At 45.2% G+C, this 53,269-nt stretch overlaps 3 protein-coding genes across 6 annotated transcripts in view; 2 read left to right on the top strand and 1 right to left on the bottom strand.

The window, feature by feature from the left end:
• Positions 1 to 3,599: 3,599 nt before the first annotated feature.
• On the bottom strand, positions 3,600 to 11,372 carry nub1 (negative regulator of ubiquitin-like proteins 1). Of its 3 annotated transcripts, none has more exons than XM_085363170.1 (15): positions 11,101 to 11,372; positions 10,571 to 10,716; positions 9,412 to 9,579; positions 9,211 to 9,275; positions 7,549 to 7,613; positions 7,316 to 7,483; positions 7,077 to 7,165; positions 6,881 to 6,987; positions 6,428 to 6,614; positions 5,842 to 5,949; positions 5,607 to 5,759; positions 5,379 to 5,525; positions 5,218 to 5,298; positions 4,545 to 4,740; positions 3,600 to 4,052 (listed from the first exon to the last, which is right to left on the bottom strand). In XM_085363170.1, the coding sequence occupies exons 2-15, from the start codon at positions 10,709 to 10,711 to the stop codon at positions 3,913 to 3,915; spliced, it is 1,815 nt and encodes a 604-aa protein (XP_085219296.1). In that variant the 5' UTR covers positions 10,712 to 10,716; positions 11,101 to 11,372; the 3' UTR covers positions 3,600 to 3,912. The 3 variants fall into 3 exon arrangements, with proteins under 3 accessions (XP_085219296.1, XP_085219297.1, XP_085219298.1); XM_085363171.1 differs by lacking the exon at positions 11,101 to 11,372 and adding an exon at positions 10,944 to 11,074; XM_085363172.1 differs by lacking the exon at positions 11,101 to 11,372 and adding an exon at positions 10,816 to 10,924.
• A 1,780-nt stretch (positions 11,373 to 13,152) lies between these two features.
• On the top strand, positions 13,153 to 43,134 carry LOC146626039 (protein NLRC3-like). Of its 2 annotated transcripts, none has more exons than XM_085363156.1 (9): positions 13,153 to 13,211; positions 14,577 to 14,742; positions 18,047 to 18,276; positions 18,381 to 20,295; positions 29,328 to 29,504; positions 31,562 to 31,741; positions 39,414 to 39,590; positions 42,105 to 42,278; positions 42,954 to 43,134. In XM_085363156.1, the coding sequence occupies exons 2-9, from the start codon at positions 14,603 to 14,605 to the stop codon at positions 42,961 to 42,963; spliced, it is 3,003 nt and encodes a 1,000-aa protein (XP_085219282.1). In that variant the 5' UTR covers positions 13,153 to 13,211; positions 14,577 to 14,602; the 3' UTR covers positions 42,964 to 43,134. The 2 variants fall into 2 exon arrangements, with proteins under 2 accessions (XP_085219282.1, XP_085219281.1); XM_085363155.1 differs by having other exon boundaries at positions 18,378 to 20,295.
• A 7,515-nt stretch (positions 43,135 to 50,649) lies between these two features.
• Positions 50,650 to 53,269, top strand: part of LOC146626038 (dynein axonemal heavy chain 5-like) — a 6,166-nt gene continuing 3,546 nt past the window's right edge. Inside the window, exons 1-3 of the mRNA XM_085362229.1 lie at positions 50,650 to 50,850; positions 50,918 to 50,992; positions 51,166 to 51,198. Of these exons, the coding sequence (XP_085218355.1) occupies positions 50,650 to 50,850; positions 50,918 to 50,992; positions 51,166 to 51,198 (309 nt within the window). The remainder of the gene's footprint in view (positions 50,851 to 50,917; positions 50,993 to 51,165; positions 51,199 to 53,269) is intronic.

The raw sequence follows: 53,269 nt of genomic DNA, 5'->3' as shown, positions 1-53,269 counted from the left end.
TCATGGACCCACTACTGACCCTCTTAGGGACACTCCCATAGGGCTTATAAATCTGGACTCTCTACCAGTTGCTCTTAGAACTGAAGACGTTCTCAGATGAGAGGCCAAAAGTCTTCAAGAAACTTAAAGTCCAGATGCTTTTCTCTCCAAGATCCTTAGACTAGGATTTTTCAACCATCAATCATTTAGATATAAGGAGTAACAGGACATGTGAAGGAATAATAAGTTGGTCTAATTATGAGCTGCGTGAATGCATCGATCTTTAAAGCACTTTTTGGCTCTAGGTTATATTCCTGGAGAATTTACATCAAGTTAGTACTCAGAGGCCCCTCCGTGAATCGCTACCTCATCGTGGTGGAAGGTTTGTGTGTCCCAGGGATCCTGTGTTGTTGGGGGGCTTTTGCACTCTGGTAGGGTCTCCTGTGGCAAATCAGTCCTTGGTGAGGGACCAGACAAGAGTGATTCAAAAATCACCAATTAGAAGTAGATCCAGATTGTCTGCACTTAGCATCAGTTCAGAGTACCCGGCCTTCTTGAAGTCCTTGGGTGTGGTGCTTGAGGGTGCTCCACCTCGGGACTCGTCTTACTGGGAGACTTCAACACTCGGGCAATGACAGTGTGACCTGGAGGGGCGTGATTTGGAGGAAAGGAGCGTCTGTTCGTTAGTCGAACCTCGGATACAGGAGGAACAATGCAATTTCCATCCTGGTCGTGGAACACTAGACCAGCTCTCTATCCTGTCAAGGATACCTGAGGGAGCATGGGAAATTGCCCAACCAGTCTGCATGTATTTTGTGGACTTGGAGAAGGCACTCGACCGTGTCCCTCATGGTGTTCTGTAGGAGGTGCTGCGGGAGTATGGGGAGTCTTTGCTACGGGCTATCTGAACCTTACACAACTGCTGCAAGAGCTTGGTCCACATAGCTGGCAATAAGTCAGACTCGCTCCCGGTGGGTTATGGACCCCACCAAGGCTGCACTTTGTCACTGATTCTGTTCATAATCTTTATGGAGGAGTTTGGCCATCCAGGAGGGGCTCATACAGCGCAGGAATATATTAATCAGTATTAGAGTTACAGTGGTTGCAAAAGTATTCGGCCCCCTTGAACTTTCCCACATTACGTCACATTACAGCCACAAACATGAATCAATGTTATTGGAATTCCAGGTGAAAGACCAACACAAAGTGGTGCACACGTGAGAAGTGGAACGAAAATCAGACATGATTCCAACATTTTTTACAAATAAATAACTACAAAGTGGGGTGTGCGTAATTATTCAGCCCCTTTGGTCTGAGTGCAGTCAGTTGCCCATAGACGTTGCCTGATGAGTGCTAATGACTAAATAGAGTGCACCTGTGTGTAATCGAACAAGGCCGAACAAGGAGAGCGCTGATCAGAAATGCAGCCGAGAGGCCCATGGTGACTCTGGACGAGCTGCAGAGATCTACAGCTCAGGTGGGGGAATCTGTCCATAGGACAACTATTAGTCGTGCACTGCACAAAGTTGGCCTTTATGGAAGAGTGGCAAGAAGAAAGCCATTGTTAACAGAAAACCAGAAGAAGTCCCGTTTGCAGTTTGCCACAAGCCATATGGGGGACACAGCAAACATGTGGAAGAAGCTGCTCTGGTCAGATGAGACCAAAATGCAAAACGCTATGTGTGGAAAACTAACACTGCACATCACTCTGAACACACCATCCCCACTGTCAGATATGGTGGTGGCAGCATCATGCTCTGGGGGGGCTTCTCTTCATCTGGGACAGGGAAGCTGGTCAGAGTTGATGGGAAGATGGATGGAGCCAAATACAGGGCAGTCTTGGAAGAAAACCTCTTGGAGTCTGCAAAAGACTTGAGACTGGGGCGGAGCTTCAACTTCCAGCAGGACAACGACCCTAAACATAAAGCCAGGGCAACAATGGGATGGTTTAAAACCAAACATATCCATGTGTTAGACTGGCCCAGTCAAAGTCCAGATCTAAATCCAGTCGAGAATCTGTGGCAAGATCTGAAAACTGCTGTTCACAAACACTGTCCATCTAATCTGACTGAGCTGGAGCTGTTTCAAAGAAGAATGGGCAAAGATTTCAGTCTGTAGATGTGCAAAGCTGGTAGAGACAGACCCTAAAAGACTGGCAGCTGGAACTGCAGCAAAAGCTGGTTCTACAAAGTGTTGACTCAGAGCTGAATAATTACACACACCCCACTTTGCAGTTATTTATTTGAAACAAATGTTTGGAATCATCAGTGTTGGGGAGTAACGGAATACATGTACCGCCGTTACGTATTTAAAATACAAAATATGAGTAACTGTATTCCGTTACAGTTACCGTTTAAAAAGGTGGTATTCAGAATACAGTTACTTTGTTGAAATAAATGGATTACACTGCGGTACTTTCCTGTTTCATATTGTCGCGGGTCAGGACTGTTTGGTTTTGTTTGACAGCTACGTTCTGTTGTTCCAGGCGGCAGCGTTACGGTTGCCATGGTTACAGGGCGACGCTCTCTCTCTCTCTCTGCAACTGTGTGTTTCCTGGGTGAGAGAGCGCCTTTTCGTTGTTGTTGTTGTGCTAAGCTAACAGGCAGAATGCTACAAGCATAGCTCTAAAGAATGTAGCATCATGGGCAGTGTAGTCCGTGCTGCAGGGAGAATGGACTGCCATACACGTTATGGGTCTGTGAGCGCGAGGAGGGAGAAAAAGGCGAGTGGAAAGGTACGAGTTGTCGTCGAGGAAAAACGGGAGCTGGAAGCATGTAAATATAATAATAACCACTGCAGCCAAGAAGAGAGCCTGACGAGCCCAGTTGTAAGTAAGCTATTAAGACTCGACTGTACACCGTGTTCGTGTTTTCCTCCGAAAACAATAAGTTCCGTTGGAGCAGTCTTTCAACGCCTCTCTCTGTCTCTGGCAAGAAAAATTGACCCACACAACAAAGTAAAGCTATTTTTCGGCTATGAGCCGACAGGGACCCCGCCGTATTAGTCAGAGGTCCCTTTACTACAGTTCGGAGTCGCGGACCTTCAGTAATAGTAATAAATCACACAGCAATAGTACATTCACGTTGTTGTAAAAAGCATGATAATATATTAAGTAATCCAAAGTATTCAGAATACGTTACTGTCATTGAGTAACGTAACGGAATACGTTACAGAATACATTTTGGGGCATGTGTTCTGTATTCTGTAATGGAATACATTTTAAAAGTAACCTTCCCAACACTGGGAATCATGTATGATTCTCGTTCCACTTCTCACGTGTGCACCACTTTGTGTTGGTCTTTCACCTGGAATTCCAATAACATTGATTCATGTTTGTGGCTGTAATGTGACAAAATGTGGAAAAGTTCAAGGGGGCTGAATACTTTTGTAAGCCACTGTAGCAGCCTTTCCTGCTCAGACTCAGCTTTGTCTCACAGTTCTTCTGGAAGGTTCTGAGGGTTCGAGCCTGAAGTGCAGAGTGAGACTCAGAGTGAAGACTGAGTCTGTTGATGCACCACCCTAACCCCCATGCTACACCTCCTCCACCACCAATCAGCTTCAGTCTCTGTTCTTCTCACTGACCTGGTGTTTTTGCTTTTGTGTTTTTGTGTTTTCAGACAGACAGACAGAAACACTTTGTGTCGTCTTTATTGGCTCCATCACAACCAAAGAATCAACAGGAAACCGCTCAGACACAAACTGAGACTCCGCTTTGATCCAACATCACCAACAATGATGTCATTGATGATGTCACTGATTAAACTGATACACCTGTGCGGTTTGAGCGGCAGGACTCTGAATTATTGCTGAACAGATGATCGTCACTGTCTCCACATTGGCACGCCGCTCTGAACTCCCCGACTGCAGGACGATCTGTGTGTGTGCGTGTTTGTTCTACACAGCGACAACACTCGACCCGGCCCGAGCGTGTCACTAGGTGTGGGCGGGCTCACGGTGCAGGTACGCCTTCATGGCAGAGATGAGCTCGCTCTCCTCCTCCAGCGTGAGGTCCAGGTAGTCCTCCTCGTGGGGGGCGATGTCCTCGAGCACCTCGCTCACCAGCTCGCTGTCCTCTGGAGGGTCACACAAGCAGACTTTAGATCATGTGACTTTTTTCTTTTCTTGAAATGTGTTTTTTTCTTTCTGAAATCACAACTACACCTCTGAGGTACATTCCTCAGCTCGTCGGGTCACTCAGGCTTTCTATTGGACGATGATGGGTTTCTAAACCACATGACCGTCCTCACTGAAGCCCCATTGGCTGGTTTGGTTAGCATGTTTTCACAGTGACTGATGAGATGAAGATGAACCTGCTCTAAACGAGTTTCACCCTGTGAGCTCTCAGTTTCAGAGAAAAGCAAAGAGACGTCTGTAGAAGTTTCCATGCTCGTCAGACAAAACGAGTCACAGAGACTGAGGAAGACGAAAGGTCTAATCTGGCAGCTCAGGTCCTTACAAAGGATGAGATCTGCTGACATCTGCCTCGTTCAAACATCGACTCGCTCACTTCCTGTTCTGTAACTTTGTTTTGTTTATGCTGGATAAACGAAGGGCGGTTCTGTTACCTGGGGAGCTGGAGGCGGAGCTGGGCTCCTCTGAGGATGGTGTGGAGGAGGAGGAGGATGTGGAGGGCGGGGTCAGCAGCTCCGGGGAGAGGACGCCCTGGTTGTCCAACAGCAGCTGTGTCGCTGATTGGACGTCTCCACCTGTCAGTCTGAGCGCCGCTTCAGCCGAATCCCGCTCGAATCCCAAATACAACAGCTGGAGGGACAGAAAGAGAACAGCTGGAGGAGAACAGCTGGAAGAGAACAGCTGGAGGAGAGCAGCTGGAGGAGAGCAGCTGGAGGAGGGCAGCTGGAGGAGAGCAGCTGGAGGGACAGAAAGAGAACAGCTGGAGGAGAACAGCTGGAGGAGAACAGCTGGAGGGACAGAAAGAGAACAGCTGGAGGAGAACAGCTGGAGGGAAGGAAAGCGAACAGCTGGAGGAGACATAGCTATAGGAGAACAGCTGGAGGAGAGCAGCTTGAGGAGAACAGCTGGAGGAGAACAGCTGGAGGGACAGAAAGAGAACAGCTGGAGGAGAACAGCTGGAGGAGAACAGCTGGAGGGACAGAAAGAGAACAGCTGGAGGAGACATAGCTATAGGAGAACAGAGAGAAGCCCCGCCCCCAGCTTTCCTCTGCTCGTCTTGTCACTGTTCAATAAAGTTTGAATGTTGAACGTGACCTCTGAGCGTACCTGCTCCACCATCTCTGGGCTAGCTCCGCCCTCTGTGTTGTTATTGGTCGCCTGGGCATCCTGGCTCGAGTCCAGCAGGATCTGGGGATGGCACAGAGGAGAACATGGAGTCAGTCACGGCTCCACCTGTGAGACCTGTACGAGGAGGCGGGGCCACTGACAGCGTAAGCTCTGTCTACGTTCCCGTCGGCGTGGTGCAGGGCGCGGGCGGCGTCTCTCTGGGAGAACCCCAGCTCCATCAGGGCGGAGATGGCCTCCATCCTCGTCCTCCTCTTCTGTCTCTCCCTCTGCTTCAGCTCCTCCCGCTCCTGATAAATACAGGTAAAACTTTATTAAACACTCAAACGGGACGACGACAGGCGGTGAACTGACTTCCTGTCAGGTGTTACCTGTCGGCGGGTGCTGATGTGGATGGCGGCCTCCTGCAGGTCGCCCCGGGAGGCTCTGAGGCCGAGCCGAGCTTCTCTCTCGCTGAAGCCCAGCGCCATCAGCTGAGCCATCTTCTCCGAGTCGGGACGCAGGCGCGCGTACAGAGACTCCACCTGACACACACAGCAGCTCAGTGAGCCACTCACACACAGCTGGATTATTGTGGACTGTCACTCATGCTAAGCCGAGTCTCACCCTGGAGAGCTGCAGCCGCGCCTCAGAGTCGCTTCCTTCGATGTAGGAGAGGAGGCTCTGCAGGAGGTACAGACGCAGGAACAGCACCTCCTCTCTGCCCGTGTTACCCTGGCAACACACACATTAAGTCAATGACAGGCTGAAGGTTACAGATTCACTGCAATAACTTAAGCATAGCTCATCAGCATGTGTTACCATGGTGATACATCCCAGTAAGAAGTAAACAGTGGACATCTGCAGTGAGACTGTTCAGCTTCACATTGTTTACAACATTAACATTAAAACTTTATTTACACAGGTCGTCCCACTGAGACTCAATGTGTCACATACATGCTCACTCTCAGCATCGTCTAAGAAGCTGACCAATCAGAGTGCAGTCTGTCTTCACCTCCACTCAGCCTGCTCAAACCTGATTGGTCAATGATTCTCAGACTACAGGAAATGGACTACAAATATGGACTACAAATACAAACCAGAAAGTTTATTCCCTCATGTTGGTCACAAACATGAACACGTTCCCTGATGATGGTTTCACCCTCAGCATCAACACACAGTGTGTGTGTGTGTGTGTGTGAGAGAGTCTGACCTTGATCATCAGCAGTCTCTCCTGCTGTTCTCCGTAGCAACGCAGGAAACAGTCCTCGGCTCTCTGCAGGCGGCTCCGCCCATCCTCCAGGCAGGACAGCGCCTCCAGAGCGCGGTAACACCACACGATGTCCAGCTGCAGCACGGCGTAGTTATCCACGGAGCTGAGCAGCGCCGAGCCGCACTTCCTGCACGCACGCACACACACACACAGGACTTTAACCCTCATTAATGACACACAGCACGCTGGATGTGCTGGAAAACCTCCTCACTCTGGAGGTTTATTTTGAAAAGCTGGTGCACGTTGCGCTCACACACAGGGACTTCCTGTCTCATGAACACAGTTTCAGACGTTTACAGTGGCGGTGGATGAAGAGTCTCTGATCTCAGGCTGAAGGCTGATAAACTCGTGGTGAGCTGTGACGCGGCTCAGAGCCAATCAGCTCGCTCGTACCTGAACTGCTGGTCGGCCTGCAGCAGGTGACACAGAGCGTTATCGTGCTGCTTCCTCTTCATCAGAGCGCGACCTTTCTCATGGAAGCCCATGGCCAGGATCAGAGCCTGCACACACACACACACACACACACAGAGGTTACACAGCAGCGCCCCCTGGTGCCAACCTCCACACTGCGTCCTATCTCAAACTCCACCTTCTTCTCCGTGGGGGGAATCTTCAGAGGGTTTCCTTTCTGGTCGGCGATCTCCAGGAACGGTGTGGTGTGTGGGTCCTCGCTGCCGTCTGATGGAGAGGAGCAGACATTTAAAAACAAACAGCTGTGCCCCTCCCACTGCCACGCCCACATGGTCACCTGTTAGCCTGGGACACCACCCTGCTGTGGTCACCTGTGGGCTGAACAAAGGTGTGTTGGAGGCGTGGTTGTTTCCTCACCTCTTTCTGACAGGATCTGGAAGCCTTTCTGGGTCCTCTGGACGCTCTCCTCCTGGCTCCTCCTCTCCTCCTCCTCCTCCGTCAGCTGCTGCTTCAGCTCGCCGTCGCTCACCCTCAGCACCATCACCTTGCTGTGGTTCTTCACGCCCTGCTCGTCCAGACGCCGCTCTGCACACACACACACGCTCAGCTCTGACAGATCACATGACTACTGCAGCTGTGAGGTCACTGACCTGCAGACAGAGTCCTCCCACTCAGGATCAGCTTGATGCTCCTGAGGCCGTGCTCCTCAGCGACCCTGCACACACACACACACACACACACACACACACACACACACACACACACACACTTTACTACAGTATTGAATGGAGAACTGGTTCTTCTGCTTCCCAGTTTTCCAGCTGCTTGGAATCATTTGTCCGCCTGCCTGTTGATCCCACTTCTTGTCCTCACACTACGATCAGCTGATTCCAGCTTGGATGTCAGAGGAGGAAAATAGTGACCATGTGTGTCCAAATGCATTTTTTATTGCACAAAAGAAGAAGATGAATGTAAATGTAAATAAGTGAAACGTGCATCCAGGACAGAAACACTCACAGTGCTGCTAACACAACCTCACTTCTTTACATCTGCACTGACAGCATGCTAACGCTAAGCTAGCCCAGAGTGAAAGCTGAGCGTGTGCAGACTCCACCCCTCGGCTCAGCAGCCAGAGCCTGAACTTCAACAGGTAACAAACTGATGAGCAGTCAGGCTGCAGCCTCGTTACTACCTGTTCCTGTTTCTACAGTCGAATCACCGTGGCAACCATTTTTTGTGTGTCTTCATCTTTGATTTGTGCGGTCAGCTTTGTGCTATGTTGGAGGTGTGTGTCCTCATTACAGGTGTGTTGGTGCCTCAGGTTTAAACAGTGATTATGAGACAGTGAGCTGCAGCTGTTTTACAGGGTAACATGAAAGTAATGCAACGAGTAGTGTAACTAGTTACCTTTTCCCAGGAGTAATTAAGTATTGCATTACTTTTACACCACGTTCCAAATTATTAATAAAATTGTATTTAAGTGTCACAAAGATTAAATGTGTTGTTTTTCAATCAAACTCATGGTTGGCATTGTGTCTCAGAGCTGTTTGGATCACCGACATCAGCCTCAGACACCTGTGATCATTCCTTTTCTACTGAAGAAGCATGCGCCACATTATTAAGCACACCACCACTTACAAGCAACATGGGAAAGAAAAAGGCTCTCTCTGCTGAAGAGTGTGAAACAGTTGAATGCCTTGGACACATAATGAAAACCTTTCATATTTCATCCATCCATCCATTCACTTCCGCTTATCCTTTTCAGGGTCGCAGGGGGCGCTGGAGCCTATCCCAGCTGTCATAGGGCGAGAGGCGGGGTACACCCTGGACAGGTCGCCAGTCTGTCGCAGGGCCAACACACAGGGACAGACAACCATTCACACTCACATTCATTCACACCTAGTGGCAATTTGGATTAATCAATTAACCTATCCCCACAAGCTGCATGTCTTTGGATGGTGGGAGGAAGCCGGAGTACCCGGAGAGAACCCACGCAAACACGGGGAGAACATGCAAACTCCACACAGAAAGACCCCGGCCTGATGGTGGCATTGAACTCAGGACCTTCTTGCTGTGCGGCAACAGTGCTAACCACCGTGCTTAGTAAACATAATTAATGTAATTAATATGTATCAGTGTGACGTCTTTATTGTTGCTTAGCGATGGAGGTGACTCTCACATCGCAGCCAGTGGCAATCGATGAACATCTGAATCAATTAGAGATATCAATAATAGAATCTGATTGGCTAAAATCTTATCAGTTTCCATAGCCACACACACACACACACTCAGCCTGCGATGTAATCGAGTACCTGTCCACCACCTGCTGCGCCGACACGTCCAGCCTCGTCTCCAGGTACGTCCTGACCTTTGGATCCTGGAAGCAAACACTGAGGTCATTCTCCTCCGTCACAGGAGAGCAAAGCATTGTGGGTCGGTGTGTGTCATGTGATGAGTGTGTGGCGTGAGGTACACCGTCAGGTAGCTTCCTCTGTCCTCGCCGCCTTCGTTACCTTCTTGGCGTCTCGCGGCAGCAGCAGCTCCAGCGTCGCCACGCTCGTCTCCCTGAACGTTTGGTTTCCTCTGCCTCGCTTCACCGCCTGAGCTCGGATCGACTCCAGAGCGCCCCCTACCTCCGACATGGGCAGGCGCAGCAGGGGGGCGTAGCGCTCTGCCAGCTCCTGATGGAAGAAGAACAGCACTGAGCGCGCTCAGAACAGAATCCAACGGCGCTGCACATGGGCTGAACTTTGCTGTGACGCTGAGACAAAAACCTCACTGATGCTTGAATCTCAGTGAAACAGAATCAGTCAGTCCTCATCCAGGGGCGATTTTAGCCCCTTTTTGGGGGCGCTTCCCCCAAACCCGCCTGGGTGCTTCAGCAGCCCCAAAGATTTCTGTTTTTGACAATATTGGCTGTTTGTGTGACACTACTAAAAATATAAAAAGCATGCAGTACTTAATTGACAACATTTAACAACAAAAGTATAGATAGCCCCTCCCCCTGCTCTGGGGGGACAAAAGGACCCCTGATGATCCTCTAATCGCCTGAGTCAAGGTGTGAAACTGGGTGTGGGTCCCAATCAGCCAGAGTTTCGGGTGAGTTCATTGTGAAACCTGGTCCCACCCTATCATGTGACTTCCTGAGGTCAGATGGCCCAGGATGTGAGTGGGCGTTAAGGCGTCTGGGAAGGGAACTCAAAACTGGGAGGAACAGGGGCTTAAATGCACCAAGGAGACAGTCAGAGACAACTCGGGACAACTGGAGACATTTAAGGATGCAGGGACTGACAGAGACGGGGAAGACGTCTCATCGTGACGAGTAAAGTGTATCTTGGCTGGATGGGCAGCTCTCTGCATGCTCAGCACCCCAAAGCTCTGATCCTAGAAGCGCCCTGCTCTCATGTGTTTCCTCTATAATCTGTTTCACTGGGTCAGTAAGTTGTTTAACTGAGGTTTCCTCTGACAGGAAAGAAAAACTGAACTCTTTAATGATGGTTTTATTTTTTTTGTTTTAGCAGATTTATTATTTTATTGGATTCATGTGAATGATTAATTTGTTAAACAGCGTCACAAAGTGACCTTCATAGACCTGGCTGAACGTTATATCCTCATACTTTGATCTCAGTAGGAAGGTGTGTGTGGCCACGCCTCCTCAGGCGGGTCACCCACCTGCATGTGCTGCTGGCCCTGCTGCTGGCCCTGCTGCTGGCCTGGCTGCTGGCCCTGCTCGGTGTACGGCGGGTTCCACAGCTGGATCTTCTCCTGCTTCAGGAGGTTCTTCAGCTTGGCCTCCAAGTTCTGCTCTGCCATCGTCTCTGAGAGGATACAAGATAAAAACTGTGACGTCAGCATCTCAGGTCCACGAAGACCTTTTTAAAACCCCTGGACCGGGTCAGAGGACAGCAGCTGCTCACATCTGGAAGCGTTTCAGTGAAGCTCCGCCCCCTGATGGTGGCCAGCGATCACTACAGGAAGTGCAGCTGTAATAATCTGTTTCCTGACTTTGAGTTAAAGCTGAGGTTAGTCATCATAAATCACTCACTCCTGTCACACACAGCTCCAGCTGCATGAAGGGAAATGTAGGATCCACACAGCAGCCTCCTTGTATAAAGTCCAGAGGTCAAACGACAGTTCAGAGGTCAAACTACAGTTCAGAGGTCAAATTAAAGTTCAGAGGTCTCGGTGACTTCAGCACAAACCTGTGGTGTGTCTTCAGCTGCTCCAAACTCTGCTCCCGGCGGATTTACGACACAACAGCCTCAAACACGACACTTAATCAGAGAAATGACGCCACCGGGCTGACGTCAGCAGCTAACAGCTGCAGGTGAGCACAGCTGCTCTGACAGGTAGCTCACTGTCACAGGACCCGACGGCGACCAGCAGCTCGATCCGAGAGCCGGTAAAACTGCGGTAAAGCTCCGCGGCGGCAGCTGTCTGCTGTTGTTTACGCGAACCAGGCTTTTCTGGGAGGGAGGCGAGCGCTCACTCTGCGCATGCTCCAGGATCAGCTGATCGCTCCAACGACGTCTGCCGAACACAGGCCGACGCTCCAGGACCACGTCACAGCAGACACGAGTCTTCACGAATATAGACGATCTTTGATCCTGCCGTACGGCTGCCCACGAGGGTCAAAACGAACAAACGCTACCTTAATGACACAAAGGGAAATGTATTAAAAATGTAAATACTAGTAAGTGCAGCAAAAGATATTTTGTTTGAAATGTATTGAAAATAAAATAAATAAGCAAATGATAAAAAAGAAAACCAGAAAATATAACAGTGAGTGATGCAACATGTTAGAAAAGGCAAAATAATAATTCAAAATAAAGTAAGACCGATTTTAAAGCTAAGACAACCCAGCAGGATCAAATTCAATCATAAATAATAAAAAACAATTTAAAAAAGTATAAGAACACTAACAGAGCCAAATCCAAAATCTGCGGTTATACATTTATTCTATCTCTGTGTTTGTTCTTTCCATTTGTTTTCTACATACTGTTTCTTAATAAAGTTTAATATTTGAAAAACCCCCCCAAAAAACCAAAAACCATCCAAACAGCGGTGGCTTTCTGAAACATCGGATATGTATTGGATTCAGCACCACATACGAAAGTGACCCCAATCGGATTTGAAAATATCGCATTTGTGCCGTTCACACTTTCACACCATGATCGGATATGAGTCGCATAGGGTCAAAAAAATCGGATTTGATGCGCTTTCGCCTGCAGTGTGAACGTAGCCTAAGTTGTAGTGATGGGATTTCCGGCTCTTTGTAGAGAGCCGGCTCTTTCAGCTCCGAACCGGCTCTTCAGGTTGTTTTGTTGCTTTAATTGATTTATTATTAACAATAATATAAAATTATGCACAAAAGGAATTACTAAAGTAAAAAAAAAAGTGGTTTTATTTATATATGTTTATATGTAAATATATGTGGTGGCCCCTAGAGACAAAACACGTACAAACTCCAAAACACATTTCTAGCGTTAACTGAACTTCAAAACAGAGCTACCTAGATCATTTAAATTACACAATTGAAAGCATGTGTGTGTTGTTTGTGTATTAGTGTGTGAATGTGTGTGTGAATGGGTGGATGACTGGATGTGTAAAGCGCCTTGGGGTCTTTAGGGACTAGTAAAGCGCTATACAAATACAGGCCATTTACCATATTTATACACAAGCACTCATATATATTCAAATAATTCAAAAAAATGTTCATTTAAGGGCCACAGAATATTTCTTTTTTTTTTGGGGGGGGGGGGGGGGGCAGTGAAATACATTCTTTAAAGGGTTGCTTATTTCAATTACAAATCTAAAAGGGGAGGAATGTAATGGAGTGAATTGATGCCACCCAGTGGTAAAATACAGAAGTGCCTGTTACAGAGCTAGTTCTTGGTTGACCAACACATAACAAAAAAGGGTAGCTTGTGCACTGCTAACAAAGCAACAAGTTAGTGTGTGATGTCCTGCTGTTCAATAAAGCACCTATCCACGTCCTCCTGATCTTTTCAAAGAGCCTAATCCAGAATATCACAATAAGAAAACAATTTCTTTTCAGTAAAGTGGTTTAAAAAGTGTTTGCAGAGAGTCGGGGAAGCCTCTCAGAACATCAGGGCGAGATTTATCCACTGAGTGAATGGGTTAAATGCATAATTTACCTACAGGGGATTAATAAAGTATACACAAAAAACAAGATAAAAACTTTAAGTCTTAAGTTAAAAACTACAAGTCCCAGCATCCTTTGTGTTTAGGGCGGAGAAGTGAAAGTGTTGATCCTCAGAGCAGCAGGAGGAGGAAGGTGGAGCTGCGGCAGGTGAGTGTTAACGTGAATGTTTCTTCTTATGACATAAAATAATTCCACGCTGTTCGTGTTTGTGGGTGAAACGTGAGGCCGGTGGGCTCCTCTCAGCACTTTCCGTCCACTCCGTTGATTTCCTGTAAGTAGAGAGGAAGTGAAGCGAAGTGCGCAGTTTAGCTGAGCCTCCGTTTAGTGTGAGAGAGCAGGAGGAGAGTGAGAGCTGTGCTGAGGCAGCTGAGTGTAAACACCGCTCTGACATTACTGTGTCTCTGTGGCGGGAACAACAGGCTCCGTCAGTGGAGGCAAAAATAATCAGACTTTGGTTTTTCAAAGGAAACTACTTTATGTCGGAAGAGGCCGCGCGCTCATTGGATAACGACCTGTCAATCTGAAGTTATTAGCCAATTAGCGCGCAGGTTCACAGTAAGACCCGCCCCTATCACGGCATTTTTAAAAACTAAAATGGCGACAGAAACTCCGTCAGAGGAGTTCAGCTGACTTTATGAAAGTGCGACGTTTGAGCCACTTCCTGTTCTCAGTCCCGGCGTCCTGATCACCGAGGTTTCTGTTGCTCTGATATCTGATATTGATTATATCGGTAAACAGGCTGTAGCAGAAACATCAGGTCTGATCTGAAAATCCCTTCAGAAACAAACTTTAAGAGTTTTATGTCCGTGTGAGGCCGCACGCTGATTGGATAACCACCTGTCAGTCTCAGGGTATTAGCCAATGAGCGCTTAGATTCACAGTAAGACCGTATCACGTCATTCTTTTAAACTAACACATCGACAGTAAAACTGTAACGTGTCCTGTGATCTATAAACACCCTGTGATGAATAATCTGAAGTCATTTTGAGCCTGACAGTAGTTTCCTGTCACAGAGCAGAAGCTGCAGGCAGTTTTTGGCACCTTTATATTTAATTTATTCCAAAATAAATCAATAAAGGTAGAAAAGAACTCAGTGACATTAAAATCTATTTTAAAGACAGATGTGACCAAGTGCAACAAATATAAGATGAGATGTTTACAGATATTTGAAGTATTGATCATGTGTAGAACACAGAGCAGGTCCAATAACAGAGTCATCCTGCTCACAAACAGCACTTTGGTTTCATGAGCTCACTTCCTGCAGTGATCCTCAGCTTCTCTCCAAAGGAGCCGTAACATGTGGGCTCCTCACCATGATGATGATCCAAACACACTGAGTTCCTTCATCATCATGTACTTATTAAATAATGTGATGGTTTTGGTGTTTTTAAAGACTTTGAGCCTCTAAAATAACTGGTTTGGACTTTAGGGCCAAAGCTCCAACATTAGAAAGCCGTCAGTGTGATGCTTCCAGTACAACAGCACCTCTGAGTGTGTGTGTTTACCTCTCAGACTAACTCCACCCTGACATCAAGAAGATGGAGGAAGAGGACGGAGCAGCATCTGCAGCATCCAGCTGTGTGTCTGTGAGGAGTGACTGGTCCAAAGAAAGACCTCCAAACTTCAGTCATGGACCTGCAGCAACAAAGTTCTTCAGTCATGGAGCTCAGCTGACCATGTAAGAGAGCTGCTAAAGCCATAGAAGTTATGATGTAGACTGGAATAATCTGACATGTTGTTCACAGCAGAAATGTGTCTGATCAGATCAATAATCCGTGTTTGTGCTGATTTGTGGCGGCTGCAGCCATGTTGGTACCAACAGAACAATCAGCTGTTTGTGATGATGTCACATTTCTGTAAAGGAGCTCACAGTCTGATAGAAATCTGTGAGTGATGGACGATCAGCTGTTTATATGGTGTTCATGTCAGAATCTATCAGTAACTGATGTTTGTGTTTGCAGGGGTCAGAGGTCACAGTCTCCAGCATCCAGCTGTGTGTCTGTGAGGAGTGACTGGTCCAAAGACAGACCTCCACACTTCAGTCATGAACCTACACCAACAATGTAAGGAAGCTATTATTCTGACTGTGTTTAGATCCTGTAATCCAGGAGAATCGAGTCTGCTGGCTTCATGATCCTGTCAGCATGTGTGGCAGAGAAGGACCCAAATTCAAGGCTCAGGAAACACGATGGAAAACTCAAACACAGCTTTATTACTGAAATCCTGAAAATTAATCAAACATGAGCCAGACTGAAAGTATCATGAGGAGGAACACAACAAAGAACCGATAGAGACTGATTAGCACACACGGGATGATGAGGGAACAGAGCTGAAACTAATGAGACAGGGGAAGCAAAACTGAACACAGTGCACACAGGATGAGAGAATGTCAAAATAAAACAGGAAATGACTGACACTGACTAAAGCTGTGTCCCAAAACATCGGCTGCATCCTCCAGAGGCCGCGTTTGAAGGCCGACTACGTCACAGCCAGGCGGCGAAGGCTGTCCCAATCCGTCGACTCCTTCAAATGCGTCCTTCATTTCCTCGAATTTGAAGGATGGGTCGGGTGTGTCCTTCGTGGCCCACCATATCCCAGAATTCATAGCGCGGCCCAGCCAATTCCAGTTTCCAACAGTGGCAGCAGCTACTTAATTTTTAATATTACTCTTATTAATCTTAGTGGGTCACAAAATCAAGTTTTCAGATATTTTCAGGCAGGAACAGGAATCCAACCCATCAGCTAAGCAAACAGGGAGCGAACGACACAGAATCACCACAGGGACGTAAATAAAACTCTCTAACCAGAAGACGACATGATGCAGACATGATGATCCAACAACAGGCATACAAAACCCAAACATGCCCAAACTCAGAACCATCAGCACCTGATTTGACCTCGAGGAAGAGGTCAGAGTAACGTGGTAATTAGACCCTACAGGTCTGTATGTTGGCAGTAAGGAACAGAGTCTTAAACAGCTCTATAGTGTTATTATCAGTTTGACCTCCAGATCAACCTGTGACCTCTTGGTCTCTTCTTCCCTCTCCGTGTTCACTCGTCTCTCTGTGTTTAACCAGCAGTTATTATTAACCTCTGTCTCTCTTCCACAGCATGTCTTTATCCTGCCGCCCTCCTCTCACATGGCCCCGCCCCTCCCTGAGCCTGGTTCTGTCGGAGGTTTCTTCCTGTTAAAAGGGAGTTTTTCTTTCCCGCTGTCGCCAAAGTGCTGCTCATAGGGGGTCATGTGATTGTTGGGTTTTTCTCTGTATGTGTTATTGTAGCATCTCCCTATGAAGCGCCTTGAGGCGACTGCTGTTGTGATTTAATGCTGTATAAATAAAACTGAATTGAACTGAAACTGAAGGAGAGGTCAGAGGTCAAATGTGACATGACATTTTAACATGTACATGTTGCTTTCTGTACTAACGTGCAGACAGAAGGACACAAAGTCATATCCTCCTTGTTTTCCTGTGAACGTCTCTGCAGCTGTTTGTAATCTAATCTCAGATTACTGACACAAACCATCACATTATCCAGTTTGTGTGTTTAGAGTTACTTCAAAGATTTTAACCAGAGAATTTATCAGTAATTGATGTGTTTGCAGGGGTCAGAGGTCAGAGTCGCCAGTATCCAGCTGTGTGTCTGTGAGGAGTGACTGGTCCAAAGAAAGACCTCCAAACTTCAGTCAAGGAGCTCAGCTGACCATGTAAGAGAGCTGCTGACTGTAATTCTACCAGTGACATCATAGTTTATTCCTGTTATTTATTTATTTATTTTTTGGCCTGTCCCGTTTGGCTCTGTTGCATCAGAATTGTTGTCTAAAGGCAAAGAAAGATGCCCAACGGATTTACTTTACCAAACTGACCATCCCAGCCTTGCCGTAATGGTCCATTTGATTCACCTTTTATTGTTTATTTTATTTTCACTTACTGAATATGGGACAGACTTGACTGGAGGAAAGAAAGAGAAAGAGCTGAGAAGAGGGACGGGGGAGAAGGGCAAAAAACAAAAACCAACAGAATGGGCAGAAAAAGAAAATGCATCTATGGATCACCTGGATCACCTGTTGAGAAAGAAAAAAGAAAACAAGCAGAAGAAAACGAGAGTAATAGAATAAACAGCATCATAGTTTATTCCTAATGGTGGTCTGTGTACGATAATGCTAGTTTTTAATAAATTGTGTGTTTGTGACATTTGTCAAACACTCGGTGAAGACTCAAACACAGACTCACATGCAAAAAGCAAATCTTTATTTATGCCTGTTTCACAGTCTAGAGTTTAAAAGTAGAGTTTGTCCCAGTCCAGCCCTGGCTGCACACGTCTTCTTTACAAACATCTGTACATAGAAAATCTGGATCATGGCAGTGAATGAACACGTTTCTGTCATTTGTTTCATTGGCTGCTTTTTCTGCCTGTGTTCATGTGATTCATGTCTAACACATGAACAGGTTTGTAATCAAACATCACATCATCAGGAGGCATCAAGAAACAAAGTTACTGCTGGAGGCTGAACTCAATTTGGTGGCAATGTTCAGAAATCTCACTCAGATCATTTCAAAGCTTTTACTTCTTCTTCACTTCTGTAAAATAAGAGAAAGAAAATCAGAACCCAGAAGTTCACTTCCTGCTGACTGAACTCTTTCAAAATAAAGCTGAAAGCTCTGAATGTGACACCGCTGCTCGTCCACAGTTTTTAGAGGAGGTCAAAGGTCAGTTCAAAGTGATGGATTCCAATCTTCCAGTACATCCAGTGAAGGACATAATCAGCTCTGTGATGAAGGCTTTTGCTGTGGAGTTTGTAGGCTGATCACTCTGTGTTTAATAAGACAGGAACAGCAAAGGAAGCTTGAACTGAACTCAAACACAAGTTTGTCCACTTTGACTTTTCTCTGTGACCATCAGAGCTTCTGCACAGTGTCATCAAATCTGCATGTTTGTCACTGACAGTCGATGATTTTAGTGATAAAGAAATGTGTTCACAGAGGGAGGAAGAGGAGCGGTGTCTGTGAGGAGGAGCAGCTGTCCTGCTGTGCTTTGTGTCAGGACGTCCTGAAGGATCCAGTCTCTACCAGCTGTGGACACTGGTTCTGCAGACAGTGCATCTCCTCATACTGGGACCAGTCTGCTTCATCAGGAGACTGGTCCTGTCCCCAGTGTGGAGAAAGATCCAGAGCTGGACTGCAGACAGCCAGTCAGAGCAGCTGTGTACAAAGTAAGACTGAACATCTGTCTGTTGATGGACTCATTTCTGAAAACTGGACTTCTTGTTGTTCAGACATTGAAGAGTTTTCTTTCTGTTTTTCTTTCTGTCAGCAGATGTTGGTCTGCAGGAGGTTTTAGATGAACATAAGATCAGTCTGAGGAGGAGATGTGAACGTGTGACTGAAGGAAGTGATGAAACAGGAAGTAGAACCCTCCTCAACACCATTTACACTGAGCTCTACATCACAGAGGGACAGAGTGAAGAGGTTCATACCCAACATGAGGTGAGGCAGCTGGAGACAGCTTCCAAGATGGACGCCCTCCATGACGCTCCAATCAGGTGCCAGGACATCTTTAAAGCCTTACCTGACCAACAGAGACCCATCAGAGTGGTTCTGACCAACGGCGTGGCTGGTGTTGGAAAAACCTTCTCAGTGCAGAAGTTCACTCTGGACTGGGCAGAGGGCTTGGAGAACCAACATGTCAGTGTGGTGGTTCTGCTTTCATTCAGGGAGCTGAACCTGATCAGAGATGAGCAGTACAGTCTTCTGGAGCTGCTCCATGTTTTCCATCCAACATTACAGAAGGTCTCAGCAGAGAAGCTGGCTGTCTCTCAGCTTCTGTTCATCTTTGACGGCCTGGATGAAAGCAGACTTTCATTGGATTTCACCAACAGGAAGCTGCTGTCTGATGTCACACAGAAGTCATCAGTCAGCCAGCTGCTGACAAACCTCATCCAGGGGAATCTGCTTCCCTCGGCTCTCGTCTGGATAACTTCCCGACCCGCAGCAGCCAATCAGATCCCTCCTACATGTGTCGACAGGCTAACAGAAGTACGAGGCTTCACTGACGCCCAGAAGGAGGAGTACTTCAGGAGGAGATTCAGTGATGAAGAGCTGTCCAGCAGAATCATCTCCCACATGAAGACATCCAGGAGCCTCCACATCATGTGTAGAATCCCAGTCTTCTGCTGGATCACTGCTACAGTTCTGGAGCACATGGTGACTACAGAGCAGAGAGGAGAGCTGCCCAAGACCCTGACTGACATGTACTCACACTTCCTGCTGGTTCAGACAAAGAGGAAGAAGAACAAGTACCATGACGGACATGAGACGAGTCTTCAGGAGCTCACGGAGGTTGACAGGGAAGTTCTTCTGAAGCTGGGGAGGCTGGCGTTTGAACATCTGGAGAAAGGAAACATCATGTTCTACCAAGAAGACCTGGAGCAGTGTGGTCTGGATGTGACAGAGGCCTCGGTGTACTCAGGAGTTTGTACAGAGATCTTCAAAAGAGAGTGTGTGATCTTCCAGAAACCAGTCTACTGCTTTGTTCATCTGAGCATTCAGGAGTTTCTGGCTGCAGTCTACATGTTCCACTGTTTCACCAGCAGGAAGACAAAGGTGCTGAGGGACTTTTTGAGCATAGACTGGAATGAGGAGGAGTATGTTTATGATGCAGGCAATTCTTGGAATGAGCTGAATAACTTAGAGTTCGGTGGTGTTTTTGATTTTGATGGGTTTGGTCGTAGAAATGGAAGAAATTTCAAATCTCTGGATTATTTCCTGAGCAGAGCCATGGAGAAATCCCTCCAGAGTAAAAATGGCCACCTGGACCTGTTTGTTCGCTTCCTTCATGGCCTCTGTCTGGAGTCCAACCAGAGACTCTTAGGAGGTCTGCTGGGTCAGACAGAGAACAGTCCAGGAACCATTCAGAGAGTCATCAAGAACCTGAAGGAGATGAACAGTGAAGATTATGATGAGGATGATGATAAAATCTCTCCTGACAGAAGCATCAACATCTTCCACTGTCTGATGGAGATGAACGACCTCTCAGTACATCAGGAGATCCAAGAGTTCCTGAAGTCAGAGAACAGATCAAAGAGACTCTCTGAGATCCACTGCTCAGCTCTGGCCTTCATGCTGCAGATGTCAGAGGAGGTTCTGGATGAGTTGGACCTGCAGAAGTACAACACATCAGAGGACGGACGACGTCGACTGATTCCAGCTGTGAGGAACTGCAGAAAGGCTGGGTGAGTCCAGATGTGCTCATTAACATGAGTGTAGGTTAGTAGTTTAGTTCTTCAGATACACACAGCACTAAACGACTCTCATTAGTTTGTTTCTCAAATGAAATGATATTTTCTGTTGATCACTTAGTGATAGGTTTGTAGCTTGAACCTATTCGCTGGAACGTTGAAGACAATATAATTACACAGCAAGCAAGACACGAAGTAGGCAAAGTTCTTCATGTTTCTCGTGCACGGGAGAGAACCGGACAAACGCCGTTCCTTCGCTTGACCCCAGTTGCTCTCGTCCGCTCCCCCGTAACACTGCTCTTTTATTGAGGTTACATGAATATGCATAGGTTCATTAACATATGACATCTTACATAGGTATACATGTGAACAAAGAATACTGTGTGTGTGTGTGTGTGGCACTGCTGATCAAAGGGTCATATAACATAAAAGCACAAAAGGTACATCCTTGGTCATAAAGAGGGTAGTCTCACCCTAGATGCTTCACCCTAGATAACACGGTGAGGAAGTCCAGCAGTTCATCTAAACAAAAGGCACTTAGCCTAAAACAGATATAGCCACGTTAATCCTACAATAAAACGACCTCTCTCGTGCTCCCAGAGTGCTCTCTAATACACACAAGTTTGCAGACTATCACTACACAATTGATTATACACCTCTAAGCATATATGGTTAAATATTTCTAAGCATAAATGACAATCAACAATACAAAACCTAACACTTAGCATGATCCTGCATTGGTCATCGTACGCTGTGTTGTAGACTCACATCTACATGTAGTACCTGTGTTGTGTCATTAGGGGGCGGTGTTTTAAATCTGCTGCTGCTGTTGGTCATTCAGACGTTCCTGTTAGACAGAAATAAGAGTCTATGAAGAGCTTCTTTGTAGTGAAGTCTGATGCCTGGACTTGTATGAAAACCATAGCAGGGTTTGAAATAGGGCTGGGCAAAACCATCATTTTCCTAATCGATGAATTTTTCAGTCTGAAGCAGAAGCTGCTCCTGGATGCCGTCGTTTGAGGTGCTGGTGCATAGCCGTCGTGCTTTTCTGATAGGCCATTTCCACCTTACAAAGCCGGGAAACGCTTGCATCACTTCCTTTTCTGTTCAAATATCCCCGTACTGTAGAACTGCGTGTTGGGGTGGAGTGATTTAAGTTGGCTGCGGCTGCCTCACTCATGTTGCCGCTACTCGCTGCCGCCGTGTCTGTTTTGAAAGTGATGACGCATCGACGCACATTTTCTTGTTTAGGTCAACGTACTTCACATGTCGACGTAATCGATGACGTCGACGCGTCGTCCCAGCCCTAGTTTGAACATCCTCAGAGCAGCAGTCAGATCATTTTAGATGATCAGACAAAGATTTTGCAAACACTTGAATGTGTTTTATGCTCGTTTCAGTTCTTCTGATGTTAGCGAGGATATTTTGGAACTGAAACTGAGAGACACTCAGCACTTTATCATTTAACTCAGCGATGTCCAAAAGGCCTTTCATGCAGTTAATGTGAACAAGAGCCAGGGTCCTGATAACATTAGTGCAGCATGTGTCCTCTCTTTGGGAAGAAGCAGTCGTGGTTCCTGTCCCTAAATCTAGTCGTCCAAAACTTCTAAACGACTTCAGGCCTGTTGCCCACACCTCAGAAAGTCTCTGAAAAACTCATCAGAAATGTGGTTATGAAAGAGACTGAACATCAGCTGGATCCAATGCAGTTTGCATACAGGCCCAACAGAGGAGTGGAGGACGCACTTTGACTAAATCTGATTCTTACACATGTAGAGAGTGAAGTGACTTCTGCAAGACTTCAGTTCATCAATTTTTCTGCAGCTTTTAATACAACACAGCCCATATTTTAACTAAAAGACTTTTAGAACAGTTTGAAATCAGGGAGAACCTGGTGGGCTGGATTTGAGATTTTCTAACTGACAGGTCACAAACAGAATAAATGGGGTTCTGTCTGACCCAGTGTTCTCCTCCACAGGTTCTCCTCAAGGCTGCGTCTTATCACCCTTATTATTCACTCTCTATACAAACATGTGTCAGAGCAGATATGAAAACTGGGCCATCATTAAATATGCAGATGACTCTGTTATTGTCAGCTTATTGAAAGAGGGTGAAACCAGCCACGGTCCAGTCACTGAGGACTTTGTTCAGTGGTGGGAGGAGCAACGTTCCCTCTAATGTTTCATGTGTCTGAGCAAACGCACAAAACTCCCTCCTTGGACCACTGTGGTCACGCCAGCATCACGTCCATCCAAGTTACATGTTTATTAAAGTAATCAAATTACAGCATTTATGTTAGACTACTTTTAAGTAACTGCTTTATCCCACTTACAATGAAAATTAAAAACAATCTTGTCCATGACCTGTAGTATGTTAACACTATTGGAAGGAAAATAACTTGAACTCCAATTTTGAAAACACAACTTTCTTTTTTCTTTTTATAAAGCTCTGACTTGTATTATGAGTCTGTGGTCTGGGAGAGAGTCTGTAACTCTGTCTGCAAGTACAGTAAATAAAGACCAATGTTGGGCAGTTAATTATATAGTTCTTCAAAAAAGTTACTGAGTTATGCAGAAAAAGTTTTTTGCAGCTGTTTATCTAAAAATGCAGCCAAGGCGGTTTTTTGGGTTTTTTAGATGTTTATTTAGTCATTTTTGGGGTAATAAACAAACAAACAACATGTTAACATTCTCTGTCATGAGACCATTTAAGACAGGAAAGGAAACAAAAACAGACCAAGATTAATATGATAGCATGTCGTATAGAGATTTATAGCTTCATATTAGTAATGTTCCAAAGTTCTTGTTCATTCAGGATCTGGCCACACAGTTCCTGGTAGAAGATCTCCATCTTTAGTTGCAAGCTTGCTGTCATTCGTTCCATTGTATGAACTCTTTTCAGTCTCTGTTTCAAGATGTTGTTTAAACAAACATTTCAAACTATTTACAGAACAATCAGCTGTTCTGCATCAAATCTGATGCCACACAAATTATTTGTACAGCTCCAAAAAATAATTTCTGTCCACTATGAGATGAAGGAGAACAACAACCTGATACCTGCAGGCCTGACAGCAGCAGATGTATCACTGCTGTCTGTGAAGGCTCTCAGTCATCCAGGTCATCGTGGTCAAAGGAGCTTGCAAAGAAAAGCGTCTGGACTTCTTTAAGTTACTTGAAGACGTTTCACCTCTCATCTGAGAAGCTTCTTCAGTTCTAAGGTCAAATGGTGGAGAGTCCCAGATATAAACCTAGTGGGAGTTTCCCCCCACAGAGGGACAAAAGGACCCCCTGATGATCCTCTAAACATCTGAGCCAAGGTGTGAAACTGGGTGTGGGTCACAATCAGCCAGAGTTTCGGGTGAGTTCATTGTGAAACCTGGCCCCACCTTATCATGTGATGTCCTGAGGTCAGATGGCCCAGGATGTGAGTGGGCGTTAAGGCGTCTGGGAAGGATCTCAAAACTGGATTATAGATGGCAGAGAGTTGGTGTCGTAAACCCCGCCTCTGTTCAAAGATGGTCGCTCACAGTGGACATAGATTCTGCTTTCACTCCTCTTTCAAACCATCTGTCCTCTCTGTCCAACATGTGAACATTGGCATCCTCAAAGAGTGACCTTTGACCTTTAGATGCAGATGGACTGCTGAGTCTTGTCCTGTGGAGGTGGCTCTTCTGTGTTGTGCCATGCGCTTGTGAAGTGGCTGTTTGGTCTCTCCAATGTAGAGGTCTGAGCATTCCTCGCTGCACTGTACAGCAAACACCACATTGTTAAGTCTGTGTTTTGGAGTTTTGTCTTTCGGGTGAACCAGTTTGTGTTTGAGTGTGTTGCTGGGTCTGAAATGCACCGGGATGTTGTGCTTGGAGAAAACTCTCCTGAGTTTTTCTGATACAACGGCTACATAGGGGATGACAATGTTGTTGCGTCTGTTCTTCTTATCCTCCCTCGCTGGTGTCTGATCTTCTTTCCTGGACCCTACACCACCGGGCAGAACATGTTTTTCAAAGCCTGAAGGGAAAAAGAAGGAACACACACATGTAAGGGAAGCACTCAAAATGTGCGGTTATCCTAAATGGGCGTTTATAAAGTCAGCAAAGAGGCACAGAAAAGAAGACCAGACACCAGCGAGGGAGGATTTTTTTTATTGAGTCCATTTTATCTTTTGGTTCGGTCAGAGAAAAACTCACTGAGTCAGATAGTGAGACGGTCCAGTCGTCTGATAGGTGAGTCACAGTCCTGTTTGACCTCCCTGTACTCTAAACAGGTACAGAGGATGTCTGTGAAGGTTCTCAGTCATCCAGGTCATCGTAGTCAAAGGAGCTTGCAAAGAAAAGCGTCTGGACTTCTTTAAGTTGCTTGAAGACGTTTCACCTCTCATCCGAGAAGCTTCTTCAGTTCTAAGGTCAAATGGTGGAGAGTCCCAGATATAAACCTAGTGGGAGTGACCCCCCACAGAGGGACAAAAGGACCCCCTGATGATCCTCTAATCGTCTGAGCCAAGGTGTGAAACTGGGTGTGGGTCCCAATCAGCCAGAGTTTCGGGTGTGTTCATTGTGAAACCTGGCCCCACCTTATCATGCGAATTCCTGAGGTCAGATGGCCCAGGATGTGAGTGGGCGTTAAGGCGTCTGGGAAGGATCTCAAAACTGGATTATAGATGGCAGAGAGTTGGTGTCGTAAACCACTGCCTCTGTTCAAAGATGGTCGCTCACAGTGGACATAGATGCTTCTTTCACTCCTCTTTCAAACCATCTGTCCTCTCTGTCCAAAATGTGAACATTGGCATCCTCAAAGAGTGTCCTTTATCCTTAAGATGCAGATGGACTGCTGAGTCTTGTCCTGTGGAGGTGGCTCTTCTGTGTTGTGCCATGCGCTTGTGAAGTGGCTGTTTGGTCTCTCCAATGTAGAGGTCTGAGCATTCCTCGCTGCACTGTACAGCATACACCACATTGTTAAGTCTGTGTTTTGGCATTTTGTCTTTCAGGTGAACCAGTTTTTGTCTGAGCATGTTGCTGGGTCTGAAATGCACTGGGATGTTGTGCTTGGAGAAAACTCTCCTGAGTTTCTCTGATACACCGGCTACATAGGGGATGACAATGTTGTTGCGTCTGTCCTTCTTATCCTCCCTCGCTGGTGTCTGGTCTTCTTTTCTGTGCCTCTTTGCTGACTTTAAGAACGCCCATTTAGGATAGCCGCAGGTTTTGAGTGCTTCCTTTACATGTGTGTGTTCCTTCTTTTTCCTTCAGGCTTAGAGGGAACATGTTCTGCCCAGTGGTGTAGGGTCCTGATTACTCCAAGTTTGTGTTCCAGAGGGTGATGGGAGTCAAAGAGGAGGTACTGGTCCGTGTGTGTGGGCTTCCGGTAAACTTCGATGTTGAGGTTGCCGTTCTCTTCAATGTGCACAGCGCAGTCCAGGAAAGGCAGACAGTCGTCCTTTGTGTCTTCCCTGGTGAACTTTCTGTTTTTATCCACAGCGTTAATGTGCGCAGTGAAGGAATCCACTTCTTGTGTCTTGATTTTGACCCAGGTATCGTCCACATATCTGTACCAGTGGCTGGGTACTCTTCCTTTGAAAGAGCCAAGAGCCTTTCTTTCCACTTCCTCCATGTAAAGGTTGGCTACAATAGGTGACACGGGGGAGCCCATGGCACAGCCATGTTTTTGTCTGTAAAAGCCTTCGTTGTACTTGAAATATGTAGTGGTGAGGCAGAGGTCTAACAGTGTGCAGATCTGATCGGGTGTGAAGTTGGTCCTGTCCTCCAAGGAGCTGTCTTCTTGTAGTCGTTTTCTGACAGTCTCCACGGCCTCCGTGGTGGGTATGCAAGTGAAGAGAGAGACTACATCAAAGGACACCATGGTTTCATCTGGATCCAGGGTAAGTTTCTGGACCTTGTCGGTGAAGTCGGTGGAGTTCTTGATGTGGTGTGGGGTGTTCCCCACGAGAGGAGCAAGGAGGGTAGCAAGGTGTTTAGCAATGTTATAAGTGGCTGAGTTTATGCTACTGACTATGGGTCTGAGTGGGACAGCTTCCTTGTGGATTTTAGGAAGTCCGTAAATGCAGGGTATGGTATCCCCTGGGTAAAGGCGGTGATATGTAAGGCGGTCAATGATTTTGTCCTTTTCAAAGTCTTGAAGGCAAGCTATAACTTTCTTTTTGTAGCTGCTTGTGGGGTCTCGCTTTAGGGCTTTGTAGGTATTTTTGTCACTGAGGAGAGTAGTGATCTTTGTATGGTAATCTGTAGTGTTTAGGACCACGGTGCATCTTCCCTTATCAGCTGGTAAAACAGTGATGTTGTGGTCTTTGCTCAGGGAAGCGACGGCCTTCTTTTCCTGTATCCTGGGCTATCTGATCTCAGGAATTCACATGATAAGGTGGGGCCAGGTTTCACAATGAACTCACCCGAAACTCTGGCTGATTGGGACCCACACCCAGTTTACACCTTGGCTCAGGCGATTAGAGGATCATCAGGGGGTCCTTTTGTCCCTCTGTGGGGGGTCATTCCCACTAGGTTTATATCTGAGACTCTCCACCATTTGACCTTAGAACTGAAGAAGCTTCTCGGATGAGAGGTGAAACGTCTTCAAGCAACTTAAAGAAGTCCAGACGCTTTTTTCTTTGCAAGCTCCTTTGAGGTACAGAGGATGGCTTTATCAGCTAGAGCAGGGCGATATGACCAAAAATATTTATCACGATATACATTTGAAAATTTGCGATAACGATATAACTGACGATATAACTGACGACATAATTGACACCAGACAAAATACTTTACAACTCCACAACTTTATTAGTGCAAAAACCATCAATGTATTTTCACTTAAACAAGCAGCTGTTTTTTAATGTGCTTTAAAGTTATATAAAAATGTAACAGTGCAAATGCAAAATCCTCGCTGACAGTTTAACCAAAAGGCGTTTCCAGTGGCCGACACATCCTCAGCATTACCATGTATAACATCCACAACACTTAAAAAGAGGTTATACACACACAATACGGTAATATTATGTTGAAGAACAGCACGTATCACTCCGCGAGGCTCCGCCTACGACAGCCGTAATGCTCCCACAATCCATCAAGCGGTGCGGCTCCGTAGCTCAGCAAAGTCGTACTGAAACATTTCGAGCGCCGTGCACATAAAATGGTTTCGAGGTCAGTAAACACAACCAGAGTTCATACATAAGGCACACGGGATTATAAGGGGCTCTGTCGACTTTCAGAAAAATCAAAGGATTGATTTTAAGTGCGCCGTATTTTCCAAAAACACGGTAATAACGACGGCCCGCTAGCATGCGCTACCAAAAATAGTGCTTTGTTGTGTGTCTGACGGACCAACATTATACCGGTGTTACCGTGAACAGTATGAGACGGCCCAGCCCTATTATCAATTCTTAAAAATGGCTCCCATCCTCTACGGGGTGAATTTCAGCTTCTTTCCTGAGAACAGAGGTTTGTATTTCAAGATGCAGGACAAAGCATTGTAGAAACAGCTTTGTCCTGCTGCTGTCACTGAACTCAATAAGAAGAAGAATGGTTTTTGATTTGAGCCGAAATGTTCAAGTATGTTATTGTGAGGCGTTTTCATTGTGTGTTTGAAGGGATGATATCATTTTTCTGTAAAGTAAATTTACCTGTGGGTATAAATAAAGTAACCTTAAAAACAACAACAAATATCCAGAGCAGTCACCATCTGAGCTTCTCCTCTTTGATCGGTGATGCTTTTCCTGACTCCACCATCGCTCTGTGTCTGTTTCCTCTTTAAGCAATTTATCAGCTAGTGAACACCTGTGGGCTGTTATTGTAGAGTGTGTGTGTGTGTGTGTGTCTGTGCGTGTGTGTGTGTGTGTGTGTGTGTGTGTGTGTGTGTCATTAAGTCTCCTTCAGCTCTGTGAGTTCATCATCTCTGTGGTTAATGAGGAAATAGTCAGATACACAAACATGGTGAGTGAGGATGAGGGTGCTGAGGAAGACTCTGGTTCAGTGTGGTTAAAGTGTGATGTACTGATGAGTGACAGTGCTGTGGTTCAGAGTGGGGGTCAGAGGTGAACCAGCTGTGCTCTCTTACTGCCAACAGTGGGACAAACTGAGTGAGAAGACACTGCTGACATCTGGACTGAACATGTGTCAGATATGTGAGCTAACGCTGAAGTCCCAGCAGCACATGGAGTCACTTTCATTCCTGCTGCTCCTAATGAGGAATGTCTGACTTCATGTCCTCATTAATCACAGAGCTGATTGTTTAGTTTTTACGCCGTTACCTCACAGTGTTTGTGTCCGTACGCTGCGACCTTCCACACCATTCCTTTGTTGACACAGAGCAGCTCCGTGGATCCCAAATCCAAGAGTGAAGAGCAGATTTGAAGTGTGTCACATCCATGCAGTCACAGCTGTTTCCATCATGTTTGCACTGATAGTAATCCTGTTCAATGACACGTTTCATATCAGTGAATATGTTCTTTAGGACGTCCACTGTCATGTTTAAGTGTCCTGCTGGAAATCAAACCATCCATGAAAACCCTTAAAAACCCTTTTAAAAACCATTAAAAAATGACACTAGAGTCTTCCTCTGCACCTTCATGCTCACTCTCCATGTTTATTATGGCAGTCGTACCTGACAGCAGGTAGCAAACAGAGATCATCTTTCCAGCTGGAACTCTTCACTGAGCTGAGCTCATTCAAAATGTCCTGGAGTCAAAACAGGAAACAGTCCAAATGTGTGTCTTCACTCTGACTCTGGATCAGATCTCAGTGACAGACTGTGGACATTATGGAAGCCTAAATGTGACACCATCTTCCTCCTTCATCTGCAGATTAAAGCCAAACAAAGATTCTCATTCAAAGTCTGCAGGTCTGAGAGAGACTCAGTCGTTGTGTCATGTCAAACACAGTAAGAGGAGCTGAAGCACAGATGTGAAGAGCAGATTCATCAGATTATGACTTCACTCTGTTTTGCCTTCATATACATTCAGTCTGTGTTTAAAATGCAGATTTTCTGCTTTTATAATAACACATTTTATATTTTCTATCATCACAGACTGACTCAGTGTGGACTCTCAGAGACTCACTGTGAAGTCGTGGCCTCAGCTCTGAAGTCCAACCCCTCCCATCTGACAGAGCTGGACATGAGTAACAACTTCAAGCTGCAGGATTCATGGATGAAGCTTCTGTGTGCTGGACTGGAGAGTCCAAACTGTCGGCTGGAGACTCTGAGGTGAGTTCACTGACTGCAGCTGTTGTTGTTTTTCTATATTTCAGGTCTTTGAGGTTTGAAACTTTCTTTAGTTCCTAAATGTTCAGGATGTGTCTGAAGACAAACATGAAGAAGTTTGAGTGCTTTCAGAAATGTTGTCTTTCCAGAGTGAGCAACAGTTTTTCCTTTTGGCTCCAAACAGAAGTGACAGACTTGAGCAGGGTTCATTTAAAGGCTGACAGAAGTGCAGTGGTGACGGGGAGATGTTTGACATGTTTGTCTCAGCCTCCACAGGTTCATGTTGTGCTCCATCAGTCAGTGAAGATGAAGTCAGTGCTGATGAGGCTGTAGAGTGTGTGAGGGATGTGAATGAGGATGATGAAGATCTGATGGTAGCAAATAAAAACAGGCTGCAGAGACTTTGAGCTTGTGTGGAAACAGAGAGAAAAGAAAGACATGAATGTCAAAGCTAATGAAGGTGAAGTTAGGATGATGTTCATGTATCAGAAGCTGATCTGGCTGCTACAGAGACGACCCACACAGCTGCTGTGGTGAGGTGTGTGTTAAAGCAGAGGAACACACAGCAGCCTAACACAGGCCCAAACATGACAGCAAAGCAGGATTCAGGCTCTGTGAGAGGATTTCAAACAGAAGCTGGAGAAGAGAAAGGACTCTGTTGGAATGACTCAGGAAGAAGGCAGCTGAGACCAGTCCAAGTGTTTCCATGGAGCCCAGTCTAACATTCATTTATACACTAATGTACAGAAGTGAACGGGAAAATGAATCCATAGTTTCAAATGTAGAAATAGTTCTGTTCATTTACAGAGTTTAACACAGTTCCTGAGGAAATGTTCAAAACAGCAGCTGAGAAGAAATCTGCTTCACAAAGTTGGATCCAATTCTGATAGTTTGTGATGCACTTGAACGCAGCGTGAGCAGTTCACTGCCTAACCCCACAGAGACTGTCAGTCTGGACTTTTCTTTATTTCTATTGGCTGTCAGTGAGATTTCAGAGCAACCAGAGACTGTGAGTCTGTGTATGAAGTTTAATTCATGTGCAGTTGTTGAAGTTGTAGAAGGAGAAATGGCAGTTTTGGGGTATTTCCTGCTTTCATTGTCCTGCTTGTGCTGATGAAAATGTTTATTGACGTGTGGATTCATTCTTCAACGCTCGATTCAACGCACTGAAGCATCGACTTGTTCCATTATCCAACAAGGAAAACAGGAAACAGAGACAGCTGGCCTTCAAAGTCAAAGCTGCTCCTTTTGAAACGTGTTGGCGGTAAAATGTAAGAAGAGCTGAAGCACATGAATGATCTACGTGCCAAAATATTAAACACAGTTGATATATTTGTGAGTGTTGAGATTCAGGTGTAGATGTAATAATGTACATATAGCAGAGTTTCCTCTTCTAGATCAGCTGATCAGAGTCAGGCCAATCTGCTCTGAGCATGCTCAGTCTGAGTTATGGAGCCTCGATACTACGATTCACCATGGCAACGGGTAAATAAAGAGCAGAGGCTCCGTGTGAATCCAGAGGAGCAGGAACATGAATAATGACAGTAGATGTTTGTGTGCTGGAAGCAAATGAGTGTGTGATGTTCTTTCAGTGTTGCACTTTGTAGACGCTCCCTGAGCACTGGTCTCACAGCCAGCTGCACATAGACACCAGTGTTGTTAGTCCAGGTCAGAAGATGACTTGTTGCAATGAAAATGAGCTTGTAGTTTGTCTGCTTTAATAATGTGACTGGAAAAAGGTGTTGGACTTCAAATATGTCCGTTTCTGTCACACTTCACCTTTAAAAGTGAAGCCATGTGGTTCCTGGAAGGACAAACACGACTTTTTCAAGTCTTTGTCCTGTTTTTATGAGAAATGTACGACTTTAATGTGAAACATTCAGAGTTTTTTCTCTTGTTGTGTTTGTTTGAAGCTGCTTCCTGTTGGCTTCAGCTGTTTGGAGTTTCCATTTTCTAAACTTCTACATTCTGAACCTTCTTCAGCTCTGAACAGATGATGAAACACTGAATGATTTCAAGCTCTTTGTCTAATAAACTTACATCTTTCATTCTTTATACAGATTGGAGAACTGTGGTTTGTCAGATATTGGCCTTGATTATCTGGCAGCAGCACTGAAGTCCAACCCCTCGTATCCCACAGAAGTCGACCTGAGTGGAACCTACAGCAACCTGCAGGATCCAGGAGTGAAGCATCTGTGTGGTTTCCTGGAGAATCGACGATGTCGATTTGAAACTCTGAGGTCAGTCAGCATGTTTTAGTTGTGCTGAGATGAATATGATGTGAAAGTTGTGCTGACACTAAACTGCAGACATCAGGCTGATATTATACTGATCCACACTGAGGATCTTCATGGTAAAGTCTGTTTTCTTCTTCTCTGGTTTAGTCCATTGACTGCAGCAGAACAATGTTCACATTTCAAACAGTGAGACTCAACGTATGGCCCGCGGCCCACACGCGGCCTGCCCACCTTTCCTGATTCAGAGAGAGGGGACCCTGATTAACTGTGTAGCTTCTTCCTCACAGTTCTAAGTATCAGACACAACAATGAATCATCCACAGCTGACTGTCTTTAGCAGGTCAAAGGTCACGGCACACAGCAGGAATTCTTGCACATTTACAAACTGACACTGCTGCACGGCATGCTGGGTAATGCTAGCTGCTCAGGTATGGGCGTGCTAACGGCTGTGAGGCTCCGTGGCTGCAGAACACTGAAGAAGAGAAAAGAGAGGTGGAGGATGAAGAAAAGAGGCGGAGATGAAGCAGAAGTTTAGCTCCAGAGAGGAGCTTTCTGTGTGGGCGGGGCTCAGGCAGCTCCGCCCACACAGTGACAGTGAAGCAGGTGAAGAGAGAAATGAAGACAGCAGACAGGATTTGATCAGCTGATGTACAAACATGTAGAATGATGGTGGCAGCTACAGAAACAGGTCCATACAGACTGAAGCGTGTCTCCTTTGCATCGTCCATATTTGATACTGAGAGTTTCCAGAAGAGCAAACATCAAACACTCCTCCAAACATGTGACGAGTCAGACTGACATCATTTCTACAGAGAACAGTGTGAGCTCTCAGCAGGTCACTTCAATAAGAAGGACAAACAGTGCAGCAGGAATCACTCAACCCACTAACGGTGTGTTCACACTGAACGCGATGGACGCGAACAAAACGCCCCTAATTTGACGCGTGCACATTCGCACCTCTACGCGTGTCCAAGAAAAATCCATCGCGCCTCAAAATATCATATTTTGACGCGCGTGAACCGGAAATGTGGGAGGGATGTGGGAGGAAGTTTTGCCAGACGGTATCTTTGCAAGATGGCAGCTGTCGAGCTAGCGCTTGAAGAGAGAGTCTCCCTTCTCTATGTACTGTGGAGAGCAGAGCAGCGGCGTAAAAGACGTCCTCGCCGTACCTGGGTCCATCAGGTCCTCCAGAGGCATGAGCAGTTTGGTGAGTTTCACCACTTGCTCCAGGAGCTGCGCCTGGATGACGGCGGATTCCAGCGCTATCACCGTCGTTCACTCGGCCAGTTTGAGGACCTGCTTTCCCTCGTCGGTCCCAGCATCGCCCGCCTAGACACCAACTACAGGCGCTCAATCCCACCTGCAGAGCGCCTGTCCGTCTGCCTGAGGTTAGTAAAACTATTTAATACGGTAGTCCTTTATTGATATCTGTGCTAATATGCTAATCCATCCAGTTATACACTGCTAACATGGATGTGCTATGCTAACAGTGAATGCTGTCGGTGTTTACTGAAAGCAAACTGTGGTACAGAGACGACTCTTTATAATATTTCTAGTGATACTCAGAAGGTCTCATCAAGTCCCGATTTAATTCGATTTATGCTGTTATCAGTGTTTGCATGATAGCATGGCTGTGGTGTCACATCAATGTATGCGCTCGGTGTTTGCTGATATCAAACTGTAGCATTAGGACCACTGAGTTAACCTTTGTAGTGATACTCACTCCTTTTTATTTAGACCTGGTTTAATTCTGGGATAGTTGAATATTTGTATATAATCCCTGCAGCTGTCAGACTCTATAGCAGGGGTCACAGCCTTTATTAAAACAGAGTTAGATAAAACTGTGAACAGTTTGGTTCATCTCTAGTTACATGGTTCTATCTTGATAAGCTGTCTTATCACAGATTAATTTTTCAAAAATATTAATGATTTAAGCAAGGAAAGGGCTACATGTCAACATACAACTCTTTATTTCTATTAATGTCTCACTTCATTCCTACCTGATTGACATGTTTAGGGATTATGAGTGATTGGCTCACTGTAGTTGTGAAAGTTGCTACCAATCAAATTATGATATGTTAAAGGTAAAATAAAACAACTGTTTTAGATATTATCTAATATACATTTTGTAATTATCCTTATAATTACAAAATGTTTTATGTAAGATTCATGTTTTGTGATTTATATCTGACATCACAAAAGTATTTTGGAATTTGAATGATGTATTTTGTAACTGCAGTACACATAATACTGATTTTGAACAATTTTGTCCAGGTTCCTTGTCACCGGGGACTCCTTCAGGACCATCGCGTTCAGTTTCAGAGTCGGTGTGTCCACGGTGAGCCAGATCACCCCCCAGGCAGCGACGTCCATCTGGGACTGTCTAGTGGACGACTTCATGGCTGTGCCTTCACCTGGAGACTGGCGCTCCATCACAGAGGGATTCCAGGAGCGCTGGAACTTTCCTCTGTGCTGTGCAGCTCTGGATGGGAAGCACGTCCAGACAAAGGCACCCCATATATCATATAGGAGACACACACATTGATATGCACTAAATATTCATTTCATTTCTTTTTTGTGGTGCCCAAATTGATGCACCTGCTTGATTTTGTTTAAACAATTATTGCACACTTTTTGTAAATCCAGTAAACTTCTTTTCACTTCTCAAATATCACTGTGTGTGTCTCCTGTATGATATTTAACTGACATTTTTTATTGTAACAACCAACGATTTATACAGGAAAATAATGTCTATTAACAAGGTTGCCCAAACTTCTGCATCCCACTGTATCAGTATATTTTGTCATTAGTATAATATGAAATAAATTCTACATGTGTCAAGTCGTGTGCCAACATTTGCTGTGTAGTAGAACTGAGACATTAGTCATTATAAACATTTATTTGAAATAATATTAAAATTCTCAAACAGAAAAACATTAAACATAAATATATAAAATATAAGAATTTACAGAGAGACAGGAATAAAAAGGACCAGCTGCTCTCCAGAGCAGGAACAAGGCTGAGGAGGAACTGCTCCATTGGAGACTGGTGTGGCCTCTTCAGGGACTCCAGGATGGCCAGCTCCACCGCCGATGGACCGTCCTGGGACCCGTCCCTCATCTGCCTCGGAGCCGTCCTCCCCTGTGGGCCTGTAAAACAGCACAAAACACAAAGAAATGAGAAGGCTGCTACTAGATTTTAATTTCAACATTGAAAAAAAAAAAAACAATAACAGGATATAATCAGATTGGTTGTAGATATTTAGTAAAGGTGATCACAAGGAAATCCCACCGAGTAAAAAGCTATCAGTGCTGCTGTACATACCTGTGGGTGCAGCAGTAGGGGCTCAGGGACTGGGGATGCTCTGCTGCAGAATCAGTTGGTTCTATCAATACAGTATTAAATGTTAACAGGTTGAAAACAATAATCGTAGAGTAGACAGTGGTCCCTCATTTATTGCAGCAGGGGTTCTCAGAATCAGTGGCGTGTCCAGCGGGGTGGCCTGGGGGGGCACAGGCCACCCCCCCCAACCAGACTGGCCACCCCAGGTGCCACCCCAAAGGCAAAACAATAAAATTCAATCAAATATCAAATGTCCGATTATGTTTTCACGGTGAAGCTCAGATATCCGAGTGTAAGTGAATGCAGCATCGGCTTCTGCGCTATGCGCATCACGTTAGCAAAGGTAGGAGAGCAAAGCACGAAAGACGCACCGCAGGAAACAATTTTTCGGTGAAAGAAAATGAGGACAGAATAAATGTCCCGGTAAGTAATATCAAGTTTGTTGAGTTTAGTAAACTTCGGCGAAATTAGAATACCAAGGAAAAAATAACACTTAAAGAATTATTGCAGCCGTGGAATATTTCAGACAGTATGCTACTGAGGGCAGCTAACGTAAGAGTTATGAGTTATAAGATGTAATCTAAGTCGTAACATTGCTGTATGGAGCTGCAGATTTGGTTGCAGGTTAACATAGCTGGACTGGCCATCGGGCATACCGGGCATATCCTCAGTGACTTATTTTTTATTTTTTTTGTAATGGCATGAACAATGAGAGGTGGTGGATTGGCCAGATGCAGGTCGATGTGTAACAATAACTCAGTTGTTTGGTGGTGGCTATGGTGGGGCTTCCACAGAGGCAACAGGTGGATGAGGGAAGGGGAGGCAGGAGGAGGAGAGACCCGAGGCAGCCGCCAGTCCGAGTGTCAGGTGAACTGAACTTCAGGTAAGAAGTTATGACCTGCAGTCTATCTGGGTCAGATATAAACTAAGTTTAGGTGGAGTTTATTTTCATGTTGCTGACTTTTTACTGTCAGTTGCAATAACTCATACTGCGTTCTAGCCAGTTTGACGGAGTTTTTATACAGCTGGGTGGGTGCTATGATGTTACTGATAGTGAACTTTATTTTATTCATAAGGTTAGTTAGTAGAGTTGCCAACGGCTCCTTAAAAAAATGGAATGGTCCGTCATTCAGAGAAAATATTACACGTTTCGTATTGAGCTGAGAAGAGACGCAGTTTGTCCCGGACTTTCGCTATAATGGAAAAAAGACACAAAGCTGGAGTTACTCTGTGTTTACGCTGCACAGCTGCTTCTTCTCCTCTCATTCTCCCCCCTCCCTCTCCTGTTGCTACTTCAATCATGAAACTGATCAATGATCAGCTGATCGGCTTTTCTCTCTTGTTTGTTTATCGCCCACTTTGCGCCAGAAAGAGGAAACCAGCAGATGTCGCGCTAAACAACAGCAGCACGTTTAAGCTTGATCAGCTGTTGTTAGAATTGATTTAATATTAATTTCTAGTATCAGCTGATGTTTGCTGGAGCCACAGCTGTAAAGCTGCTGGTCATGATGTCGGTTTGGATATGTGGTGAGAGGGAAACATGAAACCAGGAGATGTCCTTACTGAATCATCAGAGCTGAACAGGTGATGGAGAAACAGGTTTACCTTTTAGGTGACATGGATGAGTTGAAGTTATGAACTGTTTCTGAGAGACAAATAACACCAGGATCCTTTTTTAAGCAGCTGACAGCTGGTAACTGTGCAGGGGCGGGTCTAGCAAAGTGTTGCCAGGGGGGCAGGTAGGGCATTAACAGGGAAAGGCACAAAGAAATACTTTTCTTTCCTATTCTCATTTAAAATATCTAGCTTTTATTAAATAATTATCTAAATCTTACAACCAAAGTTTTTATCTGACGTAAAATGTATAGAAATCATACATATACCAACAAGACTGTACATCACTGTCACAACAGCGTTTGTTTTCATTCAAAGGCTTTATGGCTTTAATACCTGGTGGGCCGGTCTGTAGTCAAAATGCCCGATTTTCTGTCCCAGTCCAGCCCTGCAGGTTATACTGGCAGTGTCACCATGCCAGCTGACTGTATTTCATCATCAGCCAGTGTTGTTCTTTATCAATATTACCAAAGTTTACCATAAGGCAGCATAGAAAGTATTTACTTGCTTTCAGGTTTTATTCAAATATTAGTCTTTTCAGTTGTTTCTCCACTTTTTTCCTGTTTCAAAATCAAACACCAGTTTGTGAGAAGAATATCTTCTTTTTTTAACAGGCAGATAAAGTTTTACATTGGCATTGGCTAATTTGTCAATTGTATGTTTAAAATGTTCATATTTTAATATTAAAAAATGTTTTTGCCCAAAACATATGTGCACTATATGTCAGTAAAAATACTATGTAAATATTGATGTCCTTGAATGCTGAGTAAACACTGACAAAGCACTGATTGTATCTCTTGTACTTTATCAACGCAGTATCTAAAAACTTTGCACCGTAGTGGTTAAAATCTCATTCTAATAAGAGTTAAAAGTGCATTTGGTTATTAGGTTTATAGGATTATTGAATTATGGTTAACGGTTGGTAGAATTTTTTTTTAAAACATTATCTGCCAATTACATCTGCCACCCCTCTCCAAATCTGTGCCCCTACCTGGCCCCCCCAACAAAAATTTTCTAGACACGCCACTGCTCAGAATAACTAGCCCCTGGTCACAGTTCTCACAACTGATTCTCAAAGTGCAAACCTTTTTAGATTGCAAAACGTAAAAGTATTATTATGCCGCGGTTTGTCTTCATCTGCCCGCCACTTTCATGCGCCTTTTCCCCTCGCGGTGCAGGTGTCTATTTCCGAATGAGGGTCGTAGTTATGGGTGTTTTTGTGCTGTTTTTTCTATTGGACGTGATGGTTATCAAAACCAAACATGACAAATTTGGCAAGCGCAGGAGACACGACACGGAGCAGATTTGTCAATCAGGCTGCAGAATGCAATGCTGTACTGTGCAATAAAAAATCAGCGAAAAAGCAAAGCAGTGACGGATGAACAGCGGGACCACTGTGTGCTGTTTATTAATGAACAATAAAATATATTCCTAAATGACAACATGCATAAAAGCAGAACGGTGTTTGTACGTCAGTGGGAAAATAGCGGTGGCTTGCTAGCTTTTGTGCTGCTTCCCCGGGTCAGTAAAAACTTTCAAAAGAGAAATGAATGAACTTACCAGGTTGCCCGATCTCTTCACATATCTTCCTCCAAGCTCGGTCCTTTTTATTCCTGTCTGGGTACTGAAAGCAGCTGGTGTCGTACAGCTCCAGGTTGTTTGCTACGGCGTTGATTAGCCTTCCCACCATTGAAGTATGAAGGGCTTTGGCTGGATCTGCCCCTTTGACCTAGGTTACAGCCACGTCACCAGGCTCCTGATTGGTTGTCGCGGCGCGATTTGACGCTGGAGTTCAGATTTTTCCAACTTGAGTGGTAGATGCGAAACGCGCGTATGCACAAAATGCAACACAAAAACTCACACGCGTGGTTTTTTTCGCGAGTCAAACGCCTGAAACGCGCTATACTGACGCGCGTTTCAGGCGTTTTGGCGCCGCAAATCTGCTTCCGAATTTTCGCGGGAGCCGCAATCGAGTTTGATCCCTCCTAGTAGGACAGGAAACATACTGATAAGAGTTTCAAAGTGTCTTTGTGAGCGGACATGATTGAAATGAGCCAGTCTGAGTTTGCTTCCTGCAGTTTGTGCTTCATAAACCGAGCTGAAGCAGAGGCAGCGTGTGCCTGCAGGTGAATGTACACTGCTGTTATAAGAGCTGTGGAAACTCAGGTCAAAAGGACGTAACCATACTGCTGATCCAGGACAGTCACAGAGTTACAGCATCATTTGTGACCATAAAGACAGAAAGCTCATCCAAATCCTGGGATTAAAAGTCTGTCCTGGTGGTGTCCAGTCAAACACGTCTCTGTGAAAGCTTCAATCCAACAGGCTCCAAAGTCCTTCTGCTCATTTCCTCGCTGGGTTCTTGATGCTCTTGTACCATCTCTCTGTCATCCTCCTCGCTCCCTCTTTGCACTCACAGTCTTTGTGCATCATTAACACTCACATGTGGAAAACCAAAGTTTTACTGGGCAGAAGATGATCATCAGTGACGCTGTCTTTAAAATACTCTTGTTAGAAATGTACGACTTTAATGTGAAACATTCAGAGTTTTTTCTCTTGTGTTTGTTTGAAGCTGCTTCCTGTTGGCTTCAGCTGTTTGGAGTTTCCATTTTCTAAACTTCTACATTCTGAACCTTCTTCAGCTCTGAACAGATGATGAAACACTGAATGATTTCAAGCACTTTGTCTAATAAACTTACATCTTTCATTCTTTATACAGATTGTGGAACTGTGGTTTGTCAGAGATCAGCTGTGATTATCTGGCAGCAGCACTGAAGTCCAACCCCTCCCATCTGAGAGAGCTGGACCTGAGCAGGATCAACAACCTGCAGGATCCAGGAGTGAAGCATCTGTGTGGTTTCCTGGAGAGTCCAGGATGTAAACTTGAAACTCTGAGGTCAGTCAGCATGTTTTAGTTGTGCTGAGATGAATATGATGTGAAAGTTGTGCTGACACTAAACTGCAGACATCAGGCTGATATTATACTGATCCACACTGAGGATCTTCATGGTAAAGTCTGTTTTCTTCTTCTCTGGTTTAGTCCATTGACTGCAGCAGAACAATGTTCACATTTCAAAAGCTTACATGAATGAATGAGTGGACAGAAGTGGACAGAGATCATCTGAAGCCCTTCAAAGGCTTTAAATCAGCACATTTCTCTTTATTCTTTATCAACTCTGTTAGTTTCTCTGTTTTCTGTGGAATGAAGCTAACAGCAGGCTAATAAGATGCTGACCAATAGGTTTCTATTAAAGGTTGTAATTTGTATATGAAAAAGCTGTGGTCCACCTGCACAGGTGAGCAGTCCATCACAGGGCCAACAGAGAGAGAAGCACTCTCTCACATCCACACCTACAGCCAATAATAATAATAATAATAAACTTTATTTATAAAGCACACTTAAAAACCAAGGGTATGCCAAGGTGCTTAACAAGTAAAATAGAGTAGAAGCCAATGTAGAAGCACCAATGAACCTAAGCAGCATTTCATTGGACTGTGGGAGAACATCCTGTCAGGGCTCTGTGTGCGGGCAGGCGGAGAGGAGGATCCAAACGCAGGACTCAGACACTAACTTGAAACTCAAAAACCTCAGCTTTATTGCTGGTACAAAAACAAAACATGAATTGAACACGGAATAAGGAGAACCGAAACACACAGGCATAATCTGATGGTACGACGCGACACAGAGCATGGGAAAACACAGGGCTTAAATACACAGGGTAGTAATGAGGGAATGGGCAACAGAAGGGAGACACAGCTGGAGGAGATCAGGGCTAACGAGACGGGGGAGCTAAGCTGCACACACTAACATAAGACAAAGACTTTCACAATAAAACAGGAAACAAGAATTACTAAACCAGATGCAGACATGACACTGAACAGAAACTGTAATACACGTGAGAACCCAAAACCTAAGAACTGATCCCTCACCAAGAATAGAAACAGATGTATAATGATAATAATAAACAAAGCACCAGAACATCAGAAAACAATCCATAATGCAAAAATAAACCAAAACATAATAAACTCAAAATACTGGGTCCAACGGACCCAGAACCGTGACACATCCAACCTCCACAGAAAGGCCAACAAGCTTCAACCTACAACCTTCTTGCTTTAAGGCACTAGTGCGAACCACTTTTCCCCATTTCAGCCCAAATCCTGCATCTTCCTGTTTCTGACTCCAGGCCAGCTCCACTAACACTTTCTCATCAGACACTGCCACCTAGTGGAGGAAGTCTTAGTTCCATTTGAAGCTTCAGATTACAGTTAGTTCCTTTACAAAGAGGTGGAGGTGGTGGGGCCACAGCACCATCATCACTGAGTGCCATAGGACACTTAACCTTTGTTTCCATATGCTGGGAACTTCCTGTTGTTCCAAGGAGGACTGGAAAATGTTCCTCACAGCACACTTCAATCATTTCCCTCCCACAGCATCAGGACCAGGGCTTTTTCTCTCTTTGGTCCCACTAAGAGATTTCCACACAAACACCTCATCAGTGGGACTCTCAGAGCTACCAGCCCTTTGCTACAATCACAAAGCTCTTCATTGAAATCAATGATATCAAAGCTGGAATCAAATGAGTCCAAGTCTTCTGCTGATTCAGCATCACATTCATCTTTGCTCCTTGTTCTGCATCCCCACCATGGACTTCATTCCTTTCCAAGCCAGCCTTGAGTGTCCTTTATTCAGCTCATCCTCTGCTTTACTTTTACACCTGATTTTAGCTGCTTTATCTCTCTTTCAACAGGTTTCTGTGCCTCAATCTTTTTCTTCTCTCCCTCATAACAAGACAGCTTCTTCTGCCTGAGAACATGTTGGAGTGATTTACTAATCCAGGGCTGCTTATTGGGGAAAATACTTCCTGTTTCCAAAGTAATCCCCATTTTCCCCAGAAAGAAATCTCAGTAGAAATCGATGATCTAAGTGAGAACATGAGCCTTTAAAAAGTCCCAGTGGGTGCAGTCAGAGCAGTCCCTCAGTCCCAGTATAGAGTCTTTGGTCCAGACTGGAACAGCTGTGTGCCCAGTTTGAGCTCTCTTCAGTCCTGTGACCTGACAGACCCAGAGGGGCCATCACATCACATTTAGAAGCTCCCCTGATGGAGCCACAACACATGTCCAACACTTAGTCTGTCTTGTTGGACCAACTGGAAGAAATGATTCAAGGACTTAGTCACAGAACAGAGATTCAAATCTCCAAAATCCAACTGGCTGCATCAGGACATATAGTCTGAAACTCTGCACAGTTTCCTGTTTGAAGCTGCTTCCTGTTGGCTTCAGCTGTTTGGAGTTTCCATTTTCTAAACTTCTACATTCTGAACCTTCTTCAGCTCTGAACAGATGATGAACCACTGAATGATTTCAAGCTCTTTGTCTAATAAACTTACATCTTTCATTCTTTATACAGATTGTACCGCTGTGGTTTGTCAGAGATCAGCTGTGATTATCTGGCAGCAGCACTGAAGTCCAACCCCTCCCATCTGAGAGAGCTGCACCTGAGCTGGAACAACCTGATGGATCCAGATGTGAAGCAGCTGTCTGATCTTAAGCGGAGTCCAGACTACAGACTGGAGACTCTGGTGTAAGTAGAGTGATGGAGTGAGTGGGTGGTGCTGTCAGCAGTATTGTACTAAACACAGTCAGTATGAAACAAAGATCCAGTGTTTCCTGTAAAGCTGCAGCTTCTCAGTGAAGCTGTGAGAGAAGAACGGTGACAGGCTTCAGGATTGGACACAAACACTTCCTGTTTCTCACCTTTATGGTCACCATAGTAACGGCTGACACGCTCTGATCAAACGCTGTCAACAGCCAATCAGCTCTCTGAACAAAGCAGCACGCAGACCAATGACTGCATTGATTTCCAAGTTTAAAGCAGTGAAGAACACAGTCTGTAGGTGAGGAAGAATTTAGTGAGAGCAGATGTTTGGATGGAATTCCTCCAGTTAACAGCTGGAACCGTCCATCTGGATTGTTGGGCTTGTTGTTGGGGTTCCTACAGAGCTCAGAGTGGACACACCAAGGTTCTTCTAATGAATGAAAGTCCAAACTCAGACTAGGAGGGAAAAACATTTTCATCAACTTCAATAAAAATCCAAAGATTAGAAAAAGTGAAGCAACAATGAGTCCTAGTACAGTCCCAGCACTGACGTCCCTGCTGCTCTTTATACTGGATGTGCTGCATCACTGACTGACAGCTGATGAAGAGTCTCTGGAAACACTCGTTTATCTTCTCTGCTCTTCCTCCTTCTCTCTGCAGGTGGAGGTGATGATGGTAAACAGGACGGTGTGTGTGCTGAGAGGAGCAGCTGTGTCCTGATGATCCAGAGAGGTTGAAGCAGCAGCAGCTTGTGTGTAGAGACGCTCTGACTGGGCCATGTTACTGGGAGGTGGAGAGGAGAGCTTCATCCAGCAGTGACTGACAGAGGAATGAAGTGCAGATGACTGTCAGTGCTGCAGAGTGAACTGCTCTGAGAACAGCTCCACTGTCAGACACAATGTAGAGTCCAGCATCAGCCCTGTGTGTCCCTCTGGATCTGACAGGATCATCAGTGTATCTGGACTGCTCTGCTGCTGCTCTGTCCTTCTACAGTCTCTGCACAGTCTCTGTCTCACTCTGGAAAGACTTGTTGTAATTACAGAACATTAATATTATATTCAAACATGTGATCTTCTCTTTATTTCTGAATCTTTACTAAATAAAGAAAAACCAAACTAACAAACAGAACCTGTCGTGTCCTTTTTCACCACATCTGTGAATCTTTTCTGTGTTTTTCCTCTTTTCCTCCTTCCTGCAGCTCCATCTTCATCATTCTGTGTCCAGTATATGTGAACATGTCCAAAGCATCTGAGCCTCATGTTGCCCGTTTGTGTGAGTTACGCCTGTCGTTGTGTTGTGGTGTATAAATCAGGGGCAGGAGACAGCGCTGGATCTCTGAGTTCTTTACTGTCAATTTCTGCAACATCTGCAATATCTAGAAATGCAAACCTGTGAGCTGTGTGTGTTGTGCGTCTGCTCGGCCACCTCTCCTCCGGCCATGCTGGAAGCAGCTGTGTTTGACAGTTTTATCGACTCGACAATAATCGAACAAATTAAATGTTCAAAAATATCAACTTAAGCACTTCAAAGTCAACAAAAAGCTTAAAACAATTAAATAATATTTCAGTGAAAAAACAACAGCTCATAAGAGCGATACACAAAATAATACAGAAACCAACAAACACAACTTATTAAGCAGGATCCATGTTTTTGTCACAAACACTGAATCAGCTGATTCACTCTTTATGTCTCTGAGTTTTGTGATTATAGTTCTGGTTTGTGTGTCTTCACTGTGTCCCACGTCTCCTTACTTTGGACTCTGTATTTCCTGTTTTACTTTGACAGTCCTGTGTTACTGTTTCCTGTCTCGTGTGTGTAATTGGTCCCAGCTGTGTCTCCCTCCTGTCTCCCGTTCCCTGATTACTAAACTGCGTCCACGCCGCCGGCGCTCCTCTCCACAGCTGGATTTCAGAGCATCCAGCTGTGGTGAGTGATGGAGACACTTTCTCTGCTCCCTCAGTAATCAGGACAGTTTATTGAACATCAGAGGACATAAAGGACTGTTTTTCACCTGCCCGTTCTGAAGCTGGACATTAAAGACTGCTGGCTTCAAGGACATTAATCCCAGTGTCAGCCAGCCAATAACAGCCTGTGTTTTTCAGCTCTGTAGGAGTCAGAAATGAGAAAGACACAGACTGCTAACCTCTCCCTGCAGCAAATAAGCTCCGCCTCTTCCTTTCCTGTATATGAGTGATTTGATTCTGACACGAGACACAATGAGTTTTCTGTTTATTGTGACTTAAAGCGAGCAGCAAAGACACTAAACTGTGTGTTTCCAGCTGAAGCTGCTGTTTGTGTTGCTCCCACAATCCTGTCTGAAACAGTCAGTGAGGAAAACTCAGTTTCTGCTTCCAAGCTCATTGTGAGAGGACACATTGTGTTCCTGCAAGTGCTGATTTTGTCTGCATCCCTGAGTTTAGTGAGCTGCCTCCAAGGACGTGTGAAGCCCAGTGTGTTAAGGCTGCATCTCCCAGATGTTCCCACCTTTCCAGCACAGACGATAAATGTTCCCACAAAGGCTCAAAGACTGTTTTACTTTGTGAGTGTTGGCCTCAGGAGATTGCTCAGTGAGCACCTAAGTGTTTCTGGGACATCGGACACTAACTGGAACTTCAAGTCTGGTTCTGAAGCTGCACATGCAAAGACTGTTTCTGGTTGTAGAGACCTGGCTGTTCCAGGGATTGTAACCTCCCCAGAGGCTGAGCTGCTGACCTCAGCTGACTCTGGAGCCTTGAAGGTAACTAAGTTTGCACCGCTCGGGTGAGTCAGCTGCAACAGCCTCCACAGAGAGCTCACGCAAGCTTACCCAGCCTGCTGAGGATTTTATGCTGCTGCAGCCCAAAAGGCATCCTGAGCTGGCTGACAGCCACCCACAGCTTCAGCTGCCTCAGCCAGGGGTCTCCACACCTGCTGGCCCTTCATCTGCTCCAACTGGGGGCTCCGGAGAGCCGCGCCAGCCATCCATCTCTGCTGGGGCTCCTGTTTGAGAATGTAGGAGTGTAAACTTCAAATATCTGCTCGGTTTGTCAAGACATCACACATTTGCAAAAGTGCTCCGACGTTTTTGGAGACGTTGTAACGTTGGGTTGTGTTGCGTGGTGGAGAGGAGGCGGCAAAACACCTAGCAGGCTAGTCGGAAGAACACACACCCACGCTGGTATCGATAATCCACGGTGGTTCTTTAATACGCCTTCTTCAACAAACATGTACAGTGGGGCAAAAAAGTATTTAGTCAGCCACCGATTGTGCAAGTTCCCCCACTTAAAATGATGACAGAGGTCAGTAATTTGCACCAGAGGTACACTTCAACTGTGAGAGACAGAATGTGAAAAAAAAATCCATGAATCCACATGGTAGGATTTGTAAAGAATTTATTCGTAAATCAGGGTGGAAAATAAGTATTTGGTCACCTCAAACAAGGAAAATCTCTGGCTCTCACAGACCTGTAACGTCTTCTGTAAGAAGCTTTTCTGTCCCCCACTCGTTACCTGTATGAATGGCACCTGTTTGAACTCATCATCTGTATAAAAGACACCTGTCCACAGCCTCAAACAGTCAGACTCCAAACTCCGCCATGGCCAAGACCAAAGAGCTTTCGAAGGACACCAGGAAAAGTATTGTAGACCTGCACCAGACTGGGAAGAGTGAATCTACAATAGGCAAGCAGCTTGGTGTGAAAAAATCAACTGTGGGAGCAATCATCAGAAAATGGAAGACATACAAGACCACTGATAATCTCCCTCGATCTGGGGCTCCACGCAAGATCTCATCCCGTGGGGTCAAAATGATCATGAGAACGGTGAGCAAAGATCCCAGAACCACACGGGGGGACCTGGTGAATGACCTGCAGAGAGCTGGGACCAAAGTAACAAAGGTCACCATCAGTAACACACTACAACGGCAGGGAATCAAATCCCGCAGTGCCAGACGTGTTCCGCTGCTGAAGCCAGTGCATGTCCAGGCCCGTCTGAAGTTTGCCAGAGAGCACATGGATGATACAGCAGAGGATTGGGAGAATGTCATGTGGTCAGATGAAACCAAAGTAGAACTTTTTGGTATAAACTCAACTCGTCGTGTTTGGAGGAAGAAGAATACTGAGTTGCATCCCAAGAACACCATACCTACTGTGAAGCATGGGGGTGGAAACATCATGCTATGGGGCTGTTTTTCTGCCAAGGGGACAGGACGACTGATCCGTGTTAAGGACAGAATGAATGGGGCCATGTATCGTGAGATTTTGAGCCAAAACCTCCTTCCATCAGTGAGAACTTTGAAGATGAAACGAGGCTGGGTCTTCCAACATGACAATGATCCAAAACACACCGCCCGGGCAACAAAGGAGTGGCTCCGTAAGAAGCATTTGAAAGTCCTGGAGTGGCCTAGCCAGTCTCCAGACCTCAACCCCATAGAAAATCTGTGGCGGGAGTTGAAAGTCCGTGTTGCTCGGCGACAGCCCCAAAACATCACTGCTCTCGAGAAGATCTGCATGGAGGAATGGGCCAAAATACCAGCTACTGTGTGTGCAAACCTGGTAAAGACCTATAGTAAACGTTTGACCTCTGTTATTGCCAACAAAGGTTATGTTACAAAGTATTGAGTTGTATTTTTGTTATTGACCAAATACTTATTTTCCACCCTGATTTACGAATAAATTCTTTACAAATCCTACCATGTGGATTCATGGATTTTTTTTTCACATTCTGTCTCTCACAGTTGAAGTGTACCTCTGGTGCAAATTACTGACCTCTGTCATCATTTTAGGTGGGGGAACTTGCACAATCGGTGGCTGACTAAATACTTTTTTGCCCCACTGTAAGTCACTTAGATAACTTAAAAATGTTGTTGTTTGACCTTTTTCAGTGTTTTATTTGTATACATATATATAAATATATATACTGTGTATTTTTATGTCTTTTTGAATCTTCGACATCATTGTAAATGATTTCAGTGGCTGAAATAAATGACTTAACACCCACAGAGGAGGCAGCTTTGTTGTGTGTTTGGTTGCAGAGTCACTAAGAAACACACACAATCCCCCAGCCTGGGTTACCATGGAGACAGTCAAACTTTCATTCACTTCCTGTTTCCACTGTTAGTCTGACTTCACTGGTTGGTCCCAGAGTATCAGAGACTCGTCCTCAGACAGACGCACACAGGTGAGTCAGCACAGGTATTATAACCCTGCTGGTTTCTGATCTGATGAAACATCGTCTCATTATTATTACTGAGTCTTGTTTTTATTTGGGAGCTTTATTAACACCACATTTATCTTTATCTGTGGTCTTATGGATAGATGATGGCAGCACAGTTTCACAGAAAGATGACACCATCAGTCAAAAAAGGAAATTATTGAAATGAAATGTTTATATTAAACATTAAAAAGAGAAAAAGCTTTGTGTAAAATCTCTTCTTATTTAAAAACTAGCAGCTTTCATTGGTAGCAGGTGAGAAACACGTGGCTGTGTGAATAAAGGAGTTCAGCACATGTGCATCAGAGCGCACAGCAGGGGTAACCTGGACATCTGTGACGGTTATTAATGCACAACTATAGCTGCAGGTTTAAGAGCAGCGCATGCTGCAGTCAGAACTGTTACCCAATGAAAAGATCTGCAGCTTCATGAAGCAGCTGAAAGATCAAACAGTCCAACATTTACAAAGTGCTGTTAGAGGTCCAGCTGAAGCAGTACAGATGTGCTGCTGTCCCACATTCAGTCCAAATGAATGAGCTTTAAAAATTACTGAGAATATTTGAATTGTGACTCAGATGGCAGATCCAGGCTCTCAGCCTCCAGCTGAAACTTCCAGTCCTCCCCCAGCCAGAAGCTCTGATGCTGGGCTGAGAGACTTTGATCCTTCCCTGGATCCAGAAGTCCAGGAGGGAGAAGGAGAACAGGACCTCCTTCCTGATCTGGAGAGGCCTGAGGGAAAGAAAGATGGAGCAGACAGAGCTTTGAACAAATCCAAACCTCCTGAGCTTCACCTCCACAAAGGTGCAGACACTGATGCACAGATTCACATGTGACACCTGCAGCGTCCAGCTTGTGCCGCTGACATTATCTCCACTCTGATACAAGCCTCATTCACTCGCTCACACACGTTCATACAATCACCTTTTCCTCACAGTCACACACATGAATGTAATGAGGGGAACTCGGGTTCACTGTCGTTCCTCAGGATCCTTTGATATGCAGGCTGGAGGCTCTGTGGATGAAACACCGACTGTCTGAAGCACTCTGAAGTGTTCATGATGGACTTCATCCTGATTAACACTACAATACTTGTTAGAGGCCTTTTATATGGAATAATATTCTTTTCCATTAAAGCTCTGAACATTCTCACTCTTTCTGGACCAGGTGTGACAGGTGAAGGACACCGGCCAATAGGAGGACAGAACCTGAGAGCCATTAGTCACATGACTTCAGCTGCTGCTGCCTCACCAACCACTGGCCCCTCGGTGAGTCTAGAGTTCCAGCAGTGACCACAGGAAGTGCACACGTGTGATCTAAAGCTACATGTGGGCCTGTGACGATCAGTCTTCTCACTGTGGTAGACGGGTTTGTGAGTCCCTGTGATGCTGGGAGTGTCCAGGACAGTCGCTCCTGATCGGGTCTCTCATGGAAAGCTGGTCCCAGGAATTCCTGGAAAATTCCTCCACAAAAGAGAACTGGGAACATAAGTGCAGAGTGACAGAGGTGCTCAGCAACCCTGCTGTTATATGGGAATAGAACCAGAATAGTCGGCAACCACTTGAGTTAAGTTAGCCAAAGAGATGCGACTCAGACTGACTTCATCATGTTGGCAACGTGTCTGCATTGATAAATTCCAGTTATTCACAAATCAGAGAATAATTGCAGTCGTTCAGAGACAGATTGGGATTGTTTGGAGGATGTAATGGTTTCCTTCAGGGAGCGTGTTGGACGCTCAGTGTCCGGGTGATTAGCTGATGCAACTACTTAGAATCAGTTTGTGAATATGAAGACGATCAGTGCAGTCACTGGACAAACTCTGATTCTTCCTAGTTTCACTCTTGTTTCAGTCCAGTGTGACTGAGGTGGTAAAAAATGATCTGACTTTTAGCCACACAGCTGTCTGCTAGAGAAAAAGCCTTTGCCTTTAAGAAAGTTGTGCACAAACGGCACCATGTTCACTGCAGCTGCAGCAAACGCAGCAAAGAGTGAAAGTTGGACTGAGAATGTTGTGACTGTTTCATGAGAAAGAGCAGGAAAACAAGCATCACACACCCAGACACAGTGCTGGGATTAGAATTAGACTTTAGAGCAAATGTAGGACAAAAGCTTTAATGTGAAAGAGGAAAACCCAACAACAGCCAGAGCATGAAGCTCAAAACTGTACCAAGCACCAAGAAAGCTGACAGGCCTGTGACACGTCAGAGACGCCGTTCAGATCAGAAAGAAGTTGGTTTATTGACAACATGTAAAAAAACAAAAGAATCAAGTCAACCTTCAGTTTAGAGCGAGTCGACCAATCAGGCACAGCAGCAGCTCTAGAATAAGCAACAGTTTGATGTATTACAAACAACCTTTCATATACACACATACATATGGCTCATATGCTGTTTAAAAAGGGCTCAAAGACCCAACAGATTACACAAAGTATAAAAATACTTTCATTCAGCTGTGCATGAGACAGAGAGACGACTACAGTTAGTAACATGGACTCACTTTGTTTCAGCCACGACACAAAGTAACACAAAGTAACACAAAGAGCAGAAACATCAACAAGGAGGCAGAGCAGCAGCAACTCTCCATGAGCTGTGAGGCTAACAGCCACCCACACTTCCTGTGATGCATAATGAAAACAACATCAACCTGAAGGATGATAACAACAGAAAGAAGTGTAAGCTAACGTTACACAGCGCTCACACAGCGCTGACTGTACAGGCCTCACACAGCTACGACCTGCATCCACAACACCTGATCCTACTGAACACAAACAAGTTAATGATATCTGAGCGATCCAGGGAAGGCTTCCAGGAAGGTGAGGATCCAAAGACAGCTCTACAACAGCATCAGGCAGCAACAATGTTACTGATCACCGACTCTTTCATCCTTTATACTCAATCAGAAAGTGCTGTGTTCACATTTGTTTCTGCTGAAATCCAGACACTGAAAATGTTTTAAAGTTTGAATAAACTGACTGAACTTCTCACGAGTCCAACCGTGAGGAACACTTCCCCCCATGACACATCACAGGAGAACGTCTCAGTGGAGGGGGGGCAGGAGCTCAGTTTAGGCCGTCGCACTCAGAATCGATGCTCCAGTCAGGGTCAAACGTGGTCCTCAGAAACCTGCAGATGTTTGGCTCTCACTGGTCTCTGCGTCTGTAGACTGAGCTGATGTTTCTCCAGGTGTCTGGTAAAAGGACGATGCTGCTGTCCAATGAGGCGAGGAGAGAAGTAGCCAAACAGGCGAGAGCCGTGAAGGAGGAACGGCGGGCAGCTCTGGATGCCCGACATAAATACCTGATGAGCAGGCTGGCAGACGCCGGCAGCCTGGAGGAGGCGGCGGTGGAAGACGCCATCGTCTCTGATGACAGAGTAAGTTCAGAGACGTGATCCTTCCTCAGAGTTGAACCTTTGAGTCATTAATGTCTGATTCTTCCAGTTCAGTCTGATCCATGAATTCTTTGCTGCAAACGGATCCAAGAAGCTGATTTTCTTCTATCAGGATGTCAAACAGGTAACTTTGACCACATTTCAATGACGGACACATGAAGGTCTAACCGCTCTTCATAATCTGCTGGTTGTTGCACCGTACTTTGTATTCATATCTTTTAATATCTGCCTTTCTCCCAGAGTCCGTCCTCCCGTCAGTCTTCCTTTGTGGACGCATCAAACTCAGCTGTGGCTCAGAGGAAACTCTTCCTCACTACGGGGAACTCTGAGGTTGGCTTCAGCTTTTTATGCTTCGTTAATGTGAGAATCACAGAAAAATGCTGATATGAGTGGAAGGTTCTGCTGGGAAATTGGCAAAGAGCAGATTATTGAACAGCGAGGCAGACAGTTCGTTTCAGTGATGCCAGTTTATTAGAAACGAGGACTGTGGGGCTGCTGGAAGTCAGGACGGCCGTTCTCTGGATGAACCTGACAGCTGAGGTGGAGAGCAGCATTTATCCACAGACGGCTTCTTCCAATCAAATGTCCTGAACACACCTGAGCTGTTACACAGAAACATGTCTTAAAGCACGAGCCTGGATCAGACTCGAGGACTCAGAGCTGTGTGACGTCACATTGATCCACCTCTCGGGGTTTTTGTGTTCTGATGTATCTGATTTCTCTTTAAGCTCCAAACAATCCCGAGCCTACGATTCATCATTGTCCTGTTCAGAGACGATGAGCCTGAGCGTGTTTGTGTTTCCATGGATCAAACTGTGCTGCTTTGTTTGGTTAACGAGGTGATTAAAGTCTTTGAGCAAACACTGGATGACTGACAGCTGCAGGCTGAACATCAGGAGGTCGAGAGGCCGAAGTCTGAGGAGCTCCACAAACACTTATTCACAGAAAAAAGGACTACAAACATGGAGGAGCAGCAACATGAGCTACAGGCTACATGCTAATAACACTTCCCCTGGATGTGGTTTTAACAGGATCATGAATGATGAAGCATTTAAAGTCAGTTCCAGCCTGAGTCGGTGCCGTGTTGGCAGCTCTGATATGCAGAAACTTTCAAACATGGCACAGGAATAAAAACACTCCTGTGACGTCAGAGTTTATGAATGATGACAAACTGTTGCTTGTTTTTAGAAACGTTGTTGATGCTTAAAATGATCAGGAAATAAAAGCTGAATAGATCCACTTCAAACAGGAGAAGCTTCCCAGTTTGCATCAGCTGGGAAACTCGCTCATATCCAGTGCTGGGCCAGTTACTTTCAAACAGTCATTAAACATTCATTAAGTCATTAATTATAGTTACTGATTACTTCTTCAAAAAAGTAACTTAGTAACTGAGCTACAAGGTTGTAGATGTAATTAATTACTTGAAAAGTAACTATTGTGTTACTTTAAAAGTAGCCTCTGGGCTCCAGGGTATAATCGGCCATCGTGAACTCCTTTTGTCAGCGTCCTGGGTCGCAGCGTTTTGTGTTTCCTTTTGGTTTCATCTTGTGTTTGCTGTTTATTCTGAGTCTGTGTTCGTTCTTAGGGTTTGGTTCTTATGTTTAGTGCTTTGTGTTTCCTCAGCCCTGCCTGTGTCTGTCCTCTGTGCTCTGTTCCTGTCCTTGTGTTGTAAAACAGTCTGTGTGTTTCCTGTTTTACTTTGAAGGTTTGTGTGTCGTCTTGTGGTTCAGCTGTGCTCCCCTCCTGTGTGTCATCCCCTCATTACCTGCTGTGTATTTATAGTGTGTGTCTGCATGACTCTGTGTGTCTCCGTGTCCATCGGTGTGTCTCCACGTCTCTCTGCCTTCTTCGTGTCATCTCTGTGTTTCCCTGCTGCCCTCATGTTTCCTGCTTTGTCTGTTAGTTTGTCCCAGTTTAGCTTGATGTTCGCTTCTTTCCTCACCTTTGTTATTGTCACTGTAAATAAATCTCCACTCGCATCTCCACCGCCGTCTGCATCTCGGGTCCTCGTTCATTCCACCGCACGACTGCTGCCCCAGCCGTGACAGCTGCTGATGTTTCCTCCACATTTACCTTTAAAAACTATTTACTTTGCCTTGTTGGGTCTCATTGTTTTCAGCACAACCTCACGTGTCTGAATCTACACGTATGTTTTCATTTTGACAAACTGTGTTAACACAACTGATCTAAAATCAGACAGAAAACATAAAAAGTTATTTTTACTGTAACAACCACGAACATGTTGAACGAATCATTTTCATAACTTTAAATATAAATGTGAAAATTATGCACAAGTTTTGCAAACAACAAAGTTATTTGCAGCCATTTACCTTTTTTTTAATAACCATTAAACTATTTCCAGAACAATCAGCTGTTCTTCAATAAGACGCCACAAATTATT

Source organism: Diplotaxodon limnothrissa, linkage group LG9 (genome assembly GCF_057381915.1).
Source record: "Diplotaxodon limnothrissa isolate DT_005_m linkage group LG9, D_limnothrissa_male_GT1.1, whole genome shotgun sequence".
Classification (NCBI taxonomy): domain Eukaryota; kingdom Metazoa; phylum Chordata; class Actinopteri; order Cichliformes; family Cichlidae; genus Diplotaxodon; species Diplotaxodon limnothrissa.
This window is presented reverse-complemented; position numbering and strand designations above follow the sequence as displayed.

Coding starts and splice junctions, on each gene's coding strand:
- LOC146626039 (XM_085363155.1), top strand. CDS start 14,603: ATGGAGGAAGAGGACGGAGCAGCATCTGCAGCATCCAGCTGTGTGTCT. Junction 18,277..18,377: donor TCAGAGCAGCTGTGTACAAA/GTAAGACTGAAC, acceptor TCTTTCTGTCAG/CAGATGTTGGTCTGCAGGAG. Junction 39,591..42,104: donor TGTAAACTTGAAACTCTGAG/GTCAGTCAGCAT, acceptor TTCTTTATACAG/ATTGTACCGCTGTGGTTTGT.
- nub1 (XM_085363170.1), bottom strand. CDS start 10,711: ATGGCAGAGCAGAACTTGGAGGCCAAGCTGAAGAACCTCCTGAAGCAG. Junction 7,484..7,548: donor TGGGAGGACTCTGTCTGCAG/GTCAGTGACCTC, acceptor GTGTGTGTGCAG/AGCGGCGTCTGGACGAGCAG. Junction 6,988..7,076: donor TTCCCCCCACGGAGAAGAAG/GTGGAGTTTGAG, acceptor GTGTGTGTGCAG/GCTCTGATCCTGGCCATGGG.